Here is a 72089-nt window from a genome sequence, read left to right on the forward strand (position 1 = left end):
TCGGCTCTCCTTTGATTCCATTTGAGAGCATGGTGTCGTATTTAGGCATTAAGGGACTGATTCGTCGGCTCTCCCTTGACTCCATTAGAGAGTATGGTCTCGTATTTAGGCATTAAGGGACTGATTTGTCGGCTCTCCCTTGACTCCATTTGAGAGTATGGTCTCGTATTTAGGCATTAAGGGACTGATTCGTCGGCTCTCCCTTGACAACATTTGCGAGTATGGTCTCGTATTTAGGAATTAAGGGACTGATTCGTCGGCTCTCCCTTGACAACATTTGCGAGTATGGTCTCGTATTTAGGAATTAAGGGACTGATTCGTCGGCTCTCCCTTGACAACATTTGCGAGTATGGTCTCGTATTTAGGAATTAAGGGACTGATTCGTAGGCTCTCCCTTGACAACATTTGCGAGTATGGTCTTAAGGAAACGTTGATAGTCATTCGGAAGGGGAGGATAACTGATCCGTATCAAGAGATAGAAATATCTCTTACACGTAAATGACACCCTTGTAGATTTCAAAAATATGCAGGCTACTCTAGGTACATGGCAACGCACACAACCGCAAAGTGGAAAAGGGATTAATATAAATTCCAATAACTTTCCCAATCCACTTTAAATAAATATGTTTTAAAAAAGATAAAGGGAAAGAACCCCTTCATTCATCAGTACGTTTGTGTCAACCAATTTCTTAAGCTTCTTTGTTTCAGGTAAATGTTAAATTCCATTGATCAATCTTGCCTTTTACAAACGATTAATTGATTTAAAGATTTTCTCCCTGAACCAGTGTGTACCACCAAGGTAGTACCCAACACCGTCACTGAAATTAATTTTGTTCGTTTAACTTTTATAAAATTTTGACAAAGTATTTACTTTGACCCTTTGACAAAATTATAAAAAATATCAAAACATTTGAAACAACCAATTTATCAGAAAATAACACTGGTTATATAACAGTTTGACGAACACTAGTTTTGATCATTGCAAAGGTTAATATTCCCTTAAACAACACAACGTAATTAAAACGTTTAGCTGATTTTACAGAGTTATCTCCCTGTAGTGCTAAGTTCGTATCACAAGCCCAGCAGTCAGCACTTTTTGTGCTGACATGAATTGTCATTGATATGGTTATATTTATAAATTTACTGTTTACAAATTTTGGATTTTTTTTGAAGAACTAAGGCTTTTCTACCTCCGGCATATATTACCTTAGCTATATTTGGCAAAACTTTTAGGAATTTTGATCCTGTAGCTCTTTTACTTCGTACTTTATTTGGCCTTATAAACTTTTTTGGATTTAAGCGTCACTGATGAGTCTTTTGCAGACGAAACGCGCGTCTGGCGTATATATTAAATTTAGTCCTGGTATCTATGATGAGTTTATTTACAACCACTGGGTCGATGCCACTGCTGGTGGAGATTTATTTCCGCGAGGGTATCACAAGCCCAGCAGTCAGCACTTTTTGTGCTTTTTTGTGCTGACATGAATTGTCATTGATATGGTTATATTTATAAATTTACTGTTTACAAATTTTGGATTTTTTTGAAGTACTTAGGATTTTCTATCTCAGGTATAGATTACCTTAGCTGTATTTGGCAAAACTTTTAGGAATTTTGATCCTCTAGCTCTTCAACTTCGTAGTTTATTAGGCCTTTTAAACCTTTTTGGATTCGAGCGTCGCTGATGAGTCTTTTGTAGATGAAACGCGCGTCTGGCGTATATATTAAATTTAGTCCTGGTATCTATGATGAGTTTATTTATAACCACTGGGTCGATGCCACTGCTGGTGGAGATTTATTTCCCCGAGGGTATCACAAGCCCAGTAGTCAGCACTTTTTGTGCTGACATGAATTTTCATTGATATGGTTATATTTATAAATTTACTGTTTATAAATTTTGGATTGTTTTGAAATACTAAGGCTTTTCTACCTCAGGCATAGATAACCTTAGCTGTATTTGGTACTTTTAGGAATTTTGATCCTCTAGCTCTTCAACTTCGTACTTTATTTGGCCTTTTAAACTTGTTTGGATTTGAGCGTCACTAATGAGTCTTTTGTAGACGAAACGCGCATCAGGGGTATATTTTAAATTTAGTCCTGGTATCTATGATAAGTTTATTTGCACCTTAAATAGTTTCCAAATGTGCTTAATTGTATAATCATAGTCTTTCATTTATTCTCAGATATTAAATTGAGAGTATAAATTCAATGTGATTCGTTCGTATCAGCAGATTTTACTGTTATAAAAAAAACTTTAACCAAGCGTATGACATTTAAATCATCGTTATAGATTCATTTTCTTATAGCGTACTGACACCATGTTGTTCTGGACAACAAATATATAAATAATGCAATACGTACCATATGTATTACACATGTAAAAAAAACATATTAAACTCCACAGCTGCAACAAGTGTGTTAAGATTCCTCCACTCGAGAAAGCTTGATTTTAAAATTTAAAGCGCGAAACTTGTCGATTTTTTTAAATGATTAAAATGTAACTGTCAAGAGAGGAGGAAAAACGTAATATACGAGTTATTGTGGTGGATTATTTTTGCCTTATGATTTTATTCCTTCTTTTTTTAAGATTTGAAGAAAGTTATGTACTTTTTATATGGCGTCTCACACCGATCAAGAAATGTGAAAAAAGAGCAAAATTTAGGGAAAACATGTTATGCCTACATAGAACTAAAGGTATACAAGGTAATAATTAATAATAGCGACTTACCCCATTCTGACATACAATAAACTCTTAAATCTTTACTGGTATTGTACATTATGTCTCTCATACAACGGTATTCGAATAAGTCATGAGCAATGCATCGTCTAAAAATAAAATTAAAACATGGTCATTAGCATTTACCTCCTGATATATCACATATTTTCAAATATTAAAGTTAAAATGGTCCTTTATATTTTTGATATTTTTGTAATTCATACTTTGGAATCCTTTGGTTGTATGAAAGTTAAAAATGAGGGAAAACATAGCTAACTTTTTGGTTGAAACTTTTAACTTCAGGTCATATTTAATAACTGTGAAAGCACACATGATGACTAACAATCTGTAAATAAAAGTACTGTTGGACATTTAAGGTAATATGCTCAGACATAATGGTCACAGCGAATGTTTTTAATGAATATACACTTCATTTTATTTGTGCATTTGAAAAGCAGGTTATATTGGACCAATACGTAAATTACTGTGAAAAAAAAGTAAAATCACAAAAATACTGAACTCAGAGGAAAATCAATTCGGAAAGTCCATAATCACATTCAAAATCAAATAACAAAACGCAACAAAAACGAATGGACAAGAACTGTCATATTGCTGACTTGGTACAGGCATTTTCAAATGTAGAAAATGGTGGATTGAACCTGGTTTTATAGCTCGCTAAACCTCTCACTTGTATGACAGTCGTATCACATTCCGTTATTTTGTCACCGATGCTTGAATGCATTACTTTTTGTTGGATACCAAGTTTCGTGGATACTGATTTGAATCACAAATTTAAAATGTTCTTTAGACTAGAATACAGCTTGTGGTTAAACTACGAAAACGAGTATCAATGAAAACAAATGGAAAATGCAAGTTTTCACCGGTGAATTGCATTCTGTGGAATATTCAATGCAAGAAATGCATTAATAACATTTAGTATTATCATCATTTCTATATATAACTATATACTAGTAATATACTGCAAACTGGTTTTAAAAGCTTGCAGTTTTTTTCTGACACAAAGATAATTATTGTGATTTAACAAATCACTAAGTTTTATAACCAGTGAGGTTAACAAAATGTGAGTCAGAAACATATTCACTTATATGATAAGTAAAGAAATATTGAACAAATAAACGATTCAATGTAAACTAAAAATGAGAAAGACCATTACAATTTTTAAATCATAGGATAGATTTTATAAAACAACAAACGAATTGAAAACAACTGTTAAATTTCTAACTTGGTTCAAGCAAATGAAACAATGTTAACTCACCGTACAACGTAAAATCGTCCACTTCTTGTATAGCATTCCCAGTCCGTTTTATTTTCACCACCAAAATTCTCAGTTAACACAGTGGTATCATTGCCTCCTACGTTATATGTTTGGTTGACATTTTTTTCGTCACAAGGGCAAAGGTCATAGGTTTTGTTATGAAGGGTACAAGGAAAGCCGCAAAATCCATGATGGCCGGTAGCTGTCAAATTCAAAAGGATTTACTGCAGGTTATTGACAAATGTTCAATGTTTTGTCAAATATGAGGAATCGAACTGTTTTTGGTTTATTCATGTTTTGATTTTTAACGTAGTTGTGACTGTTTAGTCTTCAAAATAGTCAATAAAGAAAGTACTATTTTGTACATGATGCGTTTTAGACAATGCTTTCTCTGCATATTCCTTCATCAGATACTTTGAACTCCAAAATTTAACGCCAATTATGTGTAAAATGAACTGAAAATAAGTCAAGCCCCCCCCCCCTTTTTTTTCTTATAAAAAAGAGAAGCTATATGACCAAGGGGAATCGTCAAAGAAAAGTCAAATGCTGTCACAGTCAATTATGAGGGATTGTAATGTTTCTTAATACCTTCAATAATTAAAAATGATGAATTAAAGGAGGGTGTGTAATGAATCATTAAAACAACCTCTTTTAAAACTAAGCCGTTGTTTAACTTGTGGACAGTCAATCCACCTGCAACCATAATGACGGGGTTTTCTAAAAGGCAAATATAACTGGATTTGTGTCGATCAAAACCATACACATGCACGGGTTGTTGTCTCCTTGACATATTCCCACTTTCCATTCTCAATTTTACATCAAAACTAATGTTAATGGAGTACCCGTCACTTTTACTGATGACATTTTGATTTGTGAGGTAAAAAAAAAAAACAACAACAATGCAATCCAAATGTATTCAAGAGATCAGTTATATAATTACACATGCATGAAAAGGGAATTTTCTTATTTCTTGGGCCTTTAAAATATCTTTGTACGTTTTTCAAATTTTAGACGAAAAACTACAATATTGACTTGTTTCAAATTTGTATTTCTCTACGGTATGGCTTTTTCCTCATTCTGTATGACCATAGACAACAATATTGTTACATAATTCTACAGTTTACTTAAAATAGAGTTCGAACTTCATTTCCTTATATAATGTTTCGTTTAGGTACGATTTTTCTTCTTTCTTGTTGTATATGTTTCCGTCGTTGAGACAAATAAAAAAAACAGATAGGAAACTATAAACTCTTCTATTAAACGAAAATTAGATTTTGTTTTAGAAATAATAGTATGCAATTAAGATAATGTTTAGATAAGAGAAAAGGCACATACCTGGTGTACATATTGAACTGATGAGACCCTCTAAAATTAATGAGAATCCATCAAAATTGTCTACATGGAAGACATAGCTGTTATCAGATGCCAACTCTTGTAACGCATCAAAACTAATATCGGTTCCGACATGCACAACTAACATCGTGACATTTGTATTCTTTAAGCTATTAGCCGTGCCAAACATATCGCCTCTGCTATTACCGTCTGTTATAACAACTGCAAATCTATTGTCCACTGCACACGGGCGTCCTGCACCATTGCCCGCACTCTCGTTAAATATGTTCTTCTCTAAGTACTAACCGAATAGAATATGAAAGAAGGAAATAAAAAGCAAAAAAATATTAAACATAAACATATAATATTCAAGCATATTCGTTTCTGATAATTTTTATGTAATCTAAATTCATACGCCCACTTGTATACTAATAATTGATTAAGAAAAAAAAAACGGCAGTGATGTATAAACCAATTTAACTGCAAAGTTATGTGATGATAATTAGTTCTGCTTTAAAAACCTCAATAGCCAAATAGACGTTTTTCCTATTATTATTATTAGACACCGGAGTTTACAACCACTTGGCCGATGCCACTGCTGATGGAGCTTAATTCTCCGAGGGTATCACAATCCCAGTAGTCAGTACTTCTGTGTTGACTTGACTTGTCATTGATATGATAATGATAATAAATTTACTGTTAACAAGATTTCGAATTTTTGAAATACTAAGAATTATCTACCTCAGGCATAGATTACCTTTGCTGTATTTGGCAAATTTTAAGGATTTTTTTTGTCTTCAAGGCTCTCCAATCTTGTGCTTTATTTGGCCTTCTTTTATTCAAGCGTCACTGATAAGTCTTTTGTAGATGAAATGATTGTCTAGCGTAAATATTAAATTTCAATCCTGGTATCTATGATGAGTTTTTTTACAACCACTGCGTCGATGCCACTGCTGGCGGAGATTTATTTTCCCGAGGATATCACAAGCCTAGTAGCCAGTACTTTTGTGTTGACTTGAGTTTTCATTGAAATGTTCATGATAATAAATTTACTGTTATCAAAATTTTGAAAAACTAAGGATTATCTACCTCAGAAACAGATCTACCTTAGCTGTATTTGTCAAAACTTTAGGAATTTGGTCCTCATTGCTCTTCAATTTTGTGCTTTATTTGGTCGTTATAGACAAATTCTCGTCTAGCGTATACATACAATAGATTGATACTTGTGTAGTATTAAGTTGAGTTAGATTGTTTAAATGTTATTCTTCGTTGTATCCATTGTATCTAGGATTTTGTTCATAATTGGGCTTTCATTAACAAAATATTTCGTATTTCGTATGATTGAGCGTTAGGATAATCAAGATATCATCACTTACATGGGTGTGTTAGTTATCACTTTCAGTCTTTAACCCTTATAAGTAAATTATATTTTGATTCATATACTAGTATGTTGACCCTTTCTTTTATATTATTTTACCTCAAATCCTATACCAATATTAGATGTGGTTCCATTATTTGTTATTAAATCTATTGCATTCAGAACACCAGTAGTAGTAACGTGGTCGTTTAAATCAAATTCCGCAGTTTGAATGGGTAGATCAGAAAACTTAACTACTGCAAACTGTGCACCATCCGGTCCAATATTAGGAAATCTCTGGACCACATTTTTAACAAAAGTTTTTATCTTGTTAAAATCCTCATTAGTTACGCTACCGGATTCGTCGAGTAAGAAGGCAATGTCAGAGCAATTCAAACAGTTTTCAAAACTTGAAGCACCTAGAAAAATAGATATCAAATGTCAAAATCGAAAGATAAAACACATTACAGCTAATTTCTTAATGCTTATGGAGCAAAACTTTGGTTGGTTTGCTTGCTTTTTTGTATAAACGTTTACTCAAGCTTTATAAATAAGAATAATATCTTCAATCAATATATATATATATATAGGCATAATTAAAACTGTATATATTATAATTATATTTAGTGTGCGTTATACCAATTACAACTGTACAATATACAAACAAAGCCAGCAATCTATTTTAAGACTTGCATGAATAAATTAAACAAACCGACATATTAGGTTACAATGTCACTTATATGGAAATAGCAGTGCTTTTATGCCTTTATCAATATCAATTTATATAAATAAATCATCAAAGATGGACTAAAAATTACGGGTGTAAGGTTCGTGGTTAAGAGAACTCAATAATTTTGAAGAAAATGTTATAGTCATTTGGGTAGACACAACATCACTCACAGGTAAAAACAAATATAGAATTATCATGTTCTTAATTTTCTTATGATTGTGTTGTATGAGTGCCAATGAGACAACTCTCCATCCAAATAACAATTTACCAAAGTAAACAACTATAAGTCAAGGTACGGCATTCAACGCGGAGCCTTGGCTCACTATGAGAAACAAGCTATAAAGGGCCCCAAATTACTAGTGTAAAACCATTCAAACGGGAAAAACAACCGTCTAATCTATCTATATAGAAAAAAGATAAAAATAAATTAAAAATGTATTTTCCTGAATGATCTCATTTTCAAAAACAAATCGGTAGTGTTCGAACTATGTACCTCAGTTCATTGTTATTTAACACTCAAAAGCTTACCTTTAATTTTTGTAACGCATACACATATAGTTAGCAATACGGGTCTTAAGAATGTACACCTCAGAAGAGCCAAACATTTCTAAAATTATACCTTTTTTTCTTAACCTGATTTTTGGGTTTATAAGACTGTTACAAAATAATTAATGAAAAAAAAATCATATGGTGGTGCACTTCTTTTTTTTTTTTTTTTTTTTTGGTACGGCCCTTCGGAAATGCCCAATTTCGTTGATTATACCATTTTTCAACGATTTTATCTATTTTTGGGCTATTATAGTAAAAAAATCACAGTTCCAGAATTAAACTTTGTTTCATACTTCCTATAAAAGTGAAGTGGACCAATCTGAATAAATTTTACTTAAAAAAAAACCAATATGTAGGTGTTAATATTAGAAGGTTTATCATATTTTGACGCTTTTTTGTGTAAAATTTACCATGCTGTAATTTTTTTATTTTTGTGATTTTTCTCAGTTTTAAGAAAAAAATGGGTATTACTTCAACTTTTCTTTGTTATAAATGATTGAGAAAATACATATCTAAGAAATTTGAAAAGAACAAAATGATATGTGATGTACATGATTCTTGTAAAATCATTTTTTGTATCTCTCACCCTTTTTCTCAAAATATTGGCTAAAACACTGACTTGATTGGTCGTAAAATTTGAAAACAGGATTACTCAAAAACCATTCTTTGTAAATAAACACTATTTTTACATTTATGTTTCATTATAATATTTTTGAAATTCATTGATATTTTCCACTTGTATCACATGTTTTGGAAATAATTAAAGAACAAGACTGAACGGGACTGAAAAGTCAGAAGAATACATCCTTAAAATATGCATGTTCCAATACAAATCTTGGTTGTTTAGGTAAAACATATTTTTAATTCTTTTGAATAATTATTATATGTTTCGATTTATTAACACGTTATAAGAAAAAAATCAAAATCACAAAAATACTGAACTCAGACGAAAATCAATTCAGAAAGTCTATAATCGCATGGCAAAATCAAATAACAAAACGCATCAAAAACGAATGGACAAGAACTGTCACATTCCTGACTTGGTACAGGCATTTTCAAATGTAGAAAATGGTGGATTGAACCTGGTTTTATAGCTAGCTAAACCTCTCACTTGTATGACAGTTGCATTAAATTCATAGATTACATGTTTGTGGAAAAATGAAGTAAAAATGTGTGACGCAATATGTTAAATTGTTGTAATTAAAATTGAAACAATGCTAAAGCTGTTGTTAACATACGACATGATGTTATATGTTATATGTTATATGTTATATGTTATATCAATATTTTTTATTCAATTTTTTATCAAGAAATTACAAAAAATAATTGTAAAAAAATGCTTTTTGACTCAATAAGCGTTTATAAAGGTCAAAGTACGGCCTTCAAAACGGAGCCTTGGCTATAAGGGGCCTTACAACTACCATTCAAACGGGAAAACCATCGGTCTAATCTATATTAAAAAAAAATGCCTTAATAATTTCATTTTCAAAAGGAAATCGGAAGAGTTCGACCAATGTACCTCAGTTCATTAGTTTTCAACAGTAAACGCTTACTTTTAGTTTTGGTAACGCATATGCATATAGTTAGCAATACGATTCGTAATATATGCATGTTCACAGTACAAATCTTAGTTGTTTAAAATTAACATATGTTTAATTCTTTTGAATAATTATATGTTTCGATTTATTAAGACGTACTTAGATTACATGGAAAAATGTAGTAAAAATGGGTGACGTAATATGTTAAATTATTGTAATTATAATCGAATTTATGCTAAAGCTGTTGTTAAAATACGACATGATGTTATATATTATATGTTATATCAATATGTTTGAATTTATTTTTGATCAAATAATTAAAACAAAATTGACATGTATATTATAGCTTTTTGACTTCAATACACGTGTTCTTGTTTTTTCAAATAAAATGTTCTAAACATTAACAACTCTGTCTCAAAAGAAAAAGTAAAATAAGAAAAATACATATCACCGAGGAAAATTCAAGACGGAAAGTTCCTTATCAAATGGCAAAATCAAAACCTCAAACACATCACACGAATGGAAAAAAATTGTCATAACATGATTAGTCATAAACAATATTACAAAATACTCAACATAGAAAGAAAAAAACTAAGCAACCCCATAAAAAACTTGGAGTGATCTCAGGCTCTCTAGCAGGGTGAGCAGATCCTGCACCACATTAAAAAGAGAAGCATTCTATGTTGAGAATTTCATACAAGATATTCCACAAATGACATGACGTCTATTATATACATCTGGAAAAAAATATTGCAACACTTCCGTTGAAAACAATGTAAAATGACATAATTGTAGAATATGTATAATTTGGATTTTATCAAAAACTTTTAATCCGTTTAAGGTTTAAAATTGAATTTGTGTTATGAACTTACAATTCAGGCTACTTAGTACTATAGAGACGCATCATTAAAGCTGTACTGAAAAATTTATCCAAGCATTGTCTTGTCTTTTATATCGACATTTTTATAAAGTAATTTTAATAGTAAACAAACATCTGACACACGAAATGTGTTAAACTAGGCAATTCAAACAGTTCTGATATGAGTTTAATGCATACAAAAATCTGTATTTATTGTAGAACTACTGTTTTGAAAAGATGGGTCCTGCAAAATTTTCATTTTTTGAGTAATACGCGAAAACTATTTCCGTGCAGCCGTATGTCATATCCATGTATCATTAATATAAGATGAAAAGTAAGTTAATACCACGAATTCAATCTTTAACCATAAACAGATTAAAGTATTTGGTAAAACCCAAATTATAGCCATTCTACAATCAATTCATTTTACGTTGTTTTCAATGGAAGTGTTGGAATATTTTTTCCAGGTGTATATGTTTGTAAATTTCAACATTTTTTTGTCTCAAACATCACAGATTAGACTTTCATCGTAAAAACAACGCATCTGGTGAAGTTATATTGGTTCCGTTAAAGTCTATACATAACATAACACATTATATTTTTAATATTCTCAAAGCGCTTAACTTGATTTGCGATCATCAGGAACGATAAAAAAAAACTTTTTAAAGTCATGTATTAATACTTTGCAACTGTAGGGCTACATGTTAAAGACTTAAAAAAATTTTGAAAAATGGTCGGATGATACTATGGTCAAATCTACCTGTGCTATTTGAAGCTTTCGTTCATAATAATGTCTTTATTTCTCAACGGGGAGTTTTAGAGTAATATGCTTTAGATTATGTTAATACCCAGTGGAGGAAAATGAACTCCACACCTTACAAATTCCATGCATCTTATGGCTTATCTGGATTAACCAATTGAAAACAAGAAATATATAAACACAGGTAGACAGGTCGGCAGGTAAGACGCTATATGACAAAAGAAGACCTGTATGTAAACAAAAGTCCCAAATGTATCATAGGACAATTATATCTGAGGAGATGCATGAAAACATTTAACAATTTAGAATATATTGCAATAAGAATAGCCTTTCCCAACTTTCAGCTGTTAAGAATTATCTTAGAGTGATCAAGATTGAAACGAATAGTACGTGTAATTAAGTACAAGAATGACGTAGAAATTAATAACCATCTATCCCCTTACGGCTCTCAACGTTTAACAAGTTCTATACTGCAAAATAAGCTATGAAGGTCCTAAATGATAGGTGCAAAGTCAATTCGAATGAGAAAATACTAACGGACTCCCTTATGTCATAAGCAATAAATTGCATAGGTCGCCAAAAATCAAATTATTAGTACTCAGAAAACCGCCAGGTAAAACATATGTTAAATAATCAATATATGTAGCTAGAAATATTGTTGATTATGTATTAAAAACATTTTCTGATTAGTTATGTGTACTGTCATTTGATTTCCAAGGCTGTCTTTAACTGATTGACATTCCAATTCATTAATTATATCTAAAAGTAAAATCACTAAATACATAACTCAGAGAAAGATTCAAAACGGAAACTTGTTAATCAAAAGCTTTAAATCATCAAACGTATTCGAATGGATAACAACTATCATATTTCTGACTTAGTAAAGACATTTTCTAAAGTAGACAGTAGTGCATTGAACCTGGTTTTATAACTAGCTAAACCTCTCACTATGCATCGTTGAAATAATTTTTCAAATGCAACTGTGACTTTGAGATTAATAGCAGCAGTTTAATTCATCATCATTTGGTTTGGGTTATCTGGTTTCTTGAACTGATTTTTTTTTCATAATAAATTCCTACTGAAAGCTGCAGCAGTAACCAGCTTGGTATCTCCGAGCCATGTGCTTATATATTACAGCGAAAACACGTATTGCTGTTTTTATGTAATAAAGTTTAGATAACCAAAGATCATTCTGTGGTATTTAAAAAAAGGAGAATAAGTATGCTTGCCAATGAGACAACTTTCCACATGGTGATATCACGTAATGTTACCTCTTTTCACACTTTGATGTTCGTTTAGAGACGGAAAATGTGATTATTTTTATGTTAATATTTTCAGCAATTTCTTTTTCCCGTAATAAAACAAATTTAGGTCAATATCCTTTAAAAGAGGGACGAAAGATACCAAAGGGACAGTCAAACTCATAAATCTAAAACAAACTGACAATGCCATGGCTAAAAATGAAAAAGACAAGCAAACAACAGCACACACGACACAACATAGAAAACTAAAGAATAAACAACACGAACCCCACCAAAAAACTAGGGGTGATCTCAGGTGCTCCGGAAGGGTAAGCAGATCCTGCTCAACATGCGGCACCCGTCGTGTTGCTTATGTGATAACAAATCCGGTAAAAAGTCTAATTCGGTAGGTCACATTCAGGAAAGGGAAGGGGATTGTAGTTACGACGTAAGGAACATATCCGATATCATTTGTGATACGGTTATTCCATAACGGTCAACCAACTCGTGATGGCGTCCGTAAAATTTACGAAGGGATGATTTCAACTTCACCATTTGGAACTCTTGGTTTAATAGCTTCCTTGTGAGCAGCAACCCTCTATCAAGAAAATCATGATAGGAAATGCAAGCACGGGAATATCGTATCAATTGGGAGATATATATACCCCGTATGCAGGTGCTGCTGAAATGTTGCTACTTAGAAATGGAAAGTTCACAATTGGAAAGCTGAAATCATCTCTTTTGTCGTAAAGTTTTGTTTTCAACCGACCCTCATTGTCAATTTCTAGATGTAAGTCAAGATATGTGGCCGACGTAACTGTATCTGTAGTATCCGTTAATTTATATTTGTTTTATAGAGTGTGAATAGTTTAATAAAGTACCATTAAATTTATATTTGTATTATAGAGTGTGAATAGTTAAATAAAGTACACATGATTTTTTTTCAGCTTTTAAATATATTAAAAGATCACAAAAGATAAAAAAAAATATTTTCGTATTTAAGATTAATTAATATTTTAGTACAATAATTTAGAAAGGCGATGTGCACCGAGGCAAAGCAGTGCATGTTTCACAGCTGTGACATGTATGGTATATTTAATCCAATAAAGGATAAAAAAAAACAAAAAAGGCTTGTATATATGTCAGTTTAAAAAAAACACGTTGCGGTCTGATAACCATTGAAAAACAATTCAACGAGATACCAAGTACCGTATGGTCTTTAAGAGTAGACCAAACCCACTTTGCAAATAGCACAGCCATGAAAGTCCCGAGACATTTTTTAAACGATAAAAGCAACAACAAGATTTTAAAAAAAAATGACCAAAGAAATACAATATACATAAAAAAAAAACGAAGACCTCCTAATTACAGGTATCAGACTTTGGAAAAGCACAAACAACATTTGGCAGAGTTAACATTTTTTGCATAAGTCCGACCCTCCCTTGATTCTTAAGAGTTATGAAACAACATAACTAAAGAACAAACATTAAACTCATTTTAAAAAGACTTTACGCATCAAATTGGCACTCAACAAGCATATTCATAATAAATATAATTTTAGACAAAAAGCAAGTATTTTAATGCTGTCTTTCACAATGTCATTACCATTGTTCTTCCTCAAATAAGTGTTAGGACACTTATGATGTTTATGTACGTATGTTGTGTTTGAAACTTGTATTTATAATATTCAAAGGGAACTTAGTGCCTTGTGCCTTAATATTACTAAACGCTGTCTATTATTAAATTTCATGTCACTACCATTAACCGCAAGAATTGGACGTATCTTCAGTTTAAACTGCCTTAAATGTAAACAGATTGACAAACATATCAATAATGAATGAAGAAGTCCATTGTTAAGTGCTTTCTCATACGACCTAGTGGACATTCAAGTAGCAATGGTATAACGATATATGATTCGTGATATTTTTGCATGGAAAAATGTTTTCATTATGTCAGGAAAAACATTTCGGCAACAACGGTCTTCCGAAGTTCAAATCTGATCAATCGATTGAGAAGAAACTAAAAGGAGAAAAACTTAAAAATTACTCAAATCGCTCACGACGAAATAAATACAGTTTATATAACTCAATTTAAAATCTTTTTCTTTTCAAATAATATTTTGAAAAGCCATAAAATACGAATATTGAAAATGTTTAAAAATGTATTTAAAAATTGAGTAGTAATTTTGATCGATGATTAAAAATCATCAAGTTGACTATTAAAATACGTTATGAGGTTCGATTCGATAAGAAATTGTCAAAAAAAAATCGAGAAGAAGTAATGAATCAGGCCTTGAAGGCATAAAACTTTGCTCAGTGCTCGGAGTACAAAAATCATGCTCGAAACATAAAATCCAGCAATTTGATTGGTTGATTCTTGAGTCTGAGTACAAAAATCGTGCTCGAAAGTTTTATGACAGTAAGGCCTGGTCGTATCATATACGTGTCAAAATGCGATATAGCTATTTTGTACCGATTCAGTTTTCATCATTTTTCATTTTTCTCATTCAAAATAGAGATAAAGAGAAGACAAAACGACTACAAAGATAAAAATTTGAGGAATGAGGCAAAACAAAATATTGATTATTTTTAAAGTGTGCAGATTTTGGTTTTGAGCGAGCCAGATCAAAAGACCTTTTTACCATTTTTCGAACTCACGAAAAAAATATTTTTCGACACAACAGTGAATAACGCGTTGGTGGTTCGAGGTATAAAAAAGGCAACGAGGTAACTGGAAGCTAAATCAGCCAAAATTAATTATTCAAGTCGATGTGTTACAATCGGATTAAACATGTTCAATGGTTCCACAGTTTGAACTGTTTCATGTCAGAAGTATGAAGCAGTCGAACCAAACCCGATAACAAAAGAGTTTCCATTGTTATAGTTTTAAAAAGTTGAAATATTCCTGAAAATTATATAATACAAAGAGAAAAATGTGTGTATTCAAATATAATTTGCCAATTTCTGATTTTTTTTTTTTCGTTTTAATCTTACAAATATGGATTGGGGATTTTGAATGTATCATGTAATTAAATTTTAAACATATTCCTAAATGGAAAGGTTCATCATTTTTTTAATCAGACGAATTTTACAGTATCATTTCGGATTGTATTACTAAACCGACATAACTATGCTACAAAAACAGTCCATATCTTAATTATTTGACATTACCTTCAGTCTTTCCTAGAAAGCTGACCAACATTGCCACCATAACTTTGTTCCACATCATCTTCGCTGGTTAGCTTGTTGCAAACTAACTTTGAATGAAAGCGATAGTTTGCTTGAGCATTTAACAGACTTGAAAATCAATTATAAAAGATGCACATGGTTAATTCTGACATGTTGTATTGTATAAAATTAATTATAATTACAAAAATGTCTTTGTTTCAATAAATGTATATATTAACTAACACGAACAAAAAGTTAACATCAAATAATTTTTTCGTTAAAACATGTAATGCAAAATTGTTCATGTTCTTATATATATAGATACTTTCTTTGCCGCACACATATCCTATATCAGAAATGGAAAGTTGCGTTTTACTATTATCTAAATTGTGTACCCTTAAGATGATAAATGGTGTTAAAACATAGATTGTAATGGGGATTCAAAGTGTAACAAAAACGGCAAAATTCAAACATGTGTTTGATTTTCTTTGTCTTTGTAGTGTGGCTTTAAACATACTTTCGTTTTTGCATTGTAATGTTTCTTAGGAAATTAAATATCAAATTTTTATAACTGTTTATTATAAGCCGTTTAAGAATTGTTAAGTGCTTTTGTATCCGTATTTGCTAATTCGTGGCTGTCAATTGTAATTATTACGGAAAGCGGAATGCTGGTAGAGAACCATCGGCCTACATAAGTACATTTAACAATCTTAGTTAATTCAGATTGGAGTCAAAGCGAACTGTCACATGCAGGGGTCTTAATTAAAATATATGTGTTGCAAGGCTAAGGATACATAAAATCAACTACTTAACATGTTTAACCCCGCCACATTATTTATGTATGTGCATGTCCCAAGTCAGGAGCCTGTAATTGAGTTGTTGTTGTTTGTTAATGTGTTACATATTTGTTTTTCTTTCATTTTTTTTATATAAATAAGGCCGTTAGTTTTCTCGTTTGAATTGTTTTACATTGTCTTATCGGGGCCTTTCATAGCTGACTATGCGGTATTGGCTTTGATCATTGTTGAAGGCCGTACGGTGACCTATATATGTTAATGTCTGTGTAATTTTAGTCTCTTGTGGACAGTTCTCTCATTTACAATCATACCACATCTTCTTTGTTATACTTAAACCACTCGACTCTTTGTACCTGAATCAAATATTTACTAGCCGAAACATTTAGACAAAAATACATAAAAATAATAACAACTTCATTGATACGATACAAAAACAACATAAAGTCTCATTTTAAAATCGAAAACAAAAAACCAGAATCCTTTGTTGTCCAATATGGATACTAAAATGTTTCCTGTCATAATTCAAAATATATAAGACGTCAAAGATTTGTAAATGTTTATAAATGAAATAGGACGACATTGAGTTCAATGGGATAAAACTCATAGAACTGGAATTATGTTTATATACATGTATCATAAACGTCAATGGGTTCAGTGCCTCAATGTCTCAACTTGCTTTTCATAGACGTGACAGTTTTGTTTTATCTAGAGTTAAAATAAGCTGCCGATTCTCGGCTTTGATCTAGATTGATCAAAAGAAAACGACTTCAAAATGATCTTAAAAGCTGAAATCATCTATTCTTACTGCATTTTTCCTATTAGTGTATGCGACGTGCAACTCATTTGGAAAAAGTTGGCCTAACAAGTTCGTCACCATAGTAATATTCATGATTCCGATAATTTTGCAAAGCGTGGTGACCTACATTTTATTTTTTCTTGCTTTTTGTCATGTTATTAAGTTAAGTATAAAAGAGAATATTTCTATCAAAGCTATTCTTGTTGTTTAAAACCAGTCATTAGATTTCCAATTTTATTGTTTTTGCTATTGATACACCATAATAAGGGGGTTCTGCATGGTGTATTTTGCCTTTAATTTTTACATAATATTGGTCTGTATGCCATTTGTGCTTCTTTGTTACATGTTTGTATGTTGTTGTTTTTTTAGTTATTATGATTATAGCACAATGTTGACTGCTGCATTATTGACATTTTTACCTATTATGTCTGTTTATTTTGTTCACGCATCGTTGTCAATATAATGGAATTTGATGCAACTGGTTTGCAAGTGAGAGGTTTAGCTAGCTATAAAACCAGGTTAAATTCACAATTTTCCGAAATTCCTGTACCAAGTCAGGAATATAACAGTTGTTATCCATTCGTTTGATGTGTATGATTATTTGATTTTGCCATTTGATTAGGGATTTTCCGTTTTTAATTTTTCTAGGAGTTCAGTATTTTTGTGATTTTACTTTTTACATTCTAAAAAAAGACTACTGCAATTAAATGACCAGGTACGGAGATGTAAACATGTATAGATTACGGTACGGCGTGCAATATTTTATAGAAAGCAATGCAACCATACAGTAAGCTCACATTTTTTACAATTCAAAAAAGAAAACAAAAGAAAAAGTCTAGGTTAGTTTGAAAAGAAAAAAAACACAAATGCCGATATCATCAGCAAATGAAAAACGACCCAAATATTTGACAACTCAGAGACAGATGATCAAAGATTCGGCTGTTCCCTGTATATCCTTTTTGTAGTATTGCTCCTTAAGTTTCGACGTATTGATACAACACTTTTGGGTCGAATTTGATGATATAGAAAAGGAATTATTCGGACTCTTTACGAAATTTATGAAGTGTTAATTTAATTTACTACCACCAAGTCGAACCTTGGATATCCTCATTTGTTCTTTGTTTTGCTACTAATAACATGATTTATAACATATGTTCTTAAAATGTCCGTTAATACCGTTCACATAGCGAAGAACATCAGGCTGTAATTTCTTCAGGCATAGTAGACCTAAGATGTGTTTAGTTATTCTGATCATAAAGCGCCTTACTTGTTTTATTTATTTATACATCCCCGCATTTCAATTATTTAGGTTCGGGAGCCTCTCAAAAAATAAGTCTGAAAAATCACTTTAGAGCAAAATAATTGATTAAATGTAATTTTCATTTGTTAAACATATGTTCGAACAAGGACTTTTGTCGAGGGTTATTGACTTGATTAACATTTTAGCTCTTGACAAACTTGTACTTTTGAAAGATTATCGACAAATTGTCCACCCACTTAGTATAGATTGTGAATTGTTTGTGTAAGCGGACTTTTGCAGAGGTCTACTAATGATTTGTTTTACGTTCAGTAAACATATGCATGAATAATTGATTGATATTAAAATACAATTACACAATCTTAAGATATAAGTACATAATGTACGCCTGCAATCTGCAAAAGGCTATACTCATTATAATATATATTTTTGTTTAAGAATGTTTTTCTTTTATACAAACACATTTCATGACATTTCAATAAAACAGCAAACGTCGGTGAATGCACTTCAATAATTCATTCTGTGAAAAACCGTTAGGACTGGAATTGTGTGTATTTACTTGCATAATCAACTTCAATTGGTTAATCGTTCGGCGAATGACTTTCTCTTTGCAGTTAATTTGACATCAAAACATTGTTTGTGCAGTTCATAGCCGTGATGCTTTATCTTATAATTATGAGATTTAAATTAGCATTATAAGAAAGGCGACCATACTAGAGGAACATTAAAACTCCTAAGTCGAAAGTAAACTAACAACTTCATGGCTAAAAAGTAAAAGACCATAAGAGAAAACAATGGTTCATAAATCACTACATAGAACACTAAAGACAAAGCAACATTAATCTCAACAAAAACTGGGGATGATGAATTGATTTATATTTCCGTTATGGCCATGGAGTAGGTAAATTGTCATGAAAACGTCTCGAGTCATATACTTCTGGAATAATCTTGTTTTTGTCATATATTATATTATACTGTTAATGCACTTGTGAAATTCACGCTCCTTTAAATGAAGGTCATGTACTAAATCACAAAATAAATAGCAGCACACGAACTATACTTAATAGTTAGCTGTGACATGTCGTAAATGAAAAGTTTTAGTCAGAAGTCTACAGTATCTCCCGTCATGTTTGAACAAAATTGTATGGAAATATACATAAGTTAATATTCATAAACCATACACAGTGGAGGCCTCGTGTGTATTTTTTTGAGATTTTGATTGAAGCCAAAATTAATGTTGAGGTTGACTTTCTAGATATAAGTGCTATAGCTTACAAATTGCACATGGCATGATAAAGCCAAATGTATTTAATATAAGGGTTAGAACTGATCTTGAGTAAACAAAATGTACAATGTATATTGTGGCATCTCTTGCATTAAAAGAACCTTAGAACTATATATAAAATTGTGTACGCAGCATACATACACCTATCATTTGAAAACAAAAGTAAAAAACTATACATATATATATATATATACAACTCGTCTAAACATCAACCCAACAATGTTAGATCTGTAAATTTGCTTTCGCAAATTTTTGGTTCTTCCCTCGCCGGGATTCGAACCCATGCTACTGTGATATCATGACACCGAATAGCCTGCACTGCAGCCGTCCCGCTAGACCACACGACCACCTGGGCTCTCAAAAAAGAGCTTTTGCTGGCCGTGTGTTACCTTTCCTCGTCAGTTTTAATCTAGCGGCGTACTGCAGAACATGATATGTAAGGCATGAAGATGTTATTGTTACAGATCAGCTTAATTATCTGTAGTAAAGGATCCTACAAATTAATGTAATATACAGTCACAGAAAATAATTATATTTATAAGTACGTCTGAGTCAGTGATCTTTTATTTCTGAAATATATGTACATGTACATATAATTAATTGTTTTGATCAGATTTAATATAGCTTTTATATGAATGCAGGGTGACACGTTCTTAACCTTAGCAAATGATATTCTTATTTCTGGTTAACGTTTTCAAAGAATCGAAATATTTTTGGAATATGCATGACGAAACAAATTATATACTGATAAACTTTAGAAACGTAATACACATTTTTTCCTCATCCTCATCACATCATTAGTAATCCTTATTATAGAACTACAATTAATGCTTACCATACTCCTTAATGGTTAGAAAAATGCTTTACCTAACTTACCTGTTGTTATGGAACATACCGGATCATCGAAGTCGCACAAATATGAAATCCATTAATTATTTTTCGTGAAACAATTCTTCTAATCCATATTTATACTTTAATCACTAAAAAATGTTGTACCTCCATATTGCCAAGACTAAGGAATGAAAGTCTTAATCAGTCAATAAGAGTACTGCAGGCAGGAACATATAACCGTTCTGTTTTCAGACAATTTCAGGTCAGAAACTGGTTTTACTGTCCTTACGTCAACAGAATAGGATGACGGGATTTGTTGATGACCATCAATGACCCCATCAGTATGTAGTGACAACTCCACGCCAATTACATTTGATAATGCAACGTCATTTGCGATAATTGTTTACGCCGCAACGTCATTTGAGATAATTGTTTACGCCGCAACGTTAACTGCTACTCAACTCGACTAATGCAATGACAGACAGATTCATGCCAAAAATGCTTCCCATATACTGAAATACCAAACGCCTTTCTGAAGAAAAACCTTTAAAGCACTTAAGTTTAAACAACTTAATTGCTCAATTAAACTGTAATGCATTCGACAGAGCTCGAGAAAAAATCATAAGTTACAAAATAAAAAATCAAACCATGCCCAATATAATTGGTTGACCTTTCTGTAAATGATTTTTGCATTGGCTAGTTGTAGACAGTCATTGCCGTCGATGATAAAAATTCGATTGATGAAGGTATACCAGGGTATCAGTGCATAAAACATGATTTTAACTATAAAAAAATCATGAGTTCAACATTTGAACCGCAAACTTTTTCTCGGACAATTTTTGTGAAATAAATAGATATCACATGTTTTACCTTTATTTCACAAAAATTGCCTATTAGTAACTCGGATTAAAAAATACATTTAGTGTTGCGTTTTTAAGGTTCGTTAGAATACGATGTCAGTAGTAAATTTGAACCTAAAGTGGCCTCTTATCAATGATTATCTCAAATAGGTATATCTGTTTGGGGGATTTTTCCGAGATAGGACGAGACAAACTGCATAACGATGAGGTTAACAGTACACATGACATATTTAGAAGAGCAGTTAATATCTTATTCGTATTAACTCGTCAGGAATATATGACAATATTTAATTTAAGTTAGTTCAATGACAATAAAACACTGTAAAAAATATATTGTAAAATCGGAAATGATTGCGAGGTTTTATTAATGCGAAAAAGAGGCTAGATGATTTTCGCAATAATAATAGCTAACATTGATATGTAATACAAACCCTTGTATGCATTTGTTCAAAATTGCAAAAAAATATCTTTCTCTTGTTAATGATTACTAAAATTTACAACTTTCTTTAATTGCATAAGCTCCAAATTGAAAGCGGATTGAATATCTTGAGACAAGAATGATTGATGTCTTGATATTTTTGAAGTCTGTGAACACTAAATGTCACAAGGATAAAACGATCGTTACTATTCTTTGAATAACCTTACACTGATGTGAACATATTGGGAAAAACCTCAAGAACCTTATCAATTTATAAACAAGTATAAACTTGTGAAAGGTCAGAACTGATAAGAAGTACATAACTGCTTGTATATTTATCATACGAGTTCTGCGGGACAATCATGTTGTTTTTGTGTAAGTAATTTTTTGTAATATTATGTATTCTTTATATTTGGGACACAGATCCTGTCTCTTTACTTTTCAGATTAATTTAAATTCTTAGCATGTATCTAATGTTTCGAAGATAAACAAGCTATGGTGTTTTTGTTTGAAATTAATATTTGCTCGTTGTGTATCTGATGACAATTTTTTATACGCTTTTGAAAGCATTTGTTATACCTATTTACGAATGTACGCACATACAAATCGTCAGTCTTCAAATAGTATGATATAAACATAATTTCGCATTTTTAAGAGAATACATAAATGAAACAGATCATTGAAAAACATAGCTACGGCTATTTCATATGTATTCAGTATCATTGTCTTACAAAAATCTATATTAGATAAATGGGATCTTGCCCTAGACCTCAATCTCAGTTAATTTGACCATGTATCAAAGTGAGATTGCAATCTCAAATCAGGTTTTTGATCTTGCACCTCGAATAAAACTTTTTCACAATTTTGAAAATTTTATATTACTTTGACCTTGACATTTCAAGCGTTTTGGTTTGGATATGATTGAGATTTTTTTATTATCATGTGTGAGCCTGTGATATAAGTATTATTGATATCCGATAAAAAGCAATTGAGTAGGTATCCAGCAACAGATTTTGATCTAATTGAAGTAAGTAGGGAATTAATCTTACATTTCACTAGAGTAAAACATTTTTGGGTGATAAACATGTATCTTAGGTGTTTGAAAGCACCATTATTTTTTGTTCTCGTATCTACGAAATTGAGGTTACATAGTTACTAAACTTGATAGTCTAATGCTTGTCAACTGGAAGAAAAGGATGAAAACTAGACTGTTTACTTCTAATAATGATTATTATCTAATATGCACTTACAAGTGATGTAAAGTTTTGTCTGTATTACTGATATATATTTTGAAAAATATTGTTAAGTCCATTATGATTTTAAGATAACTAAACATCCATTGTACAGACCAACTAGATTAAGCAATAGGTGAAATATACCAAAAGTAAATTCAAACTCTAAGTCGAAAGTAAACGGACAAAGCCATGGCAAAAAAATGAAACGACCAAAAGACATGTACCAATTTACGAAACACAACATATAAAACTTAAGGCTCGTCAACATGAACCTAACAAAGACCAGGAATGATCTAAGGTATTCCAGACACTGAGCAGATTCTGTGTTGCCCATGTGAGTAAAACCATCTTATAATAGTATTTCGATCACATTTGGACAGAAGAGGATAGGATTATGTGTATGTCAATAGGAACACATCCGTCGTTATCAGTGAAAAAGATATTCCATAACGGTCAACTAACTGGTGATGATGCCCGTAAAGTTTTTCGAAAAATTATTTCTCCTTCAATATTTGGAACTCGTCTTGGGAGCAGCAACCTACTATCAATGAAATTGTGATTGAAAATAGTAGCTCTAAGTTATCGCATCATTTGGTAGGTTTTTACGTCAAATGTAGGGGCTACTGGAATGTCGATACATTGAAATGGAAAGTTCAATAAGCAATAAACTGCATATGATTTGAGTTTTCAATTTGTAAATATTTTTGAGCAAATACTTGTGTATCGATCGGTTAATCAATCTTTACAGAGTGAATTCTATTATTTTTTTACTGAATTAATGTGTTTATTATCATGGTGAATTTGATTTCATTTTAGGCGTTTTCGTGACATTATTTGTGGCCAGCTCAGGTATAAATTTAAAATACATGCTTTTCTGAGTTTTTTAATCTTCTTTCTTTTGAAGCTAAGGTTTTCAATGAGCGTTTTCCATAGAAAAAATACTCCTGTTTTATGATATAAAATATCATGAATTGCACTTTATTCATTCTCAATACTACCGATAAATTGAAACAAAAGCATAAATAAATATATAATTGATATCAATTTAAACGCAAACACACTGAATTTCCCGAACGTAGAAAAAAATTGTAAATATACTGTGTTAAAAATAATCTGTGCATATTTTACAATTAAATGCAATGGATTTTTTGGTTCTCTCCTTTAGATAGCACTTCGTTAAAATATCTTTGAATTAATGTAATGTTGACTATTTATGTCATTTATGTTCATCGAGCTCTTCGCACGTCTCGTTACTAATAAACGATTTTGGCATTGAGAGTTCCTGATGGAGGTTAATCATAAAAGCGCTTAGGGTGCATTGCATCGATAAAGGTTATTCCATCTTGTTTCCAGGCAATGAACATATTACCTATCGATTTGAATCAAAATTCAATATTATGTCTTTGTCACATTTTTACAAATGTTTTAGGGAAAGACTTTTGTAATTTGTTGCGAAAATGATTTTTTTTTAATTCCGTCTCAATTATTAAAAGGGACATTTTTATTTTATTTTTATTTAGATTGCGGAGTGTTGTGTCTTAAGACATCGCTTTCAGATTTAACGAATGCTATTGAACTGCTAGTGAAAAACAATTAAAAATGCAGTTCTGATTTAGCATATAAAAAATGTTCTTTGCAGGTTATTGTTCTTCTAATTACAAATGCTATGACCATGGGTATTATTATACAGCAGGAGGAGGGTATTGTATCTGCCATACTGGCTACTATGGGCAATGCTGTAGAGAGGGTATATAAATTTATATTGATTATTCATTCTCAATTATCCGCTATCTGCTATATATCACCGATAAATGTTTTGAAATTAGTTGTTATAGCAATTGATACTTTATTTTTTCTGTAATTTATGATATCATTTTTAAAGTTCGTTTATGATCAAACATCCAAAACCTTTAGATCTGCAATTCAATCAAACTAGATTAAAACATCTTACTTGTCTAAGGTAATCAATGTGTAAATAAAAACGTAGTATACTGGTACATTTATTAGTTTCCTTCTATACATGCAACCTGCTATTATAATTAGTTTAATGTGTAATTGTCTATTTATTATTTATCAGGCAATTATAAATTGAGCAAGACTTTCTTTGTTTGTTGTTTAAAAGCTCGATCACGTTTAATGCTATCAACAATTGATTTCTTAGAAAGTGACAAATGTAAAAGTAACCCATGTCTGAATGGAGGTACCTGTATAAACGATGTTCATCATAGAAGATACACGTGTACTTGTTTAGCAGGAGATTTTGGTAGAAGATGTGAACAACGTAAGTTTATTTAAATGTATGCTACATATAGAACATAGCATATTGTAATCATCATGTTATATTGTCCTTAGCTTCACCTTATATATTCATTATATAAGGTGGAGTCAAGCAAGACAGCAACAAAAAGAAAAGATAATCTTAACAACATCAAAAGGTCATTATTTAATTTTCATCAATATACAGATGTTTAAAAAAATTCGACGCTTTTTATCACAATGAAATATTTCACAGTTAGTACTTACATGTATACTTTGTATTTACATTATGTTATAGATCAAATTTAATCGTTCTGTGTTTGTTCACTTTGTCTTACCTGATCACCTTTGTATCAAAAGACCACTACACACCTTAACAAAGATTACTCTGTCTTCGTTGATTTGTGTTCTTTGAAATTTGGTTACATGGACTAACGATCCATTTCAATAGCTTACTCATGTTACTCTCGTCACGTGACAATACGAAAACAATAATCCCTTACCGGAATTGAAAATAAAGCTCTCCTGATGCGTTTGTGATGGTAGTTGTGAATTGAAAAATCAGTAATGAATATCAAGACAACATGCTCTTATTCTGTTTTCCTGTGATAATTTGGCGCTATAATGTCATCTTCCATTACGTATACATCTATTCGTGAACCGAGACTATGTACATGGTGCAAATAAACTGGAATTGCACAGATGACACTTTTTTTGTCATCATGAATCATTTAAATTGAGAACAAACTAATCTAAAAATGTCTGAGTGAAAAAGTTGTCATGTATTGTAAAATGCACAGTATGTTATTCCAGAAGTATGTATGTTGATTTAAAAGCGCCTTGAACAAACACGATTCACTTACATGTTTTGCATTTTTGAGTAAAAATATAATACGGAAATTTTGGTTTAAAGACCTACTAATTTTGCTGAATAATGAATAATAAGAAATATGTATAAGACGGAATTCTGGTTTAAGGACCTACTAATTTTGCTGAATAATGAAGAATAAGAACTATGTAGAAAAATAGAATTGAGAATAGAAATAGAGAATTTGTTAAAGAGACAACAACCCGACCAAAGAGCAGACAATAGCATAAGGCCACCATTTGGTCCTCAATGCAGCGAGAAACTAAAATCAAATATCATACAAAACTAAACATGCTTATTACTAAGCTATACTATTGAGTTTATGAATACTGATATGGCAATTATGAGATTTCTTCTTTTCTCCATGTTGAAAATCATATTTTTTTACTTTCAGATACAAAACAGCAATAAACCGCTGTTACTTATTTATGTGTATCTTTTGCTGAGCATATACGTATTTTGAGTCATGAGTGGACACCCCACCCCATATACTTTGTTATTCCATTCATGTAATACATGATATACTCAGATTTTCAGACTATTTTGAAGGGCGATCTGATATTTTAAAGAAAAAAAAGAATGTTGCTGCCGTAATTTAATGTAACCGAACACATAAGTGTATTTTTTATAAAATATACCAATCAAACAATTTTAAGAGTTCTTGTACCGATCCTGAGTAAATAAGATTATTGATACCGGTATTGACTTTTAGATATAAAAAAGTAGAAAAGTTACCTGTCATGATACGATAACAGAATTTGTAAGCGCCGGTTCAGCATTTTGAATAAAAAGAAGAAATATAACACTGAAAAAAGCTTATTAAAGTGCTAGTAACTGTTTCTTCATTTATCTGTCGCGTTCTTTCAATTGATACCTATCATGAGTTATTTAACGTAATAATGTTGTAATATGTATATGATACTTAAAAACGTATATCATAACATTATGTACAAATATGCCGAGTTTTAATCCATGCTGTAGGAATAAAAAAATAATTAAACTTACAAATGTTGACGAACTTCTACATTTTATAACTGATCAGGACTTTTCATTTTCTTGGGAAGTGTTAAGAACGCACATCCAAACATATTTTTATTTCTTGTAATTTGTATAAAACATTTTTCATTTCACAGTCCGTTAATCTAACCATTTTGTAGATTTTTTTTATGAAATTCGTCCTGCTTATGTATAGTTAAACTATAGATAACTTCATTTACTACGATGATTCCATCTATTTAAGAGGATTGTGATAAAAAGTAACTGCTGCTAGTGTTTAATTTACATAGGTTCCAACATAACTGATTCACCAAGAATTACACTTGTTAATGTTAAAGTCATTGCTGAGGGTACGAGTCTAGTGAAAATTCCATGCATTGCTGAGGGTATTCCGACTCCAGTTGTTACCTAGGAGGCTATTGGTGTAAGATACTGATATTTATCAATGTGATAATGCTTCTTTAAAATTGTGTGTACAAATGTACATTTGATCGATATTTATGCTTTGTCTTGCCTTTTTGCTGGTGTTTATTAAGAAAAATCCAAGTTTCGGTTTCTAACTAACAATTGTTAATGTTTTAATAATGACATAATTCATGTCTGCTTTGCTTGTTTTCAATCTTCATTTATTTAGACTTGTGTTTACAAATATGAAGGTGCTAGTAATGCGATTTTATTAAAAGTTCAGGAAGATTCGTACTTTTTTAGGGAAGATACCCGCCAAATGTAAAACAGATAGCCCACTACCTTATCATACAAAACATCACCATCGGAGATACTGGTTATTATACCTGTTCTGCTAAAAATCGTGCTGGACTCGATATCAAAACTGTACATGTCCTCGTAAATGGTAAGTTATTATGCAAGAAAAGGGGGAAAAACGGACTCAAACAAAATTTAAAAAAGAAAAGTCTATAAGAACTGGCGAAATCAAATTTTCATCCAACGTTACAAATTACAAAGAAATACCATAATCTTGGCTTCATACAGGCATTTTCCGAAAAAAATATGGATTAGATTTGTGTCATTACTTGTTTTACCTCTTACCTGAATAACATATGTTTATAGTTTCGTTATTATGACAAAAACGAATGAGCAACTCAACCATACAAAATAGAATAATGTATTAATTAATTGTTGTGCTATTCTCACACATGTCCTGATCGATGCGAGAAAAGTATATATTTCTCTTCACCAGTGACACATTTGTGCGCGGCAAATGATTAGTCGAAATTCAATATATATTTTATATTGTAACGTCATGATAAAAGGCGACCATGTCTTATAACGTCACATATAAGGAACACCAATTTCTGAAAATATTTAACAAGGAATGATCAAAAACAATAGTGAAACAGATTCCACCACTATACATCTCGTGTATGACGATATTTCTCAGTTCACAACAGTTGCATATTAAATTTAACTGTCTAGTATGGAGAAATACCGTAACTCACTTGTTGCAGCGGTGAAATCTATTTTTAATAATTGGGATTTAGCAGCAACAACTGTGTAAACATCTATCACAGACAAACAACACCACTGACCAACAAAATTCAAAAAAAACCATCTAATAATCTTACAAAGACGCCTAAAAAAAAGGGTTAATAGTTTATTGTATATTGACAAAGAGGCCGATCAAGGTTACCAAGTTGTTTTTAAAACAATTGATTGAGTATTTTTCATAGTTCCACAGGTCTAATGACCTTTTTAAAACTGATATCGACGTCAACCTGAAATAATCAATCAGATATATTCGTATATTTTGATAGGCAATAATGTTAATGTTAAAATTGATAAATTATCGACTTGCACCGCAGAACACATACAACTCTAAATTGTGCAGTTTGTATCATTTTACCAATTTGCCATTAAACCTCTTATTCCATACACAATATAACAACACTAAGTGAATAATAATGAACATCTTCTCATACCTACGATGTAGGTCTGTGACTATTTGCGTTTATTTGTTTTTTCTTTTGTTTTAAGATACAAAAATCAAAAAAACGACAAACAAAAGTGATTAAGTTTCACTATCATGATTTTTTTAAAAGCACATGTTAAACAAACGTGTTAACGTTTTGCGTTTTTCTATTTCTCAAAAACCAAAACATAAAACGAAATGGATTAATTTTTCCTTTTTGATTTCACTTAACAAAGTTTTTTGTATTTTTTCTCATTTTTTCTCGTTTTAATAAAAAAAAATAACTTTAGATTTAGAAGATACATGACAAATGATAATGACATAACTCTCCACAAGTGACCAAATGTCACTAAACGCGTTAAACAAAGCCGTTGTCGCATAGTAAGCTATAACAGCCGACTGTTTTTAAAAGTTTATCATTAAATGAACAACAGAATATGCCTATTAAAAATATATTTATTAAAGTAAATCTTATACGGTGAAATAAAGTATAGAATATTAGAGCTAATAGCTATTTCAGGTACTGTGGATCTTAAGCAAAAAGAGTAAAATTCGACCAAATTTGGTCCCTAAAATATTTTTTTCGCAGAAATATAGCCAAAACATGACTCACTACACTTAAAGATTAGGTATTCCGCTAATCATTCATGAAAAAATATCTCTGGGTAAACATATTTTAAATCGGTGGCGGATAATTCAAATTGGGTCATATTAGGGGTGTAAACTGTTTATGTAGACCAATTTTTTATATGTTTGCTATCATACCAGACAATTTCCACCATATAAACTAACTAACATGTTATATTGATGTTGGTGTTTGTTGAATATGTTTGTTCAAATGACTGACCTATGGTTGACAATAAAAAAAAACTTAGTGCAAACCTTTAAAAAAGATGGGGTGGGGGTAGTGACATACAGTCAAACCTGGGTAAACCGGACCCTGAATAAACCGGATTCCTGTCTATTCCGGTCAAAAATTAAAGTCCCAAAAATTCCCCTTCATAACCTTTGTAAAAATGCCCTCTATAAACCGGTCCCTGTGTATTCCGAATTCCGATCTCATTAGGAAGTCCCATTACACTTAATTGCATTATTAAATACCTGTCAAAACCGGTCTGTTTAATTAATTTAACTGTACATCATGATAAAGTATTGATCGATGTCTATCAACACAAATTTGTTTACACAAGAGGGTCCTTACGGGTATTAAACTATTGAGGCGTTAATCCGTGAACTTCTTGTAGTGAACTGTTTTTATAAACAATATTAAATGGTCATTAAAATAATTTAGTTCAAACAAGAATGGAGAATTTATGTACGCTTAAAAAGAGAAAAAAAGATTTTGATAACAATCTTAATACTCCGTCGCCGAAAAGGTCTCGCAAAGAACTTACATTGAAACTAAAGTACGATCTTATAACGGAATATGAAAAAACACCTAAGCCAACGCAAAAAGATCTTGCAATACAGTTTGGGATTGGCAAGACAACTGTTTCAGACATTTTAAAGAGAAGTGGTGAATATAAAACGATTTACGAGGACAACACAACATCTGCAAGAAAACGACATGATACGGGAAGTAAATACGGAGAGCTAAATGACTTAGTATTTCAGTGGTTCAAGCAAGCTAGAGCAAAAAACATTCCGTTGAGTGGTCCAATTATTCAGGAAAAGGCATTAGAATTGGCAGAAACCCTGGATTTAACTGATTTTAAGGCATCAAATGGGTGGTTAGAAAGCTGGCGGTCAAAATTTTCGATTGGCTTTTTTAAAGTTTGCGGTGAAAGTGCCGATGTCGATCAAAGTGTAGTTGACGATTTCAAATCTAAACTGGAAAATATTGTCGGGGATTACACACCTGAAAATGTGTTTAACGCAGATGAAACGGGTTTATTCTTTAAAGCATTACCGGACAAAACACTTGGTCAAAAAGGGGAAGCATGCAAAGGTGGAAAATTAGCTAAAGAAAGAATAACAGTGATGCTAGCATGCAGTAGCACAGGAGAAAAGTTACCGCCGTTAGTGATTGGCAAGGCAAAGAAACCAAGATGTTTTAAAAACATAAACGTTAACAATTTGCCTGTCATTTGGCAATCTAGCAAAAAAGCGTGGATGACAACTTACATCTTTACCGAATGGATACAGCAGATTAATAAAAAAATGAAAACTAAAAAGAGGAAAATATTATTGTTTCTTGACAATGCAACATCGCATTCTGATTCAGTTACTCTAAGTAACGTGACGATTAAATTTTTCCCACCGAACACTACGTCTAAACTTCAGCCTTTAGATCTTGGGATTATTCGTGCATTCAAAGCCAGATACAGGAAGCATATGTTAAAACATGTCATAACAAAGATCGACAATTGCACTGACAACACTTCTCTGACAAAAGAAATTAATGTTCTCGATGCTGTTCATTGGATTGATAAATCTTGGAGTGATACGAAAGAATCAACAATCGCATCATGTTTCCGTAATGCTGGATTCCCCGTTGTGAACCCCGATGAAAATGTTGACCCTGACAATGAAGAAGACCCGGATGATGACATTCCACTTTCGGAATTAATGGGGATGGTACGACAATTTTCCGGCAATGATGATATTTCGTTCGATGAAATGCTCGCTATTGAGGAAGCTATGCCTACGGAGGAAACATTTGACGGCGACTGGGAAAAAACTTTGGTTGAACAATTTAAAGAACGCGAGCATGACGCCAATGAAACGAGTGATAGCGAGAGTGAAGTTGACGAGCCTGAAATGGATGCTCCTGGTGCCGATTTCTCGTACGAGGACGTGTTGAAAAACATTAGATATATGATTAACTTTTCAAATTTGAAAGATGACCGAATATTAAAATTTCTCATGCCAATGAAAACTATGATAGAAGACACTATAGTTCGTAGCAAAATGGTCAAAAAGCAGGGAACACTTGACCTGTTTATGTTAAAATAATTGTACACATATCATGATTTAAACTTTATTAAATACATATATTTTCAGCATTTTTGTTATTACATGTTTATATAGTTTTTAATTGGATTAGGACATTGCATTATAAAAATCCGGCGTACATTCCTACACTTCCGGTAAATCAGAAAACCTGAATAAACCGACCCACTGCCCAAACCGGCCTATTTTCTTGGTCCCATAGCTGGCCGGTTTATACAGGTTTTACTGTATTTAAAAAAAAAACTTTTGCACAAAAAAATTAGAAATAGAGAGGCACTAAAATCAAACAATTTTGGGATGGATGCTTCAAATGATTTTCTTTAAATACAGAGATAAACAAAATGGGTTCATTACTAGGTTCATTATATTTATGGAAAATTTGGGTTTTATGTTTAAAATTTAGGGATTTAGAGAATCAATTTATTTTACAGCGTATTCTTCAAGTAACTAAGTAAAAACTCGTTTGAATCAAAACTGAACATATAACTTTGTAATTTTTTTCTTCAATTCAATTAAAGTAAAGGTTAGAGGACAAAATACTACATCTTTGTTGAAAAACCGTAATTTTGGAATGAAATGAGCTTTAGGCAGATGCTAATTTTAATAAATATCAGTGGCAGTGCTACTGTTGTTCTTTCGTACATTATTCATGCTTTAATTATTTTCAAAAGAAAAAAGGTTTTGGTATTTCCTTTTGAGTGTTTTTTTGTTGTTGATACATGTATATATGTTAGCGGCAATAAGTGAAATTAGGCATTAAGCTTAAATCCTAGGCAATAACCTAACGCCTAGGCATTAAGTTATTGCCTGAAATTTTCAGGCATTAAGCTTATTTCCTGAAATCTGGTGATGATTATTCACCCTATTGCCGAACATATTTTTCGGCAATAACAAAACTCTGGAATTTATGCATATTTGGTTATTTAATCTGGATATAAAGTCATTTCTTAATTACATTTCTAATATTACATGTATAAATATACATTCTTTTAATAGATTTTCAAATAAAGTAAGTTTATTAAGTAAGTTAGCAGTTAAAAAACAGAATTTACTCATACTTGTTTTTGTGGTATTACAAATTATAAAAAAATATTCAATTTAAAAAAGGAGGAGATTCTATAGAATAATTAAAATATGTATTTGAAAATTTGTACACTTCACTAGTCAAAAGTAGACAAAATTAAGAATTGATTTTTTGCTCACACCATTTTCCATTTTTATGCGACCGCAAAAATTGAAAAAAATTTGGTCGTATATTGGTATCACGTTGGCGTCATCGTCTACGTCGTCCTCGTCGTCGTCCGAAGACATTTGGTTTTAGCACTATAACTTTAATAAGTTTAATAGAAATCTATGAAATTTAAACACAAGGTTTATGACCACAAAAGAAAGGTTCGGATTGTTTTTGGGAGTTTTGGTCCCAACAATTTAGGAATTAGGGGCCAAAATGGGCCAAAATAAGCATTTTCTTGGTTTTCGCATCATAACTTTAGTATAAGTAAATAGAAATCAATGAAATTTAAACATAAGGTTAATGACCACAAATGGAAGGTTTGGATTGATTTTAGGAGTTGAGGTCCCAACAATTTAGGAATTAGGGGCCAAAAAAGGGGCCCAAATAAGCATTTTTCTTGGTTTTCGCACCATAACTTTAGTATAAGTAAATAGAAATCTATGAAATTTAAACACAAGGTTTATAACCATAAAAGGAAGGTTGGGATTGATTTTGGGAGTTTTGGTCCCAATAGTTTAGGAATTAGGGTCAAAAATTGAATAATTGGGGTTCTTTGATATGCCGAATCTAACTGTGTATGTAGATTCTTAATTTTTGGTCCCGTTTTCAAATTGGTCTACATTAAGGTCCAAAGGGTCCAAAATTAAACTAAGTTTGATTTTAACAAAAATTGAATCCTTGGAATTCTTTGATATGCTGAATCTAGACATGTACTTAGATTTTTGATTATGGGCCCAGTTTTCAAGTTGATCCAATCAGGATCCAAAATTATTATATTAAGTATTGTGCAATAGCAAGAAATTTTCAATTGCATAGTATTCAGCAATAGCAAGAAATCTTCAATTGCACAGTATTGTGCAATAGCAAGAAATTTTCAATTGCACAGTATTGTGCAATGGCAAGAAATCTTCAATTGCACAGTGTTTTGCAACAGCGAGTATTTTCAATTGCACAGTATTGCGCAATAGCACGAAATATCTAATTGCACAATATTGTGCAATAGCAAGATATTTTCAATTGGAGTTATCTTTCTTTGTCCAGAATAGTAGTTTAATCAACTTAAATCATTGTTTTATACAATATACAATGTATATTCACTTTTACTACCAACTGATAAATTAAAACAATCTTTACCATTCAGTGATAACAAGCACTTTTTACATTTTAATATTTTATGATGTATTTAAATGAGTAGTTATTGTTACAAACTCCATTAGAAATTTGAATTGAGATCAGTTTTGGAATAAGGGAAAGGGGGGTGTAAAAAAAATTGGGGGGGTCAATTTTTCTAATTACAGATTTCATAAATATAAAGAATATTTCTTCAAACATTTTTTTGAGAGGATAAATATTCAACAGCATAGTGAATTGCTCAAAGGCATAAACAAATATTTTAAGTTCATTAGACCACATTCATTCTGTGTTAGAAACCTATGCTGTGTCAACTGCTTCATCACAATCCAAATTTAGAGCTGAATCAAGCTGGAATGTTGTGTCAATACTTGCCCCAACCGTTCAGGGTTCAACCTATGCGGTCGTGTGAACCTGCGCCCTGCGGAGCATCTGTTGTTTTTTTTTATCAAATAAGTAAATTTTCTTTGTTAACAGTTCCATAACTTGTGATAACAAAATGATTTTAACACAAATTTAAACTATTATTTGATGCGTTTTAATATAGATAACATAATTTATTAATGATTTTACTAGGATGAAACTGGGCACTGTAGTTTTGCATTGGTAAAATTCGATTTTTTTCTTTTGCTCATATTCAAACGTATGTAATTGCAGTATTAAAATAAATAGCTGAAGTACTCCGTATTTATATGAAAGATTCACGAGATTTGCCTTTGAACTTTTTTAGTATGAAACCGTGAAACTTCGAATCAGCTCCCTCAAAGCAAATAATGATTTTACCGGTTATATATTTTAGTAGTTATATTTTTTTACTTATGTTTTGTTGCAAAGCAGATATAATATCAACATTATTTATTACCCTTTAATTTAAAACTAATAATTATTTTCTAATAATTGTTTTTTTTTAAAGTTGTTGGTTAAATTTGATAAAATATATCAATTTTTTCATTTGCTATTTTCTTTTCCGCCAATACTTAAGACAGCGGTCTAGTGAGGAATAGTGATCCAGAAATAGTATAATCAAGTTATCTCCTAAATGTTATTGCTGCTAAAGTTTTTTCTCTCTATCTCTTGAACGAAAAGGAGTAGGTCCGGTAAGGACCGATTTTGGCCTCAAATTTCAGGCTCATCTGACGAAAGATTTTGACCACTTTTTAAACACTCAAGTGTCTATTTCATTTGAATCAATTAGTTTATGTGAACTGATTTAGTCATTGAAAACGATCCAATTCAAGCTCAAATATGAAATATCTACCAAATATGCCGAAAAATGTCACTTTTCGGATGGTTTTTGTCAAAAATGAAAGCGGCCGCATCCGTGTTCATTCTCAACCTCTATATATGTTATGTATTATCATAAAATACAACTTACATTTCAATATTAAGGATGAACACAAATGCGGCCACTTTCGTTTTACACGAAAACCGTCTAAAATTTAACTAAAATGATAGAATTGTGAAGATTTCAGTAATTTAGCATGACTTAATGGTGCTAGTACCCGATATATGTGCATTGTATTGTCAAAAAACAGCCCATATTTATGTTGCCTAAGCATTCTACTGACCAATAAATAACTAAAAGCTTTTACAATCTGATACAACTGCTATATTTTGGGGTCAAAAGGGGTCTTACTGGACCTACTCCTTTCAAAAAGGGGAAATAACTCATTTTTCGAAATTACATCCAGATTAGTTTGAGCAGGACATTTTTAATTGCTGGAATGTGTAATATGATATAATTACCCTCAATACACCTAAAAATAGTTGTTTTCATAAGAAGGGACTATTTTATCATGAAAATATTCATATGAAATATTTATTAACAAATAGAACCTAAAAAAAGGGGGAATTTCAGGGTAAATTACAATGACTAATATTCCTCTATTGGCAACTTTCTGCAACATTTACCCAAGATTTATTTTGCAGCATTTTGTTGACAAAACATCCATAATTTTATATTTTATAGTCTTTTATTGGAGGATTTCTGCGTTTTCGGTAAAATCAGATGTAAAAAATGACAAAAAACGGCAAAAATCATGCCGATTTTTGTGTTAAGTGGACCACCTTATGTACCAAAAAAACTGTTTTTATTCGAAAAATTTGTCAATTAGCAGTTTAAATGATCGACCCATGAAAATAACAAAAATGTATATGCTTTATCACATTTTTACCATAAAAAACAATGTTAGCCATTTTCCTTGCTATACTAATATATTCATTAGATGTCACGTGGTTTCCATGGCAACCAGACTATTCAGATTTTTTTATTGATTTTTTTTTTTAATATGACTGTTAGTTTGGACCATTTCAACTTAAAAAAAAAGTATTTGAAAAAAAATAATCTGGCCAAAATTTTTCATATTTGGTCTATTATTACAGAGAATTGATGGTAATTATTCTTATATTTTGTACATTTCAGCAACAAATCCGACACTAGTTGCACCAGTTATTATTGCTTCTTCTGATGTTATAGTGAACCTCGACACAGAAGCAGTTATTGTCTGTAATGTTACCGGCTATCCGACTCCAGATATTAAATGGGTATATGACCATGTACGTATTCAAACACAATTACAGGATATAAAGTGCAAACACATTTTACAACAATTGCAAATTTAATCTGACAATGATATTTATGATTTTGAAAATATTCTGCTGAATCTGATAATGCAACAGTATACTTAACAGAAAGAGAAAGACCAAAATTGCTTTAACGTTGTTTAAGCACTAGCTCCAGAATTTAGATAATAATTTTAAAAAAAAGACTTTCGATTACCCATATCAATTAAATGAATTTGTCCAAAAAACATCGTTGGAAGCGATAATGAGTATGAATGATTGAAAGTCAAAAAAAAGTATTTCATGAAAGTTTTACTTGTCCCATCGCGTTATGTTGAGGAATAGATATTAGTGATTTCCAGGATTTATATATAATCATTTAGAAGTAATATGCGTTGTGCCTTTAAGTAATCCTGTTTGAAAATTTATTGAACTTAAAGTTCGTGTTTAAATATTGCCCTTAATCAATAAGAAGTATCTTTACAATCATTCATTAGTTTTAACTATTAATATTATAAGTAAGTAAAAATGATTACACAATTCAATTTAAATCATTCAAAGCAGTGACCCTGTAAGTGTACATAGTGTTCAAAAGTAGAGGTTTAATTATGAAATACAAAAAATGCTGTTTCTGTTTAAATTTAGGACAAAAATATTTCAACTGTACTCATTTCTGGTGGATCTTTACGAATTCCAAATGCAACAAGTGAGGCCTCTGGTCTTTACACATGCATTGCTTCAAATGATGCTGGTTCAGCAAAGGCGTTTGTATTTCTTTATGTTGTCCATGGTATATAAAATTATTTCTTTAGGTTTAATACAAATAGTTTAGCACCAAAGAACAAACGATCTCCTAATGTGAATAACGTTTTGAGAACAATTATAATCTTTCATGAACAAATTAATATTTCATTTGATTATTCCTTAAAGTTTTCAAATTCAACCACAATCAAAATTTAAAACAAACATCTGCAAATCTTCTTATTAGACATATCGTTAATATAAGGTAGTAATGAACTGATTAATATATAAAAAAAAACATCTACAGAAGCTGTAAGACAGGCACGAAAATATTGCAAGAATTATTTTTTGTAATAACTCTCATGTAATAACAATATTCACATTCATAGGAAACGATGTGTCGCATCAAATCGTCACTACACAGAAACTTTAGAACGGAAACCTTTATTGGCATTTTTTAAGATGCATATACACTGGTTATCAATTTTACGAAGCACCATTTTGTATATAAGGACGAGCCTGTATCAAGCCAGATCTATTACGCGACTACAATGCTTAATTGACATCATTGCAAATAGACGATAACTTCACCTGGTTTCCGAATATCTAGTATAATTTTATGATTGTCGAACGTCCAGCATATTTAGGACAATACATAATCAGAAAATTGTGGGTTTTTTACCAAGCCAGCTAGAACTTAACATGAAATCGTTCTCAGTCCATAAATTTAATTTCTAACAGAGACGATGCTATTAAATTATTTGTTTCCATCTAAAACTAAACTGGCGTTCGATAAGATTCAATTTTTTTAACAGTATGATATGTATCTCAGGTCAATTTATACAATTAAAGTGCAAACTCGAAAAATAAAGCGTAACGATTCCAGATTGATCATAGCTGCACTAAGTGTTATTAACCCAATCATTGTTGTTTTGTTAACAAAACTGCTAATTAGTTTTCATTTGTTTTATTATGTTATGTGTTAAGGATATTTTAAACATTTCATTAGAAACTTTTTTATAATTTGTATATTTAAGGAAGTATTCCACCTCGCGTGGCACCTGTAATAACAACTTCTCCACATGTAATAGTGAACTACTACACAGAAGCAGAGATTATCTGTAATGTTACTGGTTTTCCAACTCCACATATAACATGGGAATATGATCAAGTATGTTTTTACAGTTCCGTTTTATTTGAGTATTCAAATAAAGGCAACAGTAGTATACCGCTGTTCAAAAGTCATAAATCGATTGAGAGAAAACTCATCTGGGTTACAAACTGTATTAACTAGGGACTTTAAAGTGTATTTATTAGGGACTTTCTGTTTTGAATTTTCCTAGGAGTTCGGTATTTTATTATCTTACTTTTTAGTTATTGATTCATTGTTAAAACAGCCATTTATTCTAATTTGAATTTATGGTTAGACTGAATGGTAATATTTTTACCTTTTCTAACTAACTCCTTTTCCTATAGCCTAAAAATAACAGTTATGAGTTGATCTGTTGTGACTATCGCGAACTGGGAACAGTATATTAACATTATAAGGCCATGCTTAAGTTTCCTTTTTTTCTGAATCTTAAGCTATGTTTTTTTTTAAATCTCAACACTTCTCGTTTTCATTCGTTTTGAATAGCAAAAGGCACATTTATTTTTTTCAAAATAACTTAAAGGATCATTTTAAAAAGTTGAGATAAATCTTTTAAAAAACCTATTTGTAGTCGTCAATGTTGAAATTTGACTACGTTTCACACTCTTTATACTATATATTCGAAATCTACTATGAATGGAACAGATACAGGCGGGAGGAATCACATCTTTCTAACCTAAAAAAGTAGATGAGAAATCTCGCAAATAGAGTTATTTATCTGTTTGAAGAATAACAATCGAAATCAGATGCTTGCACAAATGATTAAAGAACCATCCCCTCCACCGTCATTTCGGACGTGTAACATTCCCTCAAAGAAAAATCGTAACATTGGCAAATGCATTTTAATTTTAGAAATTCACTATGAATTGCTATCCAGCATGAATCAAAACTACAATGTAATGTTTTTTTTTTTATCAATTTCATCAGCTATTAAGCGGCCTTAAAAAAACATAGCATATTAGTTAAACAAAACCGCGCACAATATTTTATTATACAGTTATTTGCAATAGTTAGCAAAGGTACCGACGGCAAATCTCATATTCAACAGTAAAATAACCAAACATTATTTATGATGGAATTTATCTCTGTTAACGTTTTACAGGCGTCTTCATGATATGACAATTTAAATGTTTTATTGGACCAGTAGTTTTTTATAATCAATGTAAATTTCATCTTTTTAACACTCTGTTTTTAATGTTTAAAACAATGCTTTCTTCTGATTTTTTTAATTTAAGGTTAAGTACTCTAGATTTGCTGTTTTTCTTTTGAATATAGTAATAATAAAAAAAATATCAAACCCCGGGAAAATATAATAGATGAAAACATGATTGTTTCACATGACAATTATTCTTATTAAAAAAAATCAGTTGTTTATAAGTTAGCGTGCATGCCTCAATTAAGAAAATTGTGTTCCTGGCAAACAACAAAAAAATGGTATATTGTTGCGGGTTTTTCTCATCTATATCGTAGTAATCGACCACAGGTCGACTTAAAGTTCAGTTAACATTTTTAAATTGGATGACAGTTCTTTTTCTTTTTTGAATTATAAAATTACAAATCCGATACAAACTCTGACAAATCTTTTAGTAGTTGTTGGACCCAAATGCTCTTCGACTTCTTCAATGTAGTTCATTTGGCCTTTTTAATTATTTTGCATTTCAATCGTCCTGATAGCTGTACCGCATCGGTAGAGTACTGATGCTTACATTAATCTTTCAAAAAAAAATTTAAATTTTAGATCATGAAGGGTTTAACAGTACTGATATCTGGAGGAACTCTTCCAATTCCAAACGCAACAAATGAGGCGTCTGGTCTGTACACGTGTATTGCCTCAAATGATGCTGGTTCAGCGAAGGCTTTTGTAAGACTTGAAGTTGTTCACGGTTTGTATGATTTCTTTTATTATATTGTTTCTTTTTGATAAAAGAAAGATAAATATATCAATTTTATTTAAGAATAATATAAATTCCACTTTTGATTCTTGGACAAGCTCTAACCGACATTGAGAAACCTGTAATATATATATGGCAGCTCATATTCCATTGTGTGTGAACAAGAAAAACAGACATAATAGGTCAAAATGTCATAAATTGGGGTACAGCAGTCAGCATTGTGTTATAAGTTACCATTTAACGATTATTTTATCTCTTGATTTTTGTTCAGTCAGACATAAAATTTATGCCATATTCACATACTTTTTAACAGTTAACTCTTTTAATTTTAAGTTGAGCAAATGATGACTTGATTATTATTAATTCTTTTCTATAGATCCTAGTTATATATTTTCCCCTCCAGAACCCTTCAGTGGAAGTGCTGGGGTGTCTCAGAATATCAGTTGTAAAGTTTCTGGTCACCCACAGCCAACGATAACTTGGAAATTCACGTCGGTACGTCTGACCTTTAATTTTTGTTTTCAGTGATTAATGCTCATACCATTTCATCTGATAAATCACATAATTTATGTTATGATTTCAATTTGTTAATATCGATTTTACACGGATTTTAAAACATGAATTGATTGTTACTATGGCTGGAATCGACTCATCTAATAGAAATAAGATGTGTGGTATGAGTGCCAATCAGAAAACTCTCTATCCAAGTCATAATTTGTTAAGATAAACCATTATAAGTTAAAGTATGGTCTTCAACACAGAGCCTTCATCCACACTGAACAGAAAACTATACAGGGACCCAAAAATGATTAGTGTGAAACTATTCAAACGTGAGAACCAACGGTCTTGGTCTTATCTATATGAAAAAAACGAAAAACGAGACATCTATGAACTAAATCAACAAACGACGACTACTGAACATCACATCAAACGATTGGATAACAACCGTCATATTCTCGACATGGTACAGACATTTTCTTATGTATAAAATTATGGATTAAACCTGGTTTCATAGAGCTAACTAAACCTCTCAACTGTTTGACAGTTGCATAACATTCAATTATATTGACAACACTTTTTGAATATAACAAACATATATAGTTGGTAAAAATATTAAAAATAAGGGTACAGCAGTCAACATTTGTTGTAATAATCTTAATTACTGTAAAAATAAATAAACAAAAATGCAACTAAACAAAGACCCACAAGCAAAAATGAAAGACAAGAATAAAGTTATTTAACAGAACACAATGACATGATATGTAAGTACGGAGCCATGCCAAAAACGAACAAATATCGCCATGAATTAGTAAAACTTAACTTATTTCATCTAATTACTTTATAAAGGTACTCAAACTCTCAAAATAACAATTTCCAGTAATTGTTACCATTGAATATAGGTATCAAAGCAGTGATAATGACTGATTACATTTGTATCCTGTAAGACATCTATATTTTTCTTAATTTCTTAAGTTTTAATGATAAAAACTACAGTCCCAAAATCATCTGTGATAATTATGCAAACCCCTTGAGACGTAATCATATAAACTATTGCATTATGATCCTGAACCTTTTGAAGCATCGGAAGGATGATTTAAATATATATTTAACTACTCTACCGATGAGCTGTAAAACAATGTGTTAAATATGATGCTTTTTAAATATTAAAACAGACAATTAATATGTTGTAATTTATTTCGATGACATTCATTCGGTAAAAAGCATAATTGAAGTTAAACTCAAACGTAATACTGTAAATCAGATTAGTCTTGTTTACAGTTTACCCGCCAAACATCTGTTTTACCAGCTCACACGTTATTCGAAAACGGAGAGGTTTTAGAAATAAGTAATCTGCAAGAATCTGGGATCATTAGTTGTAAAGCAATAAATGAATTTGGCAAAGACGAAGCCTCTGCTCATGTCATTGTGCACCACGGTAAGTTTTTTATGTAATGCGTCACATTTTCATACCTGAACAGTTTACCTTAAACGTAGTACACAGTATGCATATCGATTGACATTATAACGAGTAAAAAAGAGTCGGATGATATTTAAAGAAAAATCAAAACTCATTAGTCGTAGAAATACAAACAAAATGCACGGAAAAACGAGTTACCATGAAAAGAAATACACCAGGAACCTATATTTAATAATATTCCATGACTGATTGTGATCATGTCAAGTTTTAAATAAAAACAGTTATTTACATTACGCTTCGATAATGTGACATTGAAACAGAGCATACAAGAATACAATGTCCGTCTTACAAGCAAGCAGATCACTATAACAATACAATAGATGCATTAATACAAATGATCTTGTTCATATATATACTTTTGATTTTGCCATTTGATAAGGAACTTTCAGTTTTGAATTTTCCTCGGATTTCAGTATTCTTGTGCTTTTATTTTTTACATGTAATGCAAAGATAGTCGGACCAATTCAGGGGTACATATGTATTGTATCATCTTCGCGCTAGCCAAGGGTTACGATCCAGTCCCGCTCTCTTCACCCTTGGCGGATTGAGATAATATTTCGGAGACACAAGGTAAGGATTTTTATTGGCTGCAGTAGAAACTCGCTGCATCCAATCAAAAAGCGCCTATAACATGATCACGTGTAAATGTAGAAAGTGTTTGTAAACAATTGCCACGTGTTTATTGTGCAACAAGTCTTTACATCACTAAACATAAGACTATATTTAGTGACAACTTGAATGTTTTTAATCAACTAATAGAAGTTCATGTGTATATTTCATGCACAAATGCATGAATGTTGACGTATATTTTACGTTTCCGGCTTTACCAAGTGGGTAGAATCTAGACGCTACCGTGTTTTACCTCTAAATTGAAGAGTTCAAGTGCTACCATTGGTCAAGAATAATGCATTCTGAATGGGCGTGACTTTAATCATCCGATAGATGGCGCAACTATGATATCACAAATGTTGGCTCAATCTGCCAAGGGTGAAGAGAGCGGGAGTGGATCGTAACCCTTGGCTAGCGAAGATGGTATTGTATACACATAATACGTTAGGATTCGGATGATGGGTTATTTGATTTATACGGTTCTATATTTTTTAGTTATTCTACACTTGATTCTTCACTTTCTCTGTTTTTTCGGGTCATGTAAATTTTATTCTTTTTTACGTCCATTATACTCTATTATGAGAACTTGTTCTCGCAACTCAATTATTGATCAATGGGTTTATCAATAATTTTATGCTTTATCATGCAGGCTGATATTTTTTACAATAATCCTGCTTAATATCACAATACCTTATATTTTCTGACTCTGCAGTTTTTGGATGAATTGTAACGCACAGATATTTTAAATTATTCAGTTGAAACATCAGATGTTTCTTTATAAAGAATAAATTAATGAAATTGTTGTTTTCGTATCACTTTTAATTTCGGTTTACAAACTGATTTACGTGGAGTTTTTTTCTATTTTGTTTTATTCTAGTGATAATTTAGAGATACGATGTCTTGTTGTCATACATCACTCATGCAACCAAGCACCCATGTTGCATGATAGGACCCAACACTATATAAGTGTTTCGGCAGATATACGTAACTACCTATCATCTTGCATTTGATGAAATATGCGATTACCTTTTTTGCAAAAAGAACATATATTTCAGTGGCGGATCCAGAAAAAAATTTAGGGGTGGTCCCAAATGAATATTGAATGGTATGAAAAAGGTTAAAAAAAATACCTTCGACATTATGGAAGCTCATGAATTTGGACAACACCATGCAATTCACATATTCCTAGGAATTTAAAGACATGTAAAACTTATTTTTATTTAAGACTATACAATATCTTGCAATCTAAAATAGCACAACATACAACTGTCATCTGAATTAGGCAAGCTGTAAAAAAAGTTTAGCTAAAATGTTCCGAATCGGTAAAAATATTTCTACGTAAATTTGTTCAAAATTTACTAATTTAACAAAGAGTCGTTTATCAGGTCATTCAACATCATGCGTCGCGAATGTTTCCTTGCAAAGTTATCTATAATTTATTTTATGTTTAGTTCCAAACTGTAGTGCACATGCATCAACGCAAGTACGTTTAAACGCGACTGTCCCATAGTTGATCTCAGGTAGGTTTTTAAAAGTGATAACTCCCTGTTGGATCGCTCACATTCGCAACTCGTCACCCCCATGGTAGCTTTGATTTTTAAGATAACAGATATAGTTGGAAAGTCTGTTTTGTAACATACTTTCAGAGCATCGGCTACAGTTTCTGGTTTTGAAAGCATTGACTCGCAAGTCTTTTGCCACAAACACAGTTTGGACGGCATTGTAGATTGACTCGGCAAATTCATGTGATTTTTTGGCCTCTTTACCGTCTTACCCAAAATGTTTTGTAAGCCTGTCCAAGCCTGTCAAAGAGATAGATAAACAAATTTAATTTAATTCATTCATAATGATTGTTTTTTTCAAAATGTACATAAATGAAATTTAAAACCGAGACTCCGTTAGTTGGACAATGCAATTATATATGGAAATTTCACTTAAAAATACAAGAATAATTTGTATTTACCTTTCAAAATAAGAAGTCAACTTCTTCATATTGACGAGCTGTTTTGACAATTTAATTACATGTATACAGGTGTAACGCATTGATCCGTATTCTATCATTGTGACACCTCCAGGTATCCAGGTAATGCATAACTAATTAGTGCGATGAAAGGATTAATCTTCAGTGTTAATTTGTTTAAAAGCTAGTTATTGAAAAAATAGATACTTTAAAAAAAATTGAGGTTCGTCATAGGGGTGGTGCGATGCGCAGTGGGACAACCCCCTGGTTCCGCCACTGATATTGGCCTTTTTTTTATAATTTCCGGCAAATTCTGTCAAGAAAATGAAAGTTTATATTTTGATTTTTTTTCCTGTGAAGATTTATAAATAGTCGTTTCTTAATCCAAAAATAAAAAAAAAGATATTAAAACTTGAAACTTTAAATAGTTAAACAGGGTCTGCTTAAATCTTTGAATGCCTTTGGGGATATTTGAATACTTTAATTTCATCTCCGAATAGATTTGCTTTGTAGATAATTGTTTTTTATTGGATAATTTTACAGTTTTTTCTATTCATTATATTATATGATAAATTTTAGTTCAAACTTGAATATGGTTTCTTTTATTGACTAGTATATATCAATCTGACAGTAATTGAATGGAACAAACACATGACACATAAAGGCAACAGTAGATTACCGCTGTTCGAAATACTGTTTTACTTTAAAATATCTTCAAATGTTCTATAATGTCTATGCTTTTATTCAATCAGAATTGATAACAACTTTTTAAGAAATTATAAATGAATTTCAAACGTTACTTAATAATTACCTATTGCGTGAATTGACTTACTTTAAAAGAATCTGTCCATGAATGATAATGCTATCTGACAATTGTAATTCAATTTTATTTTGACGAATTTAATGCTGTTTTCTGTATGTGTTACCGTGTAATTCCACCATAGTAAGTTATATTCGGTTGCATACTAAGGGTTAACCAGTTATTCCCCTTGAATTTGAAGTTGATAGGAAATGAATCCTATATTGCATTGCTTCGAGGAAATGAGTGGTATGAACAATATAGAATCGAAATCAATTAGAAATGTCTTAAAATCATGAAACAAATAAACCTTTCTTTTTTTATTCAATAATATAGATAGGCAGCTCACCAAAAAAAAACACCAAATATTTCAAATCAGATCCGATTTGGTTTCCGCAATGTTTAACTGGTAAATATTTCCACCATACATACTAGGATTTGAAATATGTAGGCCATGTCGCATTTCGTCTCCAAAGGACTCATTAGTGATTTTGAAGTAGGACTTAACAATTGAAACGTGAATCTTGATTCAATCTTACTAAAGTATATGACCTTTACGAAGATAAAACATTACCTTGTAGTGTTAATTGGTTAAATTTAACATCGTTGTTTTCCAATATATATTTGTGAGTTTGTCATTCAATTAACCCTCGTGGCGTTTAAAATACACTTGCCTATGTGGTGCAAACTTCACAGTTTCCATTAGTGTTAGAGCTTAACGAAGATAATACTTAATCTTGTATATATACGTTTTAATTGATTTAGGGTCACTGTCTGTACTTAGTGTATTTTTGTTGTTGGAATATACACGTACCCGGCAAGGTCCACGTCCACGTCCACTCTGTTTTTGTTAGATATATTTCTATTTTAATCCATCTGTTGAGTTAAGCCTTTTTCAATTGATCTCGCTTACATGTTTAGCCACTTTTTTTATTGAAATTGAAAAATATTATGTAAATTTTGGAGGTTATGTTCATGAATATGTGTTTACTAATCTGGTAATAGAATATCTCCTCAGTTTAAGTAAATGATCTCCACAGAGCATTGAATCTATATGTATTATTTTTGTTTAAAACAAGGGTAAAGAGACAATGAAAACTATAAATACTATTTACTTTCAGATCACCACACTTTTGATAAATGTTGAACATGTTTCATACAGCTTTATTTTTTTTACAGTGGAGATAAATTCTAACCTCTCATTAGACAGTCAGAATAATCTGTCATAGAACTGTTCTACCCAGAACAGTCTTTCCCTAGTCGTAGAACTGTCAGCCGAACTGACCAAATCAGTTCTAACCGTAGAACTGTCAGCCGAACTTTCCAAATCAGTTTTAACCGTAGAACTGTCAGCCGAACTGACCAAATCAGTTCTAACCGTACAATTGTCAGTAGAACTGACCAAATCAGTTCTAACCGTAGAACTGATTTACATGCTACTATGAAATGATTCAAAGATTTTTATGTTTAAGTGACTTATGGTCCAATGGGCCGGGTGTACAAACATTGTATTGACAAATATTATTATTATACTGTATATATACACAATGTCACTATAATAAACAAGTTCGTATTGTTAGAACTGTCAGTGAACTGTCTTAAACTGTTCTAGTCGTAGAACTGACAAACCTGTCTGGATTGTAGAACAGTTATAAATGACGTCACTGAATGTTAAAACAATACTGTGATGAGAAATTTTTAATATATTATGTTTTTTTTTACTTTTTTTATATTTAAGACAGAGTTCTTTGAACTGCTCTATGGATAGAACTTACTGAATCAATTCTAGCCAAAAAAAACTGACCAAATCAGTTCTAATCGTAGAACTGTTCTAGTCATGGAACTGTCTAAAACTGTTCTAGGGTAGAACTGTCAGGATCAGTTCTAGATAGAGCTGTCTAAATTTTTTCGATGTTAAACTGACTAAATCAGTTCTAGTTTAGAACTGTTCTAGCTAGATCTGTCTAAGAGGTGTCAGAATGACAGTTCTATATACTGTTCTAGAACAGTTCTCCTGACAGATTCTGACATAATTGATGAAAGGTAAAAAGTTAACTCCACTGCATATATGATTGGATATCTAAAATAAATATTTAGGTAGTTTAGATTTGTCTGATAACCTTGTTTTGGGGATCTTCTTACTATTAGAAATTGTATTGCAACGAGATTTTCAGAAATATTAGCAATTCGCTATAAATGTACAAGACGTGACTCTTTTTTGGCTGTTTAATGGTTGTAAAACAGAAAAGTTTTTTTTTCATTTTCAATAGAGATTTGATAAGAAATATTGTATTCGATATTTTTTATCAAGATTATAATCACATACGGGTCTTTAAGGAAACTATTTGAATTATAAAGTTTAGTTTCCCTATACCCACACACACGCATATATGTATAGATTTATAGTTATATAGAAGTCTATAAAAAGTAGCAGCCAGCAAATTCAAAATGTAACGGATCGTCTAGAGTACAAGATACTGCGCAAATATGGAAAAGATATTTATGTTTAAAAATATTTGTACAACGGTACTAATATAAGATGGTAATAACGAAGATAATGTTATAAAATGGTATTGGCAATTGTGTAGGCTGAACTTAAGCCTTCGAAAGATATAATAATAGGTTTGAGACTTATTATTGGCTGTCACTATGGACCATGTGACGTATAGCGTGCTGTTACAATATAAAAGATCCTGAGAGATGTTTACTAAAATATTGATTATATAACAAAAAACTGTTTGACAAAAATGTTATGTGTTTATTCTTTTGAAATTTCATGGGGGTTAAAGGTTACTAAGAGAGCCGTGGTGTAGTGGTAAGTGCATCGGACTACTTACACGAAGGTTCTTGGTTCGATTCCCGTTCCGGGATGAAACTTCTAGGGACTGAATTTTCGGCTCTCCCTTGACACCATTTGCGAGTATGGTCTTGATGAAAAGATGATAGTCCGTCGGAAGGGGACGATAAATGGCTGACCCGTGTTAAGAGAGATTCATATTTCTTGCACGTTAAAGACACCCTTGTACATTTCGAAAAAGAACAGGCTAATGCCTCTACAACACCGGTGTCATTCGGTTTAACGGAGAAAAAAACTATCGGTGGTCAAGTATTGCGAGACGATCGTGAAAGCTCTGTTACTGGATCGTGAAAGAAGTAATCGGGAAGATATATTTAATGTCAGTAAACAATCCAATTTAATTTATTACACAGACAAATTTACAACAAAATAAAACTGTCTGTCAAAATGGATCAGCATTATGATCAGTATGTGAGAAAATTTAGTTTTAAAAGCACAAAGTTTTTACAAAACAACAAAAGGCAGATTGCTTCTCGACATTTCAATGACATAAAAAATGTAAACAAACATGATTTTTTCACACATTCAAATGAAATCAACCACTTTAATCCGAATAAGGGCACTCTTTTTTAATGAAGCAAATGGTTCTCATAGTTATTTTGTATACACATAATCTGAAACTTGGTAAAAAAAGACATATTTACACAAAATTGATTTTTCGGTTAGTGAAAGATCACGTACCGCTATTGAGGATTGTAAAAATGATCTTGAAAGATCTGATGCTACGAAAATGTTCAAATTATTCTTCAATTATATGATTTTATATATAATTAATATTTTTTATTGGTATAGAGAAAAGCTAGATTGACCAAGATCATCAATAACTTTCATCAGTTCAAAGTATTAATATTTTCAGAAAATGAAAAGAAAAAGAAATAACAACTACGGCAATAAGAAAAGACAATGGTCAACAAAACTCCCAAAATATTTTAGTATTTAATAGTTAATAAAAAAAATCTTACCTGTAATGATAATTTGGTGCCACGCAACTTCCGATATCACTGTAGGACATAGCGCAGTCGCCTAAAAGGTGAATTTTATATTATCCACCAATGTATGTATATTGTTATTATCCTGCAATTTACACGCGGCACTTGCAACTTTTGGTTAAACATAAACCTCGAAGAGGGCCAAAAACTATCTGCTACGCATAAAGACAATCCATATCATCGCTTGCTCAAGATATAAGCTGGGTAACAGGAGATTTTATTTCTACAAATAATAGAAACAAACTATTGTTTTTGCCTTTGTGAACATATTATTTGTATAATAGTTGGCTAATTGTTGGAAGAAGGTTTAGTTTTGTGGTCAAGTCCGTATCTCGGATTCATAGTAAGCTTAAGGATAACTGTCTGTTGTTATGATTGTAAGGTGTACCTTTTCGACTTCTGCAAGGTTTCAAATAACATTAAACTCATTAGCATACATCATTTGGTTATGTTCGTTATATGTTGTTTGGTCTTTTGCTTATATACATGTATGCTATAGCGCCACGGTATTTGCTGTATGGTGTACATGTCCGTCTGCATGTTTCATATATGACGTCAATTGTATTTGATATATTGAATGATAGTAAGATGTCTATGTCTGGCTGTCGGTCAGGGTTCATATACTTTCGATCTTATGTTCCGAATTAATTGGCCAACCATAACTTTTACATTGTCAGTTTCTAAGGTACTGTAAGACAATAACAATCAAACCCAAAGACTCACAAAATCAAATCACATTTACATCATCAGTTATAAATAATAAATAAGAAACAACACGAACTTCACTAAAAACCGGCAGTGAAATCAGGTGCTCCGGAAGGGTAAGCATTTCCAGCTGATGATGGCGACCGTAAAATTTCTTGAGTGATGACCTTAATTTGATTGATTCATAGCCCCGTCTTAACAACTTTTGAGAAAGCAATATTCCTCGTTCAACAAAATCAACGTACTTTGAGCTACATGTAGCTCTAGGATTGGAACACCTGTACAGGATGTTTGACGAGATCTGTATGGCATGGTTCATCTTACCTTGACCTATTTTATGGACCATTGACAATCTTAAGCGTATTTGACATTTCTAGTGAAACCCTTAATTTTACAGACGTTACACAAACATACTATCATAAGTAAGGCAGACGAGAAAATTTCTGGTATTCTTTAGTCTTTAGTGTATAGTTATCTAACTGGAAAACAATCCACATCTGCTACGTGGTATATAAAGATACACAAAACTTAAGAAATGATAGCTTAAATGTTCATTCTTATCAAAATAGTTGCAGGTATATCAAATGGTAAAAGAAATATAGATTTCTTATTACTCTAGTATTAAGTCTGGTCACGCATTATCTTTCACGATCAAAATAATGCGTTGCCTGATCTTTCACTATCGAGTATGATAAAAATTCAACAAAATTCAAAGTTTTCATAAACAAATTAACAGTTTAAAGGGAAGAGCATACTTGTATTTTACTGTACTATCAGATACACCAAAGATTAAATTTCAAATGTATCATGATATATTGAAATATGACCATTATAGTTAGAAATAGCGTGTTTTTTTAATTAATTCCATAGACATGCATTACGCCTTTTGTGTTTTGTTACAAGGTACTGCGTATTTTCTTTATCTTATTGCAAAGGAATGTTGAGGAAGTTGAACCATTTTGACAGACATATCATTTGTTTGGATTTGTTAAGCGTTTTGAAAATTAAGCGATCTTTCACAGATTGTGAACTAGAATTTAAATTAATTATCTTTCACGATCCGGTACCAGAGCTTTCACGATCGTTTCGCAATACGTGACCACCGTTATAAATTTGTTCACGATCATTTCTCTCGTTAAACCGAATGAAACTCGTGGACAAGGCAGCACTCGCACCCGCAGAGTGAAAAGGGATTAATATAAGTTGCAAAAATTTGTTTCCCAATCCACTATAAATAAATATGTTTAATTAAATTAAACTAAAGGTTACTTACATACCGTCACTTGTGTTAGAATGGGCAAGTGGTTGTAGACTATATGATATAGTTTTTGTTTATTGGTGACTGTGGTACCGTGACCTTTGTATGCGTCATTCAACCATGTGTATACTCTTGGATGGTTGGTTTTTCATTTTTGATTTTCAATTTATCACTGAACTAAACCATGCGTGTCATGTCATTAATACCTATGGAAATCAATATGTCCTTTACAACTGATTTTTACATATCATTCCTTAGAAGGGTTAATAAGTAATATCATTTTAGACTAAAAACTGCATATAATATAATATATCAGGCTTATAACTGAACTGCTTATTTACATTGAAACATAAAGTGTATGTCATTAATACAATCAAGTCCATTGTTAGATTTTAAACGGTACCTGTATATGTCAACCGAATACTTTTAAATACTTAAATACAAACAATAATATAACAGTATTCTGTTATATTTTTATTTCAAAACATTAGGTAATTTTAAAGAAATTCTTGTCATGATGACATTTGAACTTTGTTCTGAATTCAGGATATAGTTGAGAGGTTTAAACAGTTTCAATTTTAGAATAATTTAACTTTAAAGTAATTGCGTTATCACCATCGTCTAACTTTAATTACATATATGTGCACTGATAATTTCTAGTAAACCTTATTTGTCACGAATCCGAAAGTGACTCTGATTATAGCATTTTTTTTAAATTACACTTCTGAAATATTTAAGGATGTAATTAGGTGAAATTGCCAAAAATCAAGAATTCAAAGTTGATACTTTTAGTCGGAAGAGCATAAGTAAAAAACGAAATAAGCTAAATATATTGATATGTCATGGAAATCCTTTTCGAGATATTTTGATTTATTTAAATATGGAAAGGGGGGTAAAGGCTGACTGGGACTTGTACCTTATATTTGCATTGGTACTATTTGGGTCTCAAATCAAAAGAAAAACATCAAGAATCTTCTTCAATCTTTGCAAATTATCTTTAATGAGCTATTAAGTCTAATATAAATAGATAAATGGGTGTTATGGGGCAAAATATTTTACCTTGTGTCGTATGGTCAAAACCCAAGGAATCCGAACATCGAACACAAATACTTAAAGCTCACCTAAATACATCCTTAACAGAGAAGAAAATATACAAGAGGGACATTCAAAATCATAATTAAAAAATAAACTTACAAAACCATGGCTAAAATTAAAAAAAGACATACAGACAAATCCCTTTTTATCTGCTCACCGGGGTCTTTAGGGCCCCATGTGAGATTATGCCATCAAGTAGCGTCCGCCGTCGACGTCGTCTGTCGTAGTAGTCGTCCTAAACTATCAAAAATATTCTCCTTTGAAACTGCTGGGCCAAATACCTTCACACTTTAACTAAATGTTCCTTAAGGTTTCTAGTTTATGAATTGTATCCGCAGTTTTGATCCATCGACAAACATGGCCACCATAGCTAACATATGGGTCAAATGCAGTTTTTGAACGTTTAGAGCAAAACTGGGGTTAAAGTGTTGAAATGGTCTAAATTTTTCAGCACTAAAATTTTCAGACGAATCGAACAACCAATTGTCGGTTAGCTGCCACTGAATTGGTAGTTTTACGGAAGCTTTTACGTTTGTTGTTATTATCTTGAATACTATTCTAGATAGATATAAACTGTAAACAGCAATAAAGATCAGATAAGTAAGATCTACAAAAAAGTTAAATGACCAAAATTGTCAATTGACCTCTTAAGGAGTTATTGCCCTCAAAAGACAATTTTACACAATTTCTTCATAAACTTTGCTAAAATTTAAAAATTTTCTTCTCTGACACTATTGGACCACATACCTTTAAATTTAACTAAATATTCCTTAGTGTATATAATTTATAAATTGTATCTGAAGTTTTGATCATTCGACAAACATGTCCGCCATGGCTAAAATAAGTTCATAGGGGTCAAATGCAGTTTTTGGCTTATATCTCATCTAATATCTAATATGACGGGTAAAAATGATCCAAATGTCAAGATCAACAAGCCCTGAAGTTTTTAAACAAAACGAACAACCCATTGCATGGTTGCTGCCACTAATTGGATATTTTAAGTATATTTTGCAGTCTGTGGTTATTATCTTGAATAGTATTAAAGATAAAGATAAACTATAGGCAACAAAAATGTGCAATAAAGTAAGATCTACAAAAAATTGTCAATTGACCACTTCAGGAGTTATTGCTCTTTAAGGACAATTTCACACTAATTGTTTATGTTTTAAATCTCAAATCAATCTAGTATAAATTTTGTGTTTATTTCCTTTTACATCAAGAAACATAGACACTATGGCTAAAATGGAACATATGGGTCCGCTTTTATTTGCTCATGAAGAAAATATGACAGAAATGAAACATTTAAATGACATTGTACGCCTCTAATTAATATATATAGTGAAAAACAAAAACAATCATTAATGAAATATTCAAGCAAAAAATATGACAGGTTAGCGATTCAGGCTCTTGAGAGCCTCTTGCTTATTTTGTATTTACATTGTGTCATAGATTAAATGTATTCGTTCAGTGAATGTTCAATTGTTTTTCATAATATGTCCTTTGATTGTGTTAATCCTTATCAATTGATATTTTAATGCCTGTTTTTCTATGTTGGGATGTCACACTATTGTTTCAGGTTAGGATGACGGTTGGCGTTTAAACCTGTATTTGTTCACACCTGTCTTAAATCATGAACCTAATAATAATAGGTTTTCATTTGTTAATGTGGTTCATATAGATTTGAACGTTGGTTGTCCTGTTTGAATGGTTTTACACTAGTCATATGTGTGCTCTCAATAGCTTTAAGTTCTGTGTGAACTAAGGCTCCATATTGTTAGCCGTACTAGAACCTATAATGGTTAAATTTTACAAGTAATGACTTGGAATGAGAGTTGTCTCATTGGCATTCATACCACATCTTCTTATATCTTTAAACAGTAGTGCACAGAACACAACATATACAACAAAATACTGAGCAACTCCAATCCCACCAAAAAGTAGAGATTTCTCTATAGCTCTCGTTGTGCTGCTCAAAATACATCTTTGTGAACATACAATAGGCATAATATGATATCTTCTTTACATAATCGTTACTATACAGCACAGACAATGTTCCAAAGCTAGTGATATAAAATAATTTTCTTTATCCCATCACAGATTTAGAATTGAATAATGTTGATTTTAAAAGCCTAAAAATCAAAAACTGTTTGCAAAGTAGCAACAGGCGTGGTTAGTATCGCATTAATCACAACTACGTATTATTAATAACATTACTTCACATTAGAAATTCACAATAACCCCAAAATAATTCATCAATTACTTTACATTGTACTAAATAATGGGAAAATTTATATACAAAGCCAAAACTAGACATGGTATTATTCATTTCATTGACACGCAGGAACAGTTTTTGACAATTTAACAGACTGAAAGAATATGAAATAAAGTTTTAAATGTCCTTTCTATATTATAATCTAACATTCAGTTCTTCATCTTATATGTCATCTGATCTCAACATTCAAAGTTTACACACCGTGAATAGAAAAGTAAGTATTATATTAAATATGAATTCCAGTGTAGATAACGTGAATGTAAAACTTTTAAATGTGTTGGGGTTAAAGTGTCACCTTATCGAGTTTAAAAAAGATTGAAATTACAAATTTACATAGCAATCCTTTATTTTCAAATTTTGATTACGTCAGTTTTGATATTCAACTTACCAGTAGGAGACACAAACACCAATAAAGTGTTGATATGTAGACCTGAGACTAAAACATATAAGTATAAGGAAATTGTTCAAAATGTGGAAGAAAATATAATTTCACAACAATAAGTGAGTATATTTGAAATTTTATTTAACATAAATTGAAAATATAAAAAATCTTATTTCAGAAGAATTTTTTTTTTTAAATTGTTTCGACAGTAAGACATATTACAAAAAAAAAAAAACTAATATACTGAAAACATTTATAACTATGTAAAGATGTAATACCACCATTGATATATATTTTTTTCTCTATTAGTCTGTTATATTTGCACTTTTCAAAGAATTGTGCAGATTTTATCTTTGTTTCAAATAAAGACATACTTGGTATGAGTAAAGTTTTATTCTGCCTAGTAACATAGAAAATATTTCACATCATATTTCATTACATATACGAAAATAACCTCACTGGCAGTTAATCATTTAAATTTTCAATTTTTTTCTTCCTGTGTACAAGTTTTATTAACCATATAACCTCAAGTTTCCGAAATATTCTATAGAAACACCAAATAAAAAAATAATGGTTCTTTGAAATACCCAAGATATATGTTTATGACATATATTTTTTACCCCAATGAAATGTAGGATAAATTTCCTACAACTTGCAACTGAAGGGAACATGTTTTCCACACTTTTTCGTATGCAACCAGATGTGACGTACTATAATTTGTTGGTATTACACCTAGACATGATCGTGAATAATCAATCTGTTGATAAGGAATGTATTCGTTGCTGTCATTCGGTAGTCCAAGAAAAAGAATATGCAACGATGGTCAAGAATGCAATACATTGTGAAAGATTTGGTTTTTGATCGTCAAAGTAACTACACAATCAGTGAAAATGTTCATTGTATTTACAAAAGGCATATATCTATTAAACTTCCTTTATAATATTGCGCACTTAGGTAGGGAAGAACTTTTTCAGAAAACACAAAGAGCCACATATCACATGAGTCTAACATGGTTATATAACAACACAACATGATGCATTTTAACTAAATATTGCTTTGTTAGATAAAACAGTGATAAGGAAGGGATGGTGTCATCGAAAAGATTCGGATAATGTTTTTGTAAGATGGGTTTGTTAAATCGACAGCCGATATCGTTACTAGTTTTTCACGATCCTTCTTAATATAACAAATAACAGCCGTTAAATTTGCGTTTACCGCTGTTACTAAACGATGAATTAACTATTCTTTGGATATAATCAATAACCTGCGTCATATTGGTGAATAAAAACGCAGACAAATCCCATCAGAATCAATAAATCATAATACATCAACATGAACACAAAGAAAAACGATAAAAAAAAACTGTGGTGGATAAAAACGCAATACTCTAGTTCAGGGAAACAACAATGCGAATCCGCAAGATCGATCGTGATTTTGCGTTATCGACTGATTAGAAACGATATTTGATGAACAGGGGGCATTATCAGTTCATTGATTTATCAGATCGACATCGTTATAACTGTTATCACAGTCGCTAGAATTTTATTGCAAAATGTATGAAAGTAAAACAAAAATGGATATATATATACCAGTACTTTTTAATTTTTTTTCATATATATTTATTACTATAATTCCAGCGACTGTGCTGTAATCAGATTATTTATAAAAAGTGAATGATCACACGGACATATTTACACAAACTGTTATGTTAATTAATCTTAATTACAAAAGAAACGGTTTGATATGTCACCTGACTTTGCGTGCCACCTTCACCAAAAAAATAGACAGATTCATGCTGTGATGTTCACTTAGCAGATATATTCAATACGTTATGGGTGCTATTTCATAACCATATCCTAGGTAATAAAAATAAAAGTAAATCAACACCTACGCCATGTGGTATCATAAAGTTTTAACGTAAACTATTAATCTCACCAGGCGACAGGTGGACAAAATTAACATACCCTTAATAATTATAATGATGTTCTGACAGTTACCGTTAAATCATAATTTGTATGTACAAAATACTAGCCCTGATTGCATGTGTGTATAAAATTTACTTTTAAAAAGGTATTGTGCTTAATTCAAATATATTTTCCGACCGTGCAAGTGCTGCCCAGTCAAGGTCGTTAAAACTTCAACGTGAATTATACATAATATATTATGCAAAATATCTAATTAATAATGGGATTTTATAAGATTTTATACAGAATAAAAGAAACTTTATATATTTCTTATATCTTCATGCGGAAAGTAAATTTCCACAAACATATATAGTTTGGCATTTGAACTCATACTTTTTATGAACAGTTCTGTTGTATATCTATTTTTGTGCCAGAAAATTCACGTTAATAGTTAGAAATGATAATAAATGTGAAAAAAATATTGTAATATTACAAAAAATTTAGAAAAAAAGCACCCCCCCCCCTTTTTCCCCTAGACTAAAGAAAACAATGATTGTCGTCTTATCGAAAGCAAAGGAAATCTTCAAGATTTATGAGTGAATACTTGGATCTTTTGACATACATCCGTCTTATTGTCAAGCTTGCGATGTTCATTTCGTGAAAGCGGGACTTGGCGATCCTAGATGCCATCGTCAGCGTTAATGCCGGGCGGCTGTGTTGGCAATTATGTTCAGTCTGTGGTTAAAGTTTTGTTTTACCCTAAATCTTTGTCAAACATGATGGAATTTCGGGAAATTGGGACAGTAGCTTCTTCATAATCAAAATACATTATCGAAAGTTTTGCAAATATTTACCTTCATTTTTCCGTATTTTACTCCTATATGGACTTCGTTTTTTCCTTAAGAGTTAAATTCAGGTTTTGTCTGAGGTAAAATGTTTTCATGCAGTCATCAAGAACCAATTTGTTAAACGTCCAGTTGCTAGTTAAATGTATATCCATGCAGGTCAAGATCATGAAAATGATATATTAATGTTGTAACTGTTTTGTTCTACATTGCGCTGGACTTTCCACTATTTTGTTCAAAATGCAACAGTAAAGACATTGTATAAGTTATTAGTAGTTGTGGCTTTTTTGTTACTGCGACTTCAATTACATACGACGTCCCGACCTGTAGCTATTTGTTTCTATGGTAACTTTTTTAATTATGGGTTGAAGAAGGAACGTATATACTGTTCCAAGATTAAACGATCAGACTATTTTTACAATATTGAAAACATAACATTTATTGAAGCCATGGTTATATTTTATTGAATACTTCGCAGACTGATCGACTTTGTGTTATGACCAGCAACAAAACTTTTCAAAAGGCTCCGTTTTACATGACAATCATATGGTTTAAGTTGTTTATCTATATCCGCCCGACACAAGCCAAAGAGAATAGATTGTGTGTCACCGTTGAATGATACATTGTCACGGCCAGTTTGGCAATTTACTATTGCCAATGATTACGTCAGCATGTATCAAGAAATTATTCTCAATGTTCAAAGATGATATATCTGCACATAAACTTCATCAAAGTTCTTGGAAGCTTCCACGGACTTGAAGGGCCCTCGTTCCTTCTGTATCAAACATTTCGTTTTGGTTATTTGCAAGGTGAATTTCAAGTTTCCTCCAAATACCTTTCCCAATTTTGTCCCGTAATTTTCAAACACTAGGTCTAGAAATTCTACATAATATTTGTATTACTTTGTTTAAACATAAACATCAACCAAAAAACAAATGACACTCAATCACCTCACAGGTAAATAGGAAAACGGCAGGCGTCCTTAACATCCAATATAGAATTGTTCCAAATGACTTTGCCCCTAGTTCATCCAAATCTCGCATATTGTCACATGAATTTTAATTAAACGCTTGACCCACTTAGACTTAGGGTCGTGAACAAGCTTTCCCTGATCTAGAGTATTTAAGACTTAGTGTTGTTTATATCATTTTTTAAATCAAAGCATTTCAAGACTTATGGTTAAAATCTTTCAACGGATTGTGTCAAGAAAATATATATCAATGTTTGTGGGTTTTGTGTTTCTTAGTTAGTCTTTTGATTTCTCTGTTTGGTTTTGTATACTCCTCAAAACGTTTTGGTTTTTTTCCTTTTTGTTTTGCCATTGAATGGTCAAAATATTTTTATATTCCTTTTCGTAAATTTCACCTCTTTTATGTCTCATAATATAAATAGTGTTTTTCCAATTTTCTACGATAATTTTATTTCTTTAAAGATTTTCTTTGTATTAATAGAACCTATGGAAGTAGGTCTTTACAAGTTGAGGTTATAATACGTCAACGTTAACTGATTATAACTAACTAAACGCTCCTTTAGATTCAAGATATTTGATAATAGGAACAATAAATTCAATATGATTCAAATTTCTAACTTGAAAAATGAATTAAGAATTAAAGTACATTTTGTTCTTGCAATGTAACATGTATTCGAAAGGGATTAGGTATGGTATCGGTACAATAGACGTACACATATTCATACAATGTTTCAAGTTAATTCATTTGATGCATGCTGTTTATATATATTAAATAATGACTTATGAAAATTATTATTATTTAATTTTAGTTATACATGTTTTTCAATATTTTATTTAAATTCTTTTGCTATTCTTTGATGTGATATTACATTACTACCATTTGGTTCTTTAATTTTCCATCGGGATCGTTTTATCATTTTTAAATAAAAAAAAATGAAAAAATGGAGAAAAAAAAAATCTAATAATCTAAATATGAAGAATTTAGCCCTTTACCGTAAAACTGTATTATTTTAATCTTTGACTTAAAATAGAAACAATATTAAAACGTTTAATATTGAGAAAGACCAGGACACAGTATCTAAAATATGTTTTGATTAATTCGTCCTTTGTTCATACAAAAGCACTGTCATTCTTTTCAGTATTATTATGACACTGGCAATAAGGAAATACACCTAACTGAAACGACTTTGAATAGATACGAACGTTGGAATTTTTCTGACTGTTATCTATACCTTTATTTCAACAACCATATAATAATATGAAATAGATAAAAGATAAAATTGCACACAATATATTACGAGGTTTGAACTAGTCCTATTTAATCATATGACAAAATGTCAACTTTTATCTTTGATGAGTTTTATATTGATAAAGTACATAACTGCATAACTATTTTTTTACAATAGTCATTTAAATACAAATACTTACGATTTTTTGGTAAAGCAAATGTGTATTTGTTTTGGAACATTTGGTATTGAACTGTTATCGTATTAATTATTTGGGTAAGTAATCTACTATTTCATATATTTTTAGGACAATACGTGTCAAAACCAAAAAAAAAGCAATCGGATATCATTGTATACATATTCTTCATATTTTTTATGATAGAAACAAAACAACAGCAAAAACAATTTTCATTTGTCAATCAAGACGCCACGAGAAACAGAACAATTAAAGAGTGCAAATAATTGTTATCATTTTACAACAACAAACACGATTATTTTCTCTGTCGTTTTGAAAGGCAATATTTCATTTCACTGGCATAGTAATGACAGTTTGTTTTGGTTGGGGAGAGGGGCGGAATAAGAGGGTTTGATGGAATGATTCACTTACACCAGTCATAATTGCAGTTAATTGTTAAAGTATATGCTGCTTTTTCGACATCTGTGAATAACAAAAAATACGATAGAAATAGTCTTGAACTTGTCATACATTGTTTAACCTTTTTACAGGTCATTGTTAAAAGTTGTTCTACATTTGAAAATACCTGTACCAAGTCAGGAATATGACAGTTTTCATCCATTCGTTTTTTATGTGTTTTGTCATTTGATTTTGCCATGCGATTATGGACTTTCCGATTAGATCTTCCTCTGAGTTCAGTATTTTTGTGATTTCACTTTTTTCAGATGAAAACAGCATTTGGTACAATATAAAAAAGTAGATAGGGTATGATTGCCATTCAGTGAAAAATCAACAAGGATTCAAATGAAGTAAATATAAGAAATTATAGGTAACCATAATGCCTTCAACAATGAGAAGACAAAACATACCATATAATCAACTATTAAATGTCCCGACATCACACATTAATCAAACAATACAATTGCCAAAATTGATGGCATAATTTATAGTAATAGATGATGTTCTCTCACTAAATTATTCAAAACTTGTTGACTATGTTGAACGCATTTGTTCCATCGAACTACAGATAACGGATACAACAGATACAGTTTAGTCTGCTTCCTATCTTGACTTTCATCTAGAAATTGACAATGATAGTCTTTTGAAATCAAAACTTTACGAGAAACCAAGAGCTCAAAATTGTGAAGTTGAAATCGTCCCTTCGTAAATTTTATGGACGACATCACGAGTTGGTTGACCGTTATGGAATAACCGTTTCACAGATGATATAGGATATGTTCATCATGTTATCAGTTATCAGTTAATTTTCGATCTGTGAGTTTACTGTCCACCAGGTCTCTTTTGCCCCTCTTTTATAATAAAGCAATTTTCGAAAACCAAATATGAGAAACATAAACCAACGACAGCCACTGAACTTTAGGCTCCTGACTTTGGACAAGCACGTTCAGAATGTGCAATGGTTAATCTGGTGCAGTGGTTAATCTGGTGCACTGGCGCTAAATTTTCCTCCTTTAAGGATAGTTCTGTTACACTAGACCATTAGAAACCACTATAAAATCAATCAGTTGAAAATGGCTTATTTCATCAGATGGGTTCAAAGTAGACATGCATCTTACGAAAACACTGAACGGTCGCAGCAGTATATCTTTACATCCAACTATTACACACATACAAGATCTGCGATTACTCAAAGTTCACAGCCAAACAATTAATAAAAAATCAGAATCTGAGAATAAAATATAAATCAGTAATCACCCATCAACAAATAGATTTATGAAATCATGTCATGTCAGTGAGAGAAAATAAATGACCTTTTTCAATGTCAAAATAAAAGTATCGATAGATTCTAGTACCGCGAATGTACATGTGTATATAGCAATAATATACGGTCTGTTTTAAATAGCTAGTTACAAATTCAATATGTAAACATATAAAATCAATATATTCCAACATATGATTACAATTTTCAGAATAAGTTTATTTAAAGGATCGATCAGATAAGTTGAATCGTATCTTAATTTCCGAGCTCAGTAAATCACATTTCTTTATATTATATTTTTTCTTTTGTCTATTATCTTTGACACAAATTAAGATACTACTTTTTCGTGTGCATTGTTTTTATTTGTTGTTTTGAAACCTTTTATAACAGACTGTGTGTTATAGGTTTTTGTTCATTGTAGAAGGTTGTACTGTAACCTATAGATGTTAACTTCTTTGTCATTTGATCTATTACGCAGAGTTTTTTATGATTTGCAATCATACCATGTCTTCCAGTTTTTATTCCTGTGAAAATAAGGATATGGTATACCGTTTGATTTACAGGAACAACCAAATGTGCAAACCAAATATCGGTATCTTTATGAGAATTCAGTAAATATTTTAGCAATTTGTGATAAGAAATCTTTAACTTAATAGTTTAATAGTCATGCGTAGATTACGCTCATTGAAATCCCAAAAAGGTCACTGCGGACATGGGCATAGCAAACGCATTTTGATATAAAAAAACAAAACGATACAAAAGGGATATCACTGTCAAGAAAGGAAATATTTAAATTGATATGACTTTTTCTCCAGTAGTACGTGAGAATTTTGCATTTTTTAGCTTTCGATATACTTGCTGTTCAAACATTTATAACTATTGCCAAATAACTTGTATTTATATTGTAGCGACGGAATGAAAGTGTCCACATTTGATTATGCAACTGGAAGAAGGGCGTAAGTTTATTTATAGTACATGTACAGTAAAACCTGATTAAACCGGACCCTGAATAAACCGGTTTCCTGTCCATTCCGGCCGAAAATGAAAGTCCCATTTGTTCCCCTTCAAAGTCTTTGTTAAAATACCCTTTGTAAACCGGACCCTGTGTATTCCGAATTCCGGTCTAGTTATGAAGTCCCAATACTCTTAATTACATTAATTAGTATCTGTCAAAACCGGTTATTCTAATTAATTTCAATGATCGACATGCAATCAAAACATATTTGTTTATACAATATGACTTTTCAGGATAATCAATTAGTCAGGTGTTAAACTGTGAACTTAAAATCGTGCAGTAGTGAGCTGTATTACTTATAAAACATTTTAAACGTGTCAATTAAACGAAAAGACACACCGAATATATCTCGGATTGAACTTACGTTGTAACTTGGATTAACAAATTTAAATCGCCGAGTAAGAAATTTACATCGTGATTTCGAAATCCTGGGTTCCCCGTTGTGAACCCCTTAACAAATGCCCTTGATAATGAAAAACACCCGGATGACAACAATCAATGGTATTGTACACTATACGACAACGTTTCGATGTGATGAAATTTCGTTTGATATATATGATAATCTGGCTTTTTAATCGGCCCTTCCAACATTTCAAATTAATGATCACGGAAGTAAATCAAATTCTCGTCTCACAATCCAAACATCGCTAGCATTATGATGCAAATGCAAACAATGAAAAACGAAGGGAAAGTATTTCAATATATCAGATATAATTTACAGTCAGCGAGAACATTTAACATGCAAAATATCGGACGTCAAAAGACACTAACTTCCGGTCAAAACGGAAACCTGAATAAACCGGCTCACTGTCCAAACCGGCCCTTATTCATAGTCCCGTAGACGGCCGGTTTATACAGGTTTTTCTGTATATCTGATTACGGTAAAAATAATTAAAAATAAATGTCATTGATAATATGGCTACATTTTCATCAATCAAATTATTGAGTATATAGTGTCTTACTATCATCAACATTTAATTATTATTTTAATATGATATTTGCAGAAGTAATTAAAGAATCGGTACATGACAATTTAGACTTATTGATACAAGGTATGTTAAAGTGTTTAACACTTATATTAGTCGTGTTGTTTTTTTTTTTGTTTGATATCTTTCTGAAGAAATTAATTAAATATTGAAAACATAGCCTATGAATAGTAAGATTCAAACAATGAACGTAAAGAAAGCAAACGTCACTTATTTCAATAGCAATTTTATCGAGATTCAATATCCCACAAAATATTAATAAATCATTAATTTGTCAGGAAATGTATATGTTCATGTGTATAATTCTCTTTTCTATGGAAAACATGTCAACTTATCGAACTGATCAAAAGAAACTGATCGGGTTTTTTTTTAATTTCCATCTTTTTTAATAACACATTTCAAAAATATAGTTTTACATAGTCAAAACTTGTTTTTTATGGGAGACAGCATTATTCAGGTAAACACATTTTATTCTTAAAATCACATCATTTGTTTTTATGGTGCGTATGTGAGGCTAGTCTTCATAAAAATATCATGCAAAGCATAAAACAACACAAACATGTGAAATATATTCCATATACTACAAATGTCGCAGTTTAATTTCATTGCTTATAGAATCAGTATTTACAATAGGATTTATTTTTGTATATTAATAAAACTATACTTATTTGTCCAGAATGCCGAGGTCAATAACGATTTTCTGTACTTATTCATTTTCTGATTTCAAATGTGTGGCTTTGAGCGTTCCTGATGAAGGTAAATCCAGAAAAGCGCTTCGGACGCAAGAAATTGTTAAACGTGTTGTTTTCAATTTTTGTAAATCATTACGTCTTAGAGTGTCAACGCTTTTAAGCAAACATTGCATATTGTTAACCATGTCATTCTCGATAAATATCCCTTTCATAAAATGTGTTACATTTTACAAATATCATATCGGCCTAATTCAAATGATGATCATTCTGCTTCCGTTAATACCCATACATCAAAACCTCATATTATTCTCAGAATAATAATAAGAAGAAATAGTAAAGTGCAATACCACAAGACAGAGCCGATAGCCGGTTTCGGGTAAAAAAAATCGAGATGCAAAGTATGTTACTGTATGAAAATTGAAACGATATCTGAACCCTTAAAAACAGATCAGAAATCATCTTTTTCATTTTGTATTTGAGAGCATAAACACGAACATATATAAATACACTTCCATAAGTTTGATTTCTATCCGATGCAGCTTTTAAGTATTATAATAATTCGAACTACTAAATTTGTTTTACTCCAGTTATAAATTGCCGCCGTCAGATTTTTCATGACTTTTTTGTAGTTTCTAGTATTCAGTTCTATCAAACCACTCACTTAGTTTTAACCAAATCCCAATTATAATTATAATGAAAACGCAATGCGCTATCCCCTTTTTTCAAATAATAGGCCCTTGTGTGTTTTTGATTTCAAATATTGTTCTTGAAAGCTTCTGCCAGGAGTTAACTTGATGACTGTTGTTTAGAAATGGCATTTAATAATATGATACGGCCCTATAAAGATTTAGATCTGAGAGTATAATTGGTTCATATTTTTCACATGAACTGATTTATTTTAAACATGTTAAACCATTTCATATTTAATCTTGAAAAATTGACTGATCATCTATTTCTTTCAATGTTTTATTAGTTTTATTTAATGTGTTCACTTGAATTAGATATGTTTCATGCTAAATAGATTTACATCGCCATTTATCACTGATATCGTTTTTATGCTTCTTTTAGTGGCATCAATTTGTTGTAAAATGTATGTTCCATGATATATGTAGAAATTTCATATTTATATCTTCTCTTTTTTTAGGGAATTCTCAGAAAATAATTAAGAGCCATTTCAGTCTGGTAAAAAACTGCAATATCAAGGTTGATGAACTAAATGAAATTGCTCGTTTGTGCAAAGCATTCACTGAAGAAGATTTTAAGTTCATTAATTGTTTACCCGCAAATATTTTGAAAATGGGCATATTCTGGAAACGACTTTTAAGGAAGGGTGAAGACAGTTGTAATTTAATCATCAAGGAACTTTCAAACAATAGTAATTTTGATTTAATCAAGACAATTACATCTGACAATGGGGACAATGGTGAGGCTTTAAAACACACGTTTCACGTCTAGTCTGTCTCAACAGCTAGTTTCATGGTGTATTTACTTACTGCATTTTTATTACTTTTGTTACTGTTTTTTTTTTCAAAATATATATATATAACTTATTATAATTCCTGGGGTTTTTTTAAATACCAAATTAAAAAATATCTGAAATTGCAAGTTAAAAGTTTTCATATCAGAGCAGCTAACTAGAAGAAAACGGTAACATGTATTACAAAAACAAATCATTGAAAATGACGGTTAACGGCACATCTAGACTACTTTGGCGATATATGTTTTCAACCTATAATGTGAAATAACAAAAATACCGAACTTCAAAGAAATTCCGAAATGCAAAGTCCTTTATAAAATAGAAAAAAATACAAGCTCAAACACAACAAACTCACGGAAAACAACTGTCATATTCCTGACTTGTTTCAGGCATTTCATTGTGTGGAAAAGTGTACATTAGTGTAAACCATGTGTGAGCAAAGTTAACAGAAATATCAAATAAAAGGTCACATATTCAGCAGTCAACATGATTGTAATATACTATTTATTACTATGGAAAAGATACAATGTCAATCAAGAAAATCAAATTGGCATACATACAAAGAATTAAGGTAATCAGAAAGACAAGAATACAAATTTTACCGTAGCACAATTACACAATGCCGGAATATATAAGTACCGAATACAGTTTCTATATAAATTAGTGTAACGCTATCGCTTTATGCATATGGTTTATAGAGTTCTGAATGGTGAAGTTGAAATCATCCCTTCGTAAATTTTACAGACGCCACCACGGGCTGGTTGACCGTTATGGAATAAAGGTTCCACAAATGATATCGGATATGTTCCTTACGTCGTAACTACAATCCCCTTCCCTTTCATGAATGTGACCTACCGAATTAGAATATTTACCGGATTTATTATAACATGAGCAACATACCGGGTGCCTCATATGGAGCAGGATCTGCTTGCCCCTCTGGGGCACCTGAGATTACCTTTAGTTTTTGGTGGGGTTCGTGTTGCTTATTCTTTAGTTTTCTATGATGTGTCATGTGTACTATTGTTTGTCCGTTTGTCCTTTTCATTTTTAGCAATGGCGTTGTCAGTTTATTTTCGATTTATTAATTTGACTGTCCCTCTGGTATCTTTCGTCTCTCTTTTATAAAATATATCAAATACTATCAAATTAATTACCGAGTTAAGCAACACAGTTGTTTTAGTCACAAATGTGACACAAGTGACTACCGTAGGTGGAATATGTAAAGTAATGAATAAATATAAAGGTTGAAACTTACATGACCTTAATATTTCAGTGAATTGTAATGGAAATGCATCTCATACGAACCAAGAGTTTACAAAAGAAATTTTACAACAGAATGCAATCTATATTTGCGATGAGTTGAATTTAACTCACGGTGTTCAAGATATGTTGTTTGAGTATGACATAATAAGCATTGACGACCATGACGTCATTGATGATGTGCCGAGACGGACAGACAAAAGAACGATGTTGGTGGAACTACTTTTGAGAAAAGAAAACACTGATTGGATCCCTAAATTCATTCAAATAATGTATATCACAGGCCATACTCATGTTCTGGAATATATCCGGAGTCAGTTAAATATGGAAGAAGGTATATGGAATGATTTTTTGTACTTTAATTGAAGACAGAGGTATTAGTAAAATAAATAATGTTGGTTGTTTTTTCACGTCATGATTTTAATCTCTTTGAATATTGTTTTATTTTCTTTATTGAAAAGTTTCTTTTTAATTTCTTTGATTTTTTATTCTCTAAACTCGAATAAAACGTAGAGTTTATCAAGTTTAAGAGAAGATGTACAATAACAATATAAATCTTAGTTTTGATTTAATCTATTTACTACTTTCACTTTCTTAAAAATATTACGACGAATGACTACGTTTTTGTTTTACTTGACGATGTATTCATTTCTTCATTTCACAAATTGCATGGTAATATTAGGATACAGCTTGTTACTTAACTGAAGTGTGTTGTCATCGTGTTGCAAACATGTTCCTGTAAAATCATTGTCCAAGGTCGTGCTGTCTTAGATTTTGTCGTCGTCGTTTTGCAAAATTTAAGAATAAAATTTTATTATTTCATACATAAAGTATATTAGTATATTGTTCTATACCCAATAACACTAATTGGTTGTTATACCTAGAGTAACATTTAGAATACATATATAGTTAACTACCTTAAAATCATTCCAGGAATTAATACCTTAGCGGTTTGATTTGGTATCTTTAAAGGTAACAAGCATTGCCTCCGTTAAAGCAACTGTTATTTTTTAGTTCATCTAGTTGACAATAAGATGTAAAACAACATTATTTCAGTTTTTATCGTTTCATTTAGTCAGGGGAATTTAGCATAACAATTAGCAATTGACGATTTCCATGTAGGTTTGTATTGTTGTGAAAATATTTGCTATTGTACCTATGGTACTTGTCAAAAGACTCGAAGGTTAACGTAATTAAATCATAGCATATGAATTCAACTTTTAAATTGTAATTTTGAGAAAGTTGATCAGGTCGTAGTTCCTATTGTTTGTTTAATTCCAATTGATGTATTTATTTATCTTTATCATTGATGAATAGCATACATCAACTAGACAAGCAGTGTATTATATTCCTATACAAAATTAATGTAGTTATATGTTTCATGAAAAAATTATAAAGATATCAAAGTTAAGTATGAGCAAATAATATATGGAACGTTACATTCTAATATCCGATATTAAGGGTCAATTTGAATTGTGCCCTTTCATACTCATTATTGTAATAACTATGTTAATAGATTTTGAATTGTTGTAGAAACAATGCCGGCGCCGTTACGGATTGGTAAAACCCAACTCAGTCTTGGGAGCACATCAGTTATTCCAACCCAGACGTATTTATTTGGTCTTCAAAGTCATGCACAGGGAATAGGAAATTTCAGTGAAGTGATTGATGCAGAGGAAAGAATTCAAAGTGTTTTGCAAGAAACAATGAATACTGACGTATTAGAAATAAGAGAGGGGTCGATATATTTCCACTTGCATACATTTTCACCAGATATCATTTTGAGCATCTTAAATGGACATGCTGACGATAAGATGAAATTATGTCTCAGCAGATTATTTCAGATTAGTAGCTTAGTTGAATATTTTAAAAAGGATGCTGTGATAGAATTTATGCTGAAAGAAATTCCTAAAGACACGTTTATAACAGATGGTAAATACTTTTTTGTAATTATGTTTTACTCATCATTGGTTTAACCATTGTAACAAACATTTAAATTTTGTATCTACAGATAATAATGCTTTGTTAACTCATAATATAAGAGTTTCGTGTGTGGTAAATACACGCAAGACACTGTGAATTTACGACCAAGAATTTATTTTTTTAAACAACAGACAAATAAAGTCTCACCATCTTATATCAAAATGATGCATTACTTTAATTATGTTGTAAAAAAAGATATAAAACTAATGGTTGGGTTTCTTGCAGGAAAGAAAACAAAGCATAGCGAAAAGAAAATGGCAAAAGAGTTGTGCACAGGTTTGTGTATTTAAGTGTAGCTGAACAAAAGAAATTCAATTTAGACTTTGAATCAATGACAAATCTCAATTTGAGTGCATGATACAGCAACATCTTTGTTTTCCTTTACAATTTTGCCTGCTTATAGGTTGTATGTTAATGATGCAAAAGAGGGACGAACGATACCAGAGGGACAGTCAAACTCATAAATCGAAAATAAACTGACAACGCAACGGCTAAAAATGAAATGGACAAACAGACAAACAATAGTACACATGACACAACATAGAAAACTAAAGATCAAGCAACACGAACCTTGCCAAAAACTAAGGGTGCTAGGGATCACATGTGCTCCGGAAGTGTAAGCAGATCCTGCTCCACATGTGGCACCCGTCGTGTTGCTTATGTAATAACAAATCCGGTAAATATTCTAATTCGGTAGGTCACATTCATGAAAAGGAAGAGGAATGTAGTTACGACGTAAGGAACATATATGATAACAATTGTGAAACGATTATTCCATAACGGTCAACTAACTCATGATAGCGTCTGTAAAATTTACGAAGGGATGATTTCAACTTCACCATTTGAAAGCAACATTGTAAAACAGCATGATCATAAAGTATAACGTCAGACTCATGTGTCGTTAACATGAAACTGATTAGCGCCGCCCAAATAATAAAGTTTGAAGGCCAACCAAATTTTAGAGCATTGCATATGTTTTACAAATACGGCTTATGACTTGGAGTATAAACATTTATTGTTTTAAATTATTCCAAACTAAAAAATAGAAATTTATTTCAAGATATTCTCCGTTCAAATGTATTCAGTAAAATACAGTGTTGCATATATTTCAAATATATGGCATTATTTCAATAACAGTTATCAAAGGTACCAGGATTATAATTTAATACGCCAGACGCGCGTTTCGTCTACATAAGATTCATCAGTGATGCTCATATCAAAATATTTATAAAGCTACAATGTTGAAGAGCATTGAGTATCCAAAATTCCAAAATGTTGTGCCAAATACGGATTAGGTAATCTCTATGCCTGGGATAAGAAAATATTTAGTTTTTCGCAAAATTCAAAGTTTTGTAAACAGGAAATTTATCAAAAAGACCACATTATTGATATTCATGTCAATAAAGTACGAAGTATAAATTCATAAAACAAAATCGTTTGTAGAGATTATCAATAACATTATTGATTTCCATAGGACTCCAGACTCCTTTTATTAAAGCCCAAGTCACACTAAACCACGATCGAACTACGCTCACCGCGATCTAAAATAAATTCAGATCGTGGTGAGATTGCAATATGATCGGCATGAAAATGTAAGTTTTTGTTTCAATCACGTTTCTATTACGTCCTCATAACGCCTCTACAACGATCCCGCTACGATTAGACCACGTTCTCACCACGTTTATTCTGCGACCTCACTACGATCATCACGATTTATCTACGCTCATTACGTCCTCACTACGATCATACCATGATTTATCCGATTGCAAAACGTGCTTACCGTGCTTCTACTGCGATAAAGTCATAATCTTACCACGACCATACTACGATCATACCACGTTCATACCGCGATCTTACTACGCTCCCAGAAATAACGATCGTGTTCCATATAAATACTGTATCATTCCTTCTATTTCTCACTGATATGTAGAGTTCTCGGAAACAACCCAGACATGCAGACAAAATCTACGTGAGGGTAAGGGTAGAGGTAGAGGCAGACGCAAAAGGCGGTCTGATAGTAAAGAATCATGATCCAAAAGATATATATCGGACCGACCAATCCAACTTGAATCACAACTGTTTGCTGGTCCATCAAGATAAAATAACGATGCTTTTGTGAACGATTGTATGGATGGCACAGATGTGTCAAGAATGATTGAGCCGTTGGAGATAAAAGTCAAGAGGTCCAAATCATATACAGACAAACAAAAACTGGAGGGC

At 31.4% G+C, this 72089-nt stretch overlaps 4 protein-coding genes across 4 annotated transcripts in view; 3 read left to right on the forward strand and 1 right to left on the reverse strand.

Moving 5' to 3' along the window:
- The window catches only part of LOC143050862 (uncharacterized), a 7380-nt gene extending 286 nt beyond the window's left edge, over nt 1-7094 (reverse strand). Inside the window, exons 1-4 of the mRNA XM_076223967.1 lie at nt 6800-7094; nt 5326-5623; nt 3991-4192; nt 2727-2824 (exon numbers count right to left, since the gene is read on the reverse strand). Coding sequence (XP_076080082.1) covers nt 2727-2824; nt 3991-4192; nt 5326-5512 — 487 coding nt within the window. The 5' untranslated portion in view covers nt 5513-5623; nt 6800-7094. The remainder of the gene's footprint in view (nt 1-2726; nt 2825-3990; nt 4193-5325; nt 5624-6799) is intronic.
- An 18045-nt stretch (nt 7095-25139) lies between these two features.
- Nucleotides 25140-27935, forward strand: LOC143050863 (coagulation factor VII-like). Its single transcript, XM_076223968.1, has 3 exons — nt 25140-25284; nt 27414-27547; nt 27832-27935. The coding sequence occupies exons 1-2, from the start codon at nt 25140-25142 to the stop codon at nt 27533-27535; spliced, it is 267 nt and encodes an 88-aa protein (XP_076080083.1). The 3' UTR covers nt 27536-27547; nt 27832-27935.
- LOC143050864 (putative oxidoreductase PXDNL) lies at nt 27774-44102 on the forward strand. Its single transcript, XM_076223969.1, has 9 exons — nt 27774-27785; nt 27832-27973; nt 36790-36923; nt 37575-37719; nt 38708-38841; nt 40559-40703; nt 41089-41207; nt 42492-42647; nt 44002-44102. Exons 1-9 carry the CDS (start codon nt 27774-27776, stop codon nt 44020-44022), a joined length of 1008 nt encoding a protein of 335 aa, XP_076080084.1. The 3' UTR covers nt 44023-44102.
- A 25998-nt stretch (nt 44103-70100) lies between these two features.
- Nucleotides 70101-72089, forward strand: part of LOC143052625 (uncharacterized) — a 7446-nt gene continuing 5457 nt past the window's right edge. Inside the window, exon 1 of the mRNA XM_076225689.1 lies at nt 70101-70145. Within this exon, the coding sequence (XP_076081804.1) occupies nt 70124-70145 (22 nt within the window). The 5' untranslated portion in view covers nt 70101-70123. The remainder of the gene's footprint in view (nt 70146-72089) is intronic.

Source organism: Mytilus galloprovincialis, chromosome 11 (assembly GCF_965363235.1).
Source record: "Mytilus galloprovincialis chromosome 11, xbMytGall1.hap1.1, whole genome shotgun sequence".
NCBI classification, from domain to species: domain Eukaryota; kingdom Metazoa; phylum Mollusca; class Bivalvia; order Mytilida; family Mytilidae; genus Mytilus; species Mytilus galloprovincialis.

Coding starts and splice junctions, on each gene's coding strand:
- LOC143050863 (XM_076223968.1), top strand. CDS start 25,140: ATGCTATCAACAATTGATTTCTTAGAAAGTGACAAATGTAAAAGTAAC. Junction 25,285..27,413: donor TGGTAGAAGATGTGAACAAC/GTAAGTTTATTT, acceptor TAATTTACATAG/GTTCCAACATAACTGATTCA.
- LOC143050864 (XM_076223969.1), top strand. Junction 36,924..37,574: donor TTAAATGGGTATATGACCAT/GTACGTATTCAA, acceptor GTTTAAATTTAG/GACAAAAATATTTCAACTGT. Junction 40,704..41,088: donor AAGACTTGAAGTTGTTCACG/GTTTGTATGATT, acceptor TCTTTTCTATAG/ATCCTAGTTATATATTTTCC.